Here is a 72,089-nt window from a genome sequence, read left to right as displayed (position 1 = left end):
ATTGCTCGTTTTTATATTCCAGTTGTGTTCTTGTATTCTGTTTCCTTTTTTTCTGGTGAAACCCATTTTCTTTGCAGCTGCAGCGACAGAACTTCCCCACAGGGATCAATAAAGCTTCATCTCATCTTATCTTTTATGAATCTGAGCACAAGGGCAAAACCATCCGTAACATAAAAGACAGCTACTGTGAAGTTGGGAACAGGGAGGTGACCAGGAGAACCGCCGCAACCTTATCTCCTATGTTTTATGTTTGTATACAGATTGTAATGCCACACATATGATATTTTTCTTCAATTAATCAAAAATAATAATAGAAATATTCTGCAATAATTCTGCTAATAATGTTCAACATCTGTGTGCAAGCCTGTATATGTTAACAGTTGTGTAACTAATAAACCAATCAATCAGACTTCATCGTGTAGTACTTTTCATACAAAAACAATGTAACACAAAGTGCTTTACACAACACAGCCCACACACACACACACCTCAACCCCCACCCACGTATATAAACAATAAATGACTATGTTATGAATAAAGGACTCGATAAAAACAGACACTGAGGAGAAATAAATCACTGCAAGAACTGATCTAATGAACTAAAGCAGCTACAATTTTAGGTAAAAGTTGAAAATTACGACACGCATGAGATGCAATGAAAATGTTCTTCACCAAAAAATGTTGGTTTCTTATTTTTGGAGTTTTAGTCATTGTTCCTGTTTGTTATGACAACATTTTACTCAGCAATTTGACTGCAGACGCTGCATCCTCACAAGAACGAAGTCCAGATGGACAGCAACACACATCATTTAATCAGGTTGTAAACTCATTTTGTTATGGAGGATATTTAGAGGTGAAAGTGAACGCACCTGAAATAATCAATGTATTTCTATAGCACCTTATAAACATACAATACAGCTCAAAGTGCTTTATATCATTATTATTTGTTGAAATGTATGTAAACATTTAAACAAATGCATTAGACTGTGGCAAATGAAGCATTCAAATTATAACAATAAAATAGGGTGTGATATGGGTAAAATTTTAAATAATTAAACTTTCAGTAAGATTCAATAAGCGGCACGGAACAAGATACCAAAGTTGAGTCCTACGATGTCTCTAAAAGAACTTTACAGAAGCTACATGGTGGATAATCATGGGCAGGTTGTTTCGTGTAAAAGAAACATGAAATGTCCGTCCTAACCGTCTATTAAATATAATAATAGCAACACCAGCTCATGAGCCGTAGCATCGTAACGCAAACACGTGAGGCCCCTCTGTGGACAACCTTGAGTGTTCTTTCATGCAGAACATAGCAGGTGAATTTTATCATCTTTCATAGTAAGGATACTTATCATTTCAAATGCACAAAGAAATTTAATAGACCACTTAATAGCACTGGATGCAGAGCGGGGACGCGCACTCTGGACTCTCCCTCACCTGACCGTTACACTACTGGTGTATTTCTTTCATCTGTAAAATATTCCCGCTGTTGATCTCACCCTTTACGATCAGGTAGGTCTGTTTCATCCTCGTCGGCCACACAGTTTTCTTTTAAATCTTCCTGACTGGCTCTCTGTGGTGAATTTGCTGCCTAATGTAGCTTGTGGATTGGATCAAAAGTTATCTGGAAGCATACAACAAAGGGAAATATGGACCACAGAGTTTTCAAACATTGTATTTCAACGTCAATATGGCCTATGGAAATACAGACAATATCATAATGTGCTGCCTATGTAATTGTACAGCCTATTAAAAAAAAAAGTATACACGCATATATTTGTTTTATATTCTTTGCAGCCTTATTATCGCAGGGGCAGCAGGGATATACTTAACAGTGATGATGAGCTTGAACCCCTCTGATCCTCATTACACCAGAAAACAAGGTTTGATTGATGAAACACTGAGCCATTTCATTGCTCTTATTTTTTTTGCTTTTGGTTTATCACCATCCTCTATGTGGTGGTCATTCAACATCTCCAACTCACCAGTTCTGAGGCTGAGTAGTGCCTTACCATCCTCAGCACTAATGAGGTCCAGCTATGCTAACTGGCATGTGAGCATGCAACAGATCAGGCCAGTAAAGAAACGAGAAGACAGAAAGAGAAAACCCAAATGTGCTGCTGATTATGCACCCTAAGAATAAGCAACAAATGGTTAATTCACCAGTTTATTAATACTAAAAGAGTAAGTTCACAGATTTCACACATATATATAAAATCCCTACAGAAAGTATATAATGTACAATCAATCATTGAATGTAATCTGCATAAATGCTCTGATTGTTTAAATTCTGGCTGCAGACATATCCAAAATGTCCTCATTTTTATTGTGCAGGCTTTCTGGTTCTCAGCTGACAGTTTATTTTTATCAATAATAAATAGGATTTAGCAAAGGCCAGTGAGATTAAAGAGCAATTGAGGAGTGCCAACCAAAATGAGTTGGCACACTACAAAAGTTTAGAGAAGCGAGCTTCCAGCTGCCTTCTGTTCACTGCTATTGATCATTAGAGGGAGACAGACTGGCAGGATGTAGTGCTGGTCCAGGTCCCCGACTGGCTCTGCAGAAGAATTAATACTGCTTTATGCATCGACCGTCTAATGAGTTCTGGAATGGTACTGGTTTGAGGTACTTATTATGTTTAAAGCTTCAGTTTTTACTTTGTTGTTTTTCTCGCAAAAAGTGACTGCTCACAATTAAAATTTCATCCAGGAATCATTTTAAAGATACTTTGTGCTGTATTTAGAAGAAATGAAATGCTATGATACATAGCAATTACATATAAAAGGATTTAAGCAATGCAAAAGCAGTTGGTATGCTATACTGTTATGTAGCACAAACACTGAAAAGTCATTCACTGCTTTACTTTCACCCCAGATTGCTGCACATTACATGTGTTGTAAAAGCAGACACCCATAAAAACCTGAGCCACAGTACTCTCTGAGTGGTGCAGTGGGTCTAAAATGTACCCATTACCTCAAAAGGTGTCCTGTTTTTCTCTGCATGTACATGTATAGAGCTCCTGTCATACCCACCCACAACATAACCACAGAAATAGTTTGTACATTTTATCATTGGGGATATTTCAGTGCACTGACACAGACCAGAAAACAAAAATAAGTTTAATAAACTTAATCTGTGAATGACCCAACATGACATGATGAAGCTTTTAAAGGAAAGTTCAGATTTTTTACCTTGTTATCTTAATAAAAATATACAGCAACACAATCAAGTTTCTAAGTTATGGTCTTTTTTTTTTAGCACTAATTGCCTCTTATTATTTCCTTGCTGAGAGGAATACTTCCTGACAGTAGCAGCCAGGAAAAAAAACCCTACTCTAAAAATGATAAAGATAACCATTTGATTTGACTAACTGACCCTACTGAAGCCTTATATTAGCTTCAACTGAACTTCTGATCATCTCCTATTTCTTACAGTGTAGTTGCCTCATGGCTGAAACCCTCCAGAAAGTTACAATTTTGTGCTGCGTGACTAAAAGTGGCGTGTTGGTCGTGCAGTGAAGTAACTGACTGCCAAATTACAGTGTCAAACGGTCAGCTGACCATGATGAGCGATCATAGCAGCAACTGCAAAAACAAACACACTTCCAATCTTTAAATACTGTTGTGATTGGCCTTAAATTGGAACACCAATGCATGTGTGCAAAGATCCATCGTGGAGCATTTCAAGGCTCCAGGACAGCGACAGTATGGGAAAATGCAATGCACTAAGATTACCTGGATGGTGCACTCAAAACGGTCCAAAAGTTGAGCGTGGAACTATGGACACTTCTCGCCCTCAATGGTCGCTATCTTGGCTACATAGTGAAAGAGGAGGCAGCGCTTTTCAAAATGGAAATTGCATCCGAGGACATTGTAACTATGGGGAACATCACCGCATTATACAAATATATGTTATACATGTGTTTTTTGCACTAAGCACCACTATACACATCTAAGGAATCAGTAGGTTTCTTGGGTTAATTTAGCAGTCAGTAATGATTTGGCGATGCAAACGATAAGGTGAATGCTAACGCTGGCTTGCTAACCAGCTAATTGTCATATCTGGTAAGTGCACAATGGCCGAGTTTGATTTGAGACAACAGTAACCTATCAAAATGTGCACACTACACAAGAAAGTACACAGTGTACTAACAGAAGTATGTGATTTGAGACGCAGCACAAGTCTATCAGATACTATGGCTGACGCAGGTGTTGAAGCTGTACTACACAGGAGCTGACTCAGTTTTTTGTGCTGAAGATCGGACATGTACAATTTAAAACAGCATAAAATACAGGTTTTTTCTTTTAGTGTATTTGTGTAACATCATACAATAAACTTTGTCATGTTTGATGTTATTTTTCCCTTATTATACATTCATGTAATAAAAGAATTTTGCCAACATTTTAAGGTTGAAGTTGGTTGTATAATGGTGTGGAAGAAGCTTTCTTGGCTCACTTCGGGCCCATGAATCAATCACCAATCAATCATTGTTTGAAAGCCACAGTGACTCTGGGTGTTGGCCACAATTTACTCATCTTCTAATGGTTTCTTCCGGCAAAAGGTATTTCAAACTGGCTTCATGAGCATGACAATGAGTTCAGTGTGTCTCGCTGGCCTCCAGATCTGAATCCAATCGAACACATTTGGGATGTGGCAGAACGGGAGATTCACAGCCTGAAGGCGCTGCCAACAAATCTGCAGAAACTGTGTGATGCAATCCTGTCAGCTGTTCTCGAAATCACTCTCCAGCAAAGCAGCAAACAGGTAAAAAAGTGACCTTGAGAACCAGATTTTAGAGCAACACAACAATAGACAGAGTGAAATACACACGGCACTGACTGACTCTGCACTCAAGAACTAAACTTCAGTGACTTGAGCATCCATTGTTGCTCCCAGTATCAGCAACACTATGCAAAAATGTATCAGGACACTGCAAAAACAACAATTAAAAATAATTTATCCATAGAAATATGTGTTGGTGTTCAGTACGTTGTGCATTTTAACAGCTACTTTAATAATTTAATTTGGGATAGTTGTTTATAAATGATATATGAGTTGATAGAGGAGTAGTGAGAAAGAGGTGGGAATTTATTCTTCCGACTCCTTTTCAAACAGTATTCTCATGTTCTGTACTTGAGTATCACCGCTTCAATCGCACTTCTCTGGTTTATGGATCAAATATGGTGTCACCCATGTTGATTATTGGATACTCCTCTCCTGTCTGTCTAAGATAATGATCTGAATGCACATAATTGGTTATTTTTTGTATATTTGTGTACATTTCTGATTTTTTTCTCCTGCTTTTTAACAACCCCTATTTAAATACCGTTTATAATGTGTTTTATGATGAACCTGATGTAGGCCTCAAGCCAAAACGAGTTGGTCAGTTATTCTGTATACTACAAGTATTGCTGGTGCTTTTACTTTCTTTCAGACTTTCTTTCCCTTCTCTGTGCACCTTTGAAGCAGGTTGTGCCAGAAACCTCCACTCTTTATTTTCATGTTCAAAATAAAATAAATAAATTCAATTAAATAATATATTTGTGTCTTATAATAATAGGTCCGGTTTAAAATAGAAAGAAGGTACATATGGCACTTTCAGACCCACAAGGCTACTGTACACCACACACCAAATGATGCTTTAGAAACTGCTTTATCAAGCTTATTTAGAGGAAATGCAGGGATTCACAATAGTACATTACACTGGAGGATATGAGATACTGTAGAATTGACTGAGTATTTATCATCAACAACAGCAAAAAAGGCTTGATGGCTTTTTTTTTTTTTTTTCAAGGAAGCATATACCAAACATTTTGATCACAGAAACAAACAAACTATTCATCCAGTTTCTTGCAGGAACACCTCTGTCTAAACACACATGTGAGTAAACTCTGTAAATAGTCCAGACCGACTTGAATTACACCTCACATACCTTTGTGAGCTGTGGTTCGGCTGAAGATGAAAAGAGGCCATTGTATTTTTGATGGTTTGTCAGTTTTGTAAAGGGTGCCGGTTAGGGTTTGCACATGGATCAACCTGTTTTCTTTTTGTGTTTGTTCCTCTCCTTATTTGTTCTCTTTTAAGAGCTCCAGTTTAACACAGTACAGTGTGCCTCAAGCTGAATATAGTACGGCTGGAAAAACTGCAGATTTTTTTTTTCCCATCACACATCCTTCAGCAAGGGCATGTAAGGTGATATTTTGCCGCTTTGTTTTCCCGTGTTATTTTCTGTGGAGAGTGTGACTTGTCATCCTGTTGGAATGAGAGGATAATCTGTGAGCTCGTATTGTGCATTTTCGTGTACTTTGCCTGTCTTTAGCCTGCCCACAAAAGATGAATTAGATGCAGTTTACAAAAGACAAAACTTGTCAATGGGGGGAAAAAAATGTAACATCACTAATAGGCTTTGGGTTTTGTGTTTGAACGGGTTCACAGCTGCCTGGCTTTCCCACACAAAGCTGACGTCCTTTCATCCAGCAGAACATGAATCATAAAACAATGACTTTAACGTTACTGATGCTTTTAAAGTTATGCATGTAATCAATATCAGCATCCTCTTTGTAATAAAAAACAACGCATGCAGCACCTTTAAAGCTGCATGATGAAACAAAGGATTTTTGCACAGAAATATTTTATTGTGCTTTTATATTTTATTGGGAATAAGCATCTGTGATTTATTTCATCAGTTGGAATGGAGCATAAAAGCATGAAAACATCAAAATATCTTGTAAACTTGCAAGATCTGACTGAGATCAGGAAACAGATACGATATTCAATTAAGATTAAACTGAAATACACTGAAATATTGTGACACAGTGCAAATCCTGGAGGCTGGGCAAGCCAACTGTCAATAACAGCTGTCAATTATAACTCGTTGAGAAATGGTTGAGTTCGTATTTTATAGAGAAGCACTTTTTTTTGTGAATGGGAGTCAATTGGAGGCAGGAATATTTTGGAGCTGGCATCTGGCAGCCGTTGTTGGTATATTGCACTTTAAGGTATTTCCACATTGGCTGCCGCTTGCTCAAACCCCACCCAAACAAAACAACAACAAAAATCCAGCAGTGCATCTGTTCACTATCAATTACATCTGATATCTTAGTTGTTTGTAAATCAGAAAATCTCACCACACAGCTGTTACAGAGTGTATCAGCATCAGCTACGGACAACATGAAGCCAGTGTGCTGTTCATTACGGAGAATAAAGGAGAATAAAAGACAGGAAACAGAGTGCACATAAGGCAGGATAGTTAAATCACTGTAGTTGTGCAGTATGTGACATGATTTAAAATTTGAATGGAGTTGAAAACACACATCTGTGACCTCAACCTTTTGTCTCCTCCATTTTATAAAAAACAGAAAGGATCTGTGACTTTCTTTCATTTTCTAAAGTTAATATGAGCGCACCATCAATGTATTATAAGAGCTGGATACAGCGCCGCAGCTCAGACTATCAGCCAATTTTTCCCCAGAGCTACAAAATCCCCCTGCAGCCCAAAAAGCATTTTTTATATGTGTAAAACCTTCCTTGAGCTGAGAAAAGTGGTTTAAAAATATGTGACGTCATCAAAATGTAAAGTCTATGGGCTGAGTGGGAACTTGCAGGTGGGGAAACACTCAGTGGGCCGCATAATGTGGAAGTAAGCCCGAGGCTAGAAACTCTTTTTGGTGTATGCACCAGCCGCGCTATTCTCATAGGACTGAATGGATGCCATTTTTGGTCTAGTATCCAGCTCTAATAATACATTCATGGAGCACACACAAGAAATAAAGAAATCTAAGGTCTTAATATATCTATAATTAATATTTTCACAATAACAATGGATCAGTATAATGTCAAAGAGGTCCCTCATAGTGATGAACAAGGAGACAAATGTTTAGTAGTTTTGGTTTTCCTGCCTCCAATTTAACTGTTTTGGATCATTATCAGTTCTCTCACTAACCTCATTTTTTGCCCGCAGTTGCCAGCTATTTTCAGTGAAAAACTCCAATATATTCATCACATTCTGCTTTTCTAGCACCAAATGGTCACATATATAGCCACAAAAACCTCTCAAAAAACAAATAAAAAAACCTGGCAGCATTTCATTCAAAACCTAACTTGCAAAAAAGTGAGTAGTACAGAGGAGTAAAATGTAGACGATAAGGTTGTGGACATCATGTTTATATGTTTCAATAAACTAGTGGAGACATGGACAATAAAGTGTAACTCCTTTCCTGTTAATATATCACATTTTAACGTATTCATGTACCGTGACAGAGCTGCAAAGGCTTACCAAAGAGATTCAGATTTCAAAAATTCATACAGTAGAAAACGTTTTCCCCAAAAACAGGTTTGAAGATATTTTTGAAGTAAGAGAACTAAAGAGAGAATTTACTGTGAAAGCCCATCAAACTTACTCATCCTCCTCATCTCTTAATACACTGAAGCTGAGCTGCCTGTTGGATGAAGTGGATTCCCCTTAGGTATTTTTTCTGCAGCGTGACTAAGTCCCTGTTATGTCTTCCCCCAACTACAACAATAACAGCGTTTGTTTGCCGTTTTGAACAAACAGAAAAACCAGAGAGGACACACTAGTGTATAGTGACAGTGAGATGATCTCTGGATCACCTGCGGGTGGTTGCCTCCATGTATAACATTTATTTTTGTTTTTTCTTTTTTTTTTTGGCTCCAGGACCTCAAAGTGCGTGACATTGCAGGCTGATGTGCTTAAAATAACAATCGCCACAGACCCTGCTGGTGGAAAGTCCCAAAGATGACTAAGGACAATTTTCCTCTGTTTGATGTGAGAGTGCAACAAACTAATGGCAGCGCTGGCCTCCTTTGTACTTAACTGCTGACTGATACACTGAGTTTGGGGTTAAAAAGTTGAAAAGTTGAAGATACTGCTGGTTAAAATGCAACATCTTGTAGCATAGGCTAGGCTAATTTAATTACATGCAAAGTTTATGATTTTCATGAAGAAGGAAAGAAGAAAAACTGTTGAATCTGTATCAGTTTCACATATATATTGGTGGCTTCTAGTTGGTTTCAACATGCAAACGTGCAGCTGATAATTTGACGTCATTTAGCCACATCTGTAAACATCTGTGAATGCACTGCTACACCTTTTCCTCACGCTCACAAACCACTCCCAATGCTATGAAAGTGCTCTAAATACCTTATATGAACATTAAATTTGACAGCACTGTAAAGTTTGTTCAGTTCAGCACCTGTGTATGGTCTCAGTTTGAATGGTTGCACATTTTTAAAAAACAGTAAATGCTTTTGAACATTTATAGAGAGAGGGTAAAAAAAAAAAAATGTAATAACCAGCCAGAGAGCTGACAGCTAATCTGCACATGGTCCATTAACTGAAATGAATGAGATGCAATGATGTGAAAGCCTGAAGTATGGTTCAAAGTTTAATGAAATCTCGATTAATGAAGTCCTTAACAGAAAATATAAATATCCTGATAAATATATTGATCCAAAAACACTGGGAAACATTGAGAAAACAACAAAATGAGGATCAAATGAAGGGAAAACTGATTAAAGATGCAGTTTGCAGCAGATATCTAGGTCAAAAGTTGCACCGATGCCTCTACGTGTTTGTAATACAGTATTAAAAACAATCGGTTTCTGTATGGTAGACATATTCAAAATGATCATGTGAAATTATTCTCTGGAGCAGACTCGTGTCACATCCGAGTACTGTACATCCAGAGATGTCCTGCTGGGCAGCGAGTCGTTCTGGAGGCGCTGGCTGTGGCCCACATGCCCCAGAATCAGCCTGACAAGCCGTTAATCACGTCCGGCCATTTATCCGTCACAGTCCGCCCAAGTGTCGGATGCAGAGGATGGACAATATCCCACAACACGCTCACACAGCCACCTCCAGCTGTCTGGCTGCATGGCTGTCGGTGCTTCAAACCCACCGTTCACAGTTTGGGGCCCTCTGAGTCATGCACACCGTGTCACTCCACCAACTTCAGCTGAGGTGGTGCAGTCTAACACCTGACTGACACACAGTATTGAGTTTATTTGGCAGCTTCAGCATTTGTGGGCAAAAACTCCTCCAACTGCCAAATGAACATTGTGGTATTTTGGCCAAAAAACAACAACAACGCACCATTACGGAATGACTCTAAACAAAAATTATTCAAATTGACAACTAGAAGAAACATTTCAGATATCCGAATGTAAAAACGTGAAGTTTTAACTTTACTTTTCTCTTCACAATTTGATTTATATAGATATTATATCATTAAAGTAGAATTTAGAGGTGAAACAAGTAGTTGATTGGTTGTTTTGAGTAGTTTTTTAGGAAAATATGTCAAAAAAAGAGTGTTCCAACTTCCAATGTGAATATTTTCTGGTATCTTTAGTCTTCTTGGAAATAAACTGAATAGCTTTAAGACATTTAAGACATTTACAGAACGTCACCTTGTAAAATCAACTTCTGAAATGAAACCAGCAAAGTTTTAATTGAGTTTTGCATTCTTCATTTTAATGGATTTCTTATTGTTTGTGATAACTTGTGATATTTTTTGCCCTTATTGTCCTGTGTAAATGACATGCATTCAAAAAAAGAGCATGCTTCTGCTCTCATTGTATCAGCCTGTGTCTTAAAATTTGAATTAATGAATACAACAATGACGACTTTGGAGTCTCTACTCTTTTTTTGTGAAGAAATGTTGTTCTCACATTCAGAAAAACACAAAAACAGCCTCACAAACACACGTGAGAAGAGAGAGAGAGAGAGAGAGAGAGAGAGACAGAGAGAGAGAGAGAGAGAGAGAGAGAGAGAGAGAGAGAGAGAGAGAGAGAGAGAGAGAGAGAGAGAGAGAGAGAAACAAACACCAGATGCCCTCCCTCATCATTACTATGAACTGGAAACAGCAACTGTAAAAACTGTGCTCATGCTTAAATAACACATATTAATTCAAACATTTTGTTTGCTGTGACCTGTAAGTAAGTTAGAGCTGTCAGAACAATCACAACGGCTAAGATGCTTCAGCAAAGTGCTGCACGAAAAAACTCAAACTTCCCCCTCAAACACTGTGAGTCACTACGCATAAATTCACTTCAATTCAATTTTATTGTCATTAGGCATAGCCGGGGTACATGCCTACTGAAACCAGGCAAAAATATAAATAATAATAATAAATAAAATCATAATTGTAAACGTGTGTATAACTCACGCTGGGGGAGGCAGGTCATCTGAGGTAAAACTGACACGATGGTACATCTGGTTACTGCTGATTTTTATACTCTGATTTATTTCTACATCCAGCTGCTTATACTGTGCGTGAGATGCATTCATGAACTGTGTAAAGCTTCAGATATCCAAAAGCTAAGTGGTCAGAAGAAAGAACAAAAAAAAAGAAATTAAATATGTTCAAATGTTGACGGCACCAGAGAGACAAAGTTTTAAAGTTACAGAACAGGTTCACAATTTTTCAAATCAGTAAGGCCCTATGTAAACCATTATTTTAATTATTAAATATTTTTCTTCCAGATTCTGTTTTATTTTCCCCCCCAAATTCACTGTTTTCATGTTTTAACTTTTCTGAATTCTGTGTTTAATGATTGCACATTTTTTACATCATAAAGATGGTGGATGAATACAATTTCAACAATTCAACAAGAAAATATTCAAAACTTAATACATTTCAATGAATTTGAGCTTTATTATTTTTCTAAAACTTACAGAATAGTTGTTCTCTTGACTCATTGTAGTCGTTTGGACTTTGCTCTGCTCTAAATTCATGTTTTTTGGATGAGCGTACACATGAATGACATCAAAAGGAAGAATAATAGTCAATATAGTTTTTTCTGTTCATTCAGCTTAGGCACGTACAAAAAAACACTTAAAATGGTAGAGAAAACCCAGATTTTTATAAATTGCATCCACAATTTTGGTAAATTCAATGTTACTCCATGTTTTATAGTTGATTTTAACACTCAGTATGAACAGGATGAATGATTATGGCAAGAAAAAAACCTGTTTCAGTCTTCATTTGGACACATGCCTGTTGGTTTAAGACTTATCCTTTAATGTCTGATGCACTAAAGATCGTAAATTCTGTGCCAGACTGCAACTTCTGTTCATATTTTATTAGTGCACTAGACGAGACAATGTGGAATTACCTTAAAATGCAATGACATCGACCGCCACTAGATCCCGGCTCCAATTAACTGCCATTCAAAAAGTGCCAACTTCTGTCTGGAAATACTTAAATCAATAACTTTTTTCATCCAATCATCAGTGTCTCAATTGCTAAATTCAGTGCTGGAGGTCATTTTGGAAATTATTGCTCCGTTAATAAGATTTGAAGACTTATAGTAGCTTTGATATTGGCTGTGTTCCAGTCCTATTGTGCTCTATTGATCCATTATCTGCAGCTTCTGATAAAAAGGGGGGGGGGGGGATAAACTTTTTTTTTGTAATATTTGGATTAAGAAAGAAGTTGTCAAGAGAGCTCCTAACATGCTTATCATTAGGAAACTTGCAGGTAGTGAATACAAAATGTCTAATCTGCATATATATGCAAACATTTATATGGAAGATATCTCTGCTTCAAACAGGTCTCAGATTATTTTAACACCTTTTTCAAACCATTTTTCAAAAAAACACCTTTCCCTTGTTTCAGGCAGAAAGAATTTATTAATTATTGTTTGAAAGGATGTTGAAACATTTCTGTGGTCAGCCAATTTAAAAATATCACACCATGTTTTTAATGTGTTGAATATAATTAAATGTATTCTTTTAAAATATCTGTAGAAAGTTGGACATTACTTGACAAATAGCTTAGTAAGCAATGTGGCTGACAGCACCAACGAGATTTTTGGCTTCTAAGAAATGATGTAGCCAATTATAATTTTTTTGAGCATGGTAAGCCCAATTATAATAGAGAAGACTTTTTAAGGTTGTCCCCCCTCATACAAAGTTGCAATGTTTTCAATTTCACTCTTACTTTCCTCCCATGCCACAAGTATTTAGAAATAGACTTTTCAATTTCATAAATTGTGTTTTTTGTAATATGGAGATGAAGCATTTGCGCTGGGTGGATATGCCTTCATAGTATGTTCATCTTTATCAAACTCACTCTGTCCATCTAAGATAGAGGCAAGGCCAGCCAGCCAATCATATTAGTAAAATGTAGTTTATAAAAGGAGATTGAGATTTGCAGATATTCTAATTTCAAGGTAAGTAAATCCAGTTGGTGAGCACAATTTAGTTCAAGTAGCTAACATTAACCCAAGTGATCTCAGTAAGCTATCGTTAACTAACAGGTCATCTTTCCAGAGCGTGAAAGGCAACACACTAACTTTACATTGTATGTGATGTGCTCTTGTGTGTAGTTTTGTATTTTGTATGTGTCCTGTGTGTTTTTTGCTTTGTACTGTTTGTTACTGTGTTGTTATACGTTATAATATAGACCTACTGAAGGGAATGCAGATGAAAATTAGCTATATATTAACTCTGGTACAGTAAATCAGATGGTTACCTTTATGTTTAACACTGTAAACAGTCCCAATAAACAAATTACTACTCCTGCACTCCTTATGTGGAAGATCCTGCCTCTGAATAGAAAAGGTATCGCTGACCATAAGCAGCAACTCTGGGCTTCAAACTGGCTCCAATGCCAAACAATGTTACACCGTTACACCTCATTAGGTGCATCTTCATATAAAGTGTATGGGCACAGCGTTTGAGCTAAATGCTAATGCAAGCATGCAAACATGCTTACAGTGACAATGCCAACATGCTGATGTTTCACATAATGTATACTGTCTTAGATTAGCATGTTAGCATGCTCACATCTACTGATTAGCACTTAACATAAGGTACAGCTGTGGCTGATGGGTCATTATCTCTGCAGATCATAAACAAAAATATTGGACAATGGTGCTACAGGAAAGGTCAGAGATCAACAAAGTTATTAGAATTCATGAGGACCGCAGATGACAGCTCAGACTTTTCACTCAAAACCACAAAAATAAACCACAGGAAGGCACTAAAGGAAACGTCAAGGCATCACCAAGGTCATGAGGATTTGAACACATAGATTGTTTGTGAAGTGCAGACAGTATCATCTCTGTATCCTTCTGTATCTGTATCAAAACCATAAACCGGTTTAGCTTATTACAGTTGTTAACTTTATCTGTATCTTTCATTTGGTGCTCTGTTTACTGAAGGATAACTGAAGACAGAACAATCATTGGGTCAGAATAAATCTGTATCACAATATATCAGCTGCTATCACCTTGTCACGGATCAATATCCAACTGTCGTTTATGTGAAATTAGAGACAGAAAAAGTGTCCAAATATTTCTATAAAAAAGATCATTTCTCCTGCAGTGATGTCTCAGTAGCTTGTTAAGTCAGACGTCCTGTCACACCACATTGGATCCCCGGTGCAGGCGTTTGTCCTGGCCAAACACCAACCGATTTTTTGGAACGACAAGTGGCTGGCGCCCAGATTGTTATATCATCATTCATTGTTTCAGAACCATCCAGATTAATTTGATCACAGCGGGATAAAAACGGTCGATCAGACTGTAATGTAGCTGTAATATTGTGTATGACATGATGTTCCAACCCCCTAAAAATAGACGGGGAGGAGAGGATGCTGCAATGACAGGAGGCAGATGTCCAGCAATGAGAAGTTTCATCAATCAGCGGGCTCTGGTATGTGACAGCATCTCAAAACCCTTAAACTGACTAATGCTGCACAATAATGGTGGAGATCTGACTTTACTCATTGCTGAGTCTTTCACATGTGAAAAAAGTCTAATTTATGAGCATCTATGTGTTTATAACACCTTTTTTTCCCCTGTTAAACACTGACTAATTATGTTTGGTGAGACTTTAAAGAGGTATGCCAAACAATCAATAAAGTGATTCTTAAAATTCTTCACCGTAATTAGAGACAAGAAAAGGACCCATCTGTAATTCTCAGAGGCATAAAAAGTCCTCAGACCAGCTGGCAATAGCAACACTAACCATAAATATGAATAGTGTGGTTCTATGAAATACTATTAGAGGAGTGATTTCTTATGTTATCTTGAATGGAACTAAATTTGTCTTGTAAAATGGAAAATAGTGCTTTTACTATTTTACTACTATTACCAATTACTACAGATCACACAGGCTTCATGATAACTGCTGTTTCGAAGCCAAAATGTAGTTCTTTAAAATTTGTCTCCCTTTACAAACAATTTCCAGAGCTTTCAGCACAATTAACATGTCCTTAAATCACTAAAATGGAGTTTACTTAGTTGTCATGAACGATTGTTGACATTATGATTTCATCTGTTGCAACTTTTTCATCCATGTAGTGCTGTGCCATATGGACAAAATTTTATATCCCGATAATGATATATGTCCCGATATAGTATTTTCGGCACCAATTCCTCTTTGGGATCTGTTTCCACTGTGTTCTCCGCCAAGCTCTCCGCCTCTGCCATGTTGTTTACATCTATGCTCCCCTAGCAGTGCTGTAAACAAGTCTTTGCGGTTGACGTAAAAATGCTACTGCAAAGTAGTAGCGTTGCTGCAGTTACATTAGCCTTCATGATACATTTGGATTATCCGACGGTCATTGCAATGTTGAGTTGTACTTAACACTGCGTACCTAAACCACAACCGTAGTAACGTTAACGTTGGTTAGCGGTGTTAGCCGCTAACCAACAGAGCTAACCCAGTACCCCATACGTTAAAATTACGATATAAACAATAGAGGGTTATATTATACGGTAGACATTTTTATATCGCACTACGATATATATCGTAATATCGCACACCACTACGTCCATGTAAGTGTAAAGTCACAGCAGTTAGAACATATTTATCTTTTGTAACGTGTGACGCATTTCTGAGTGAAACAGATTCAGAAATATGAGCAGGGATTATTTTACAAGAGGAATTTTTAATCAGATCTTTAAGGTCTATAGCATTTTTCATACCTGTATGAAAAATGCTATATAAATAAAGTCTGATTGATTGATTGATTGATTGATTGATTGATTGATTCGACAGCCGCTCTCAAACCTACCTCCATCAGGTGGCAGGATGGCAGAGGGGACATGTCCTGCAGGCGACCTCCCGCTGACCGACTAGTAGACAGATTCTGGCTCCAAATTACATCACACAAGCAAGATGGCAGCTCCCGGAAATGACATATTTTGGCTTCAGTGGCAGGAAGTGGATTTCACTGGAGCTGCTGATTTCTAATGACTGATGTAATATGAATATTTGTAGAGTTTGTTTTGTTGTCGACTTAACTGACCTGTTGAAATAATTTGGAAAAAGTCAGTAAGTGGAACTTCAGATTTATTTTTTATGAGCTTTCAAGGAAGATATTGCCAGGTCAACTATTTGCTTGGTTGTCATGACAATGAATTGATTAACATGTAAGATCAATAGAAGTTATAATTTGTGTCTGAATGATATTTATTTATTGTATATGTATGCATTTATGTATGTATGTATGTATGGTACAGGTATATTAGGATAATAATAAACATGTAATATTTACTATGATTGATGTTTCTTCTGCTTCTCATTGACATTTGTGTCCAATCATTTCATTAAGTTAATATCACTTGTAAGACTTGAAACTGGCTTCACTTCACACCATGTCTGCCTTTATTATTGTCAGCCTGATGCTGCAGTTGCAACCGCAAAAAAAAACTTAACTCTGACAATAAGAAAAGCAGACATGAAGCTCACAGTGATGGATTAGCTACTGAAAGTTCATTTTCACGTTGTACACAAATGAATGGAAATTAGGGAAAGACTGAAAAGCATAAACAATCTGAAAACACTGTGGCACGCTTTGGAGAATACAGCAAATGTTAATTATATGATTTAAACATGCAAAGTCAATTTCACACTGCATTTAATTCATATATCAATATGCTGCATTTAATTTAAAACTTGCAATCTTTCATCAGATTGTATATTAATCTTCAGGAGTTGCAACAATGCTGGTGTATAAAATCTTGCTCATTTAAAAAACAGAAATGTTAAATGTGATTTCAGAAAGCGAGATGGGAGGAAATTATAAAAACGGTTCATTACAAAACATCATTCAAGCCTCAAAGAAGTCACAAAATAAAATCTCATCAGCTTTAAAGCCCCAGATATGCAAAAACAAACAAACAAAACCTAAAACCTTCCCACTACACATCAAATCTACAGTACATGGGAACTTCCTTTCTCTATCAGTAAGTACATTACACTAAAAATAAAAATAAAAAGAGTCACCAAACATGAGTCCTTCAAGCAGAAAATCTTATCATGGAGAGCAGCACGCCCCCAGTAACAAGGCAAAACAGATGGTAACTAACAATCATTAAGATTCAGCACAACAGAGATAGTCTGAATATTTTGGCAAGGTGCACAAAACACAAATATCTCTCTCTAAGTTTAAGAGAAATGTGATTATCATAATCTGTTTTACTGCCAGACTTTATCTGCACCGCTCATCAGTGCAGTCAGTGGGACACCTGCGTGTGTGGAGCACTGGTGTCAGCTTGACTGCCACCTGAGGCAAACACACTGCTGTGTTCAGGATTGTACAGATGTGCACAATAAGATGAGGTACATGAGCATATTTAGTATATTATCCTAGCGCTGACTACGCTCAGCTTTTCTATATTTAAAAAAATAAAACACCTGTGCTGCTTTAAGTACCTGGTAATGCCACTTCAGTTTTCTCTTGTTTTCCATCATATCAGTGGATCTTTAACATCACTGACAGATTTTGAAAAAGAAATATGTTTTATTTAACAATCTAAATAAAACTAAAACAAATCAGTAGCGATCCTGATGATGGTTGGTGGTCATCGTCTACATGGTTAACTAAAGTAACAAAACTAAAATTAAAGCAACACACGATAAAGACAGTAGAAGATGATAAATAATCTAGCAGCAACAAATAATCAATTAATCGATTATTTGATTGATAGGAAAGTAACAGCTGGCTATTTTGATAATCAATTAATCATTTTGAGTCATTCTCTGGTTCCAGCTTCATAAACGTGAATATTTTCTAGTTTCTTTATTCATCTTTGATAGTAAATCAAATATCTTTGAGTTGTCTGTCAGTGTTGATCAGTACAAGACAAGAAATCTTATTTTGCATCTTGGGCTTGGGGAAACGGTTATCTGCATTTTTTAGACCAAATAACTAATCAATTAATCAAGAATATAATCCACAGATGGATCAATAAGGAAAATAATCATTAGTTGTAGCCTTGATAAATAACCCCTGATGGAACTGCCCTAACCCAGGCCGACAGAAAGAAGGGCAATATGAGCAACGTGAGGCTGAAACTAATGATTATTTTTTTTATTATTGATTAATATATAGATTTTTCAATTAAGATTTTAATATTTCTCAATAAGATATGTTAAACAAAAATCCAAAAAGTTTCAAACATGTCTAAACATTTAAAAACTGCAATGGGATTCAACAGATGATGATCTTAACATCTTAGAAGCAAAAAACATCTAAAGTTAAACTATTCGACTCTATTGCTGCTCCAAAACTGTGGAACCCCCCCCCCCCCCCCCCCCCATCCGATAATCCCCTAATATCAAAGCTTTCAAGAACTGTGCCTAGCAATAAATAAATAAATAAATAGCTGAGGTATTTCACCAGAATTCTCCATAGGTTTGTGCTGTTTTCACCATTTGCTTTTTTGAATTACTTTTATTATTAATGATATTGTAGTAAATGTTTCTCTTTATTGTCCTTTTTCCTCTGTGTAAAGCACCTTAGATCAACTGTGTTGTGTTTACAATGCTATATGAATTAAGTTGAAGTTAAAATAATGATAAACTGATCATAAATACATTTTAATTTATTTGCCTTTGTGCAGCTTCTTCACACAGTCCTATAGATTTGAAAGATACTCCATAAAAAATTCAACCTCACATCACGTCTTTTTTGGTGAGAACCGAGAAATGGACGCAGTTAGCTTTGACAGGTTCATACAATCATGTCAAGTCCCATACAGCTCAGTGGCTTTGTGTGTAGGTTTTCCCGCCCTGCTACTGAGCGTTAGTGAGGTCAGCTCCTGGTTACATCACTGCCTGGCACTCAACCTGATAAAACTGCCCTGGGAGTAAATCGGTCCAGTCGACTGGGACTGCGGCTGGTTACGTACGCACAGTTTCACGCACCAACAGATAAAAGAGAGCCCTAACAGTTTTACAGTTCAAAGCAGCCTGGAAATGTTTCACATCACCTCTTTTTTTTTGTTTTAAAAGACCTTCTCCAAAATATTCCTATTCCTAAAAAAAAAAGCCACTATACACCACCTATGTGCGTAAAAAAAACACATACACTTGACGAATATGAGGAAAAGTTCAGCTGTCACAACTACTTTGAATATAAATTCTTGTTTGACGGTGCAGCACAACGAGGAACAAAGTGTGTAGAAAATAGTACTGCAAATTGTCCTGGCTGTCACGTCAGGTTGACATTAATGAGCCCGTCTGAACGAATGGAAAGCGGTCTCCATTCTGATCGAAGCTATAGCCGCGTCACCGACAGCCACGGCGGACCCTGGAGCGACGCTAACATCCTCAGATGCATCTCAAATGAATCACTGATGCAGCCCTAACCCATTTCCAAATGAGCGTCTGGCAAGACCCTCCTTGTCAAGGCGGATAGGGTGAGTGTGCAGAGTCGTGTGGACAAATGGTGAGGGCGTTGAGCTGCAAACAGAATGAAAATGACCAAGACAGACAGAGGGAGACACCGAGAGAGAGAGACGGAGATGGAAGGAGGCGTCGTGCAGGCTTATTCAGCTCCCACACACTTAACGTCTCCATGTTGTCTATTTCTTTTTTGTTTTTTTGTTGTTTTTGCAAGAATGATTCTTGCGATGAATCACCCTGTGACCTACATCTGAGCAACCAGACTCAGAGAAAATTAAATAGATATCATTAGTTGGCTGCTCCCATCCACTTGCTCCAAATTACAGTCGTTTAATAGCCTACCGCTCTGTCAGGGAGGCTCCCGCTTGGCAGTTAAGGTAAAGTATGTGTGATTGTTTGTGTGCGTCTGGCTGCTGCTGGATGACAGCTTTGTGTGAGTGTGTGTGTGTATTTTTGGCAGATCACAATTCTCCACAGTGAGTTTAAAGGGCTCCAATAAGCAATAAAACATGAATTTGATTCACCCCTGAATGTCAAAGTGTAGTCAGCTGGCAGCTTCTTTTAATTTTAAAAAGTGAAAAAAATGACCTTCCCCCTTTTTTTCTTCTCCTTGTTTTATTGTCAGTGCACAACGATGCTTGGAAATATCAGTTGTCATTTCATTTTTCTTCTTAATTTGACATCTTGTTGGCCTTGTCTCAAACTCTCACATCAACTGAGCTTCCCGGTTTTAATTCTAACTCAGATGAAACCCAAGAATAAAGATTCATTGTCTATTCTTTAAAAAGCAGTAAAAGAAAACAAAACACTAATCTCAGACTAAGTTGACCCCGAAAATATAAAAGCACTTGAACGCACTGGTCTTCAGTTCAAGTTAATGTTTTACAGATAATCAGAAAGAGAAGGGCACACTAAGCCTCGCCCTCGGGATCTGAGCAGCACATTCTCATTTCAGGACCAATGAATTATCATAATGAGTCCTCCGTGGATGTTGATGCGTATGTATGACAAACATGCAGTTGCAAGCTGCCCCAAGGCATACAGTACATGGACTGTGTGTCTTCGTTTGAGTCCGCTTCACTGTTGACTGAATCTTGTTCACTCTTAGAAAGTCATTTTCTCACTCAACGTGGGGGAGGACACGAGACTCAGAAGAGCCCGAGATCCTACAACCACCATTAAGGGGCTGCTTGATTACGGTAATAATTATAATCAGGATTATTTTGGTCTATATTAAAATCATTATTATTTAACATGATAACTCATTAGCTTTGGAAACATGATGTATTTACTTAACTTTAAAAAAAAAAAAAAATAGAAAAATAAATAATAAAAATAAAACAGTTGATTTCCTTTTAACTTTAATATAATTCAACTGAAAAACATAAAAAATAAAATTTTAAAATAATAAAAAATAAATAAAATATAACATATATATTTTTAGCAATAATAATAATAATAATAAAAAAACAGATTAAAACAAATAAGATTATCTATGTCGTAGTGCACTTCCACAACCTTCTCCATTTTCACCCAATTTATAAACAAAACTATTCATCAAGACAAAAAAAAACATCTGTAGATTGATCAATAATCAGTTGGAGTCCAAGAAGAGGAGCCATTGTTAATGTTATTGATTTGCACCTGCGCATTTAAAAAGATAAAGAGACTATTATCGCCCAGACCTACAACATCAGAGCAATAAACAGCCACAGACAATAAACCATTGTTTTTACAGGTGTCTGCATTATCAGTTGTGTGTTTAAAGGATAAGTTTACATTTTGACTAATAATTAATCAAAAGCAAAAGCATTTCATCTATCACTTTAAGCACTTTACCTAGTGTTGCTGCTTATGCCTCCCACAGGTACCAGTGTTTCATATATATATATATATATATATAGATATGGTGTTTTTATAGTGCTGTGCAGTGTTTTATACATACTGTATTTTATGTACTCTACCATTTGTTTTATGATCATTTGGGGCTACATGAGGTTTGGATGTTATTTTTATTTGTCTTAAACATTCCTTTAATATATTATGTGAGTGGTTTAATGTGCTAGTCTGTGTCTGTGAGCCCACTAAGACAAATCCCAATCAACTTTGTATAAAGTATAGTATAGTCTTGTATCAGACCTATATGGTAGAGTTACTGGGGGCCGAGTTACTCCTCCAGGTCTTGAAAACATCTTTTATTAGAGTGACTTCAGTTTAAGAGATGAGGAACAAAATCCATGTACCATTGTTTTAAGACAGATTCGCTTAAATGCGAATCAATTATTTAATACCATCTGTGAGAGTTTAATTCAAAGATGAAGAGCTATGGTGATAGAGGAGTCCAGCTGTTGTGTTGGGTTATTTATCCTATGACTAGCTGGATAATTAGTATTGATCACTGCCAAGCTCCAATCAGAGTCTCTCGATTAACTTCTTTACTATGGAGAAATATTCAGAGGGCTGTTTGCTGCAACAGTATATGAACAGATACATATAGCAGCTGTAGTTTCTGAAGTGAAAACACCCAGGAAAAGGTATATAAGTAAGAAAAGGCATACATGTGTAAAAATATGATAATAACTAGCTTGAAATTATGCACCCAGACACTACGGATACTCCAAATTGCACCATTTAACCATTTAACGGATAGCCTTAACATGAATGACTGCAGAAAAATGCACTAAACATCTAATACGTTATCAGCGTTACAAAGCAAACATTAAAGATGAATGTTATTAATGTTAAGCGGAGAAAATGCAACAAATGTAATGAATTAGGGCTGTAACTACCAATTATTTTCATTATCAATAAATTTGCAGTAATTTGAATATCAAGATAGTCAACTAATCAGACTTATCGTTGCAGCTCTATAATTAATTAACTAATTGAGGGAGGTAGCATGCAACGACAGAGATGGTACTGTAACTATATGCATTAAAAGTCAGCAGAGTCTCTGTGACGGGAAGAATACACAACACACTCGGTCAAATCTGCCAACCAATCTCATCCAGCTTTCAGTCACACTCTCAGCCCTCACTGCTGCCAACGCAGAGGCAGATGGTGTCGTTTAGGAGTGAACATAAACAGAAGTAGAAATAGAAATAGAAAGAATTTGTTTAATTACTCCAGAAAAAAATAACGAGCATGACTGGCAGATTGACAGTTTTAGAAAGTGGGTAAAAAAAAAAAAGGAAACCACACAAACCCGCCATGAAAGCTGTTTTTTTTTTTTTAAACCACTCTCACAATGTCCAAAGTTTATGTCTTTGTCCAAAATCACTCCATTCTTTCGCTAATTCACTTTTCCCTTTATAACAGACACTAAATACATCTCTCAATAATGAGCAGCAAATCAAGATTTCAGAGTCTAACTAATTGTCATCATTTTGCCTCGTCACCATCAGCTGTAGAGTGCTGTGATGGTAGTTTTCACATCTTCAAAATGTGGAGCATTGCATTATGGGATTGTTAGCAGAAAGTAGCTTACATGATATGGACACTACTTTTTTCCAAGCACCCAGGAAGCCAATTTGACATAGCGGCCGCACTATGTAATTATAACATCACGTGACGCTATTGGGCCCAAAAAGACTTTTTCCCATAGACTTACACTGTGAAAGAGATGTCTGTAAATCAGCATACATGTTTCTAAGCATCACAAAAACCGCAAAATGACTTGTTTTATTATCAGAATTTGATTAGATTCTTTTATCCCCATTCAAACTAGTTGCAGGGCTAAACTGGAAGTAGCGGAAAGAGGAATACCCGGAATAACCTTTTTTTTTTTAGCTTTGTGTGCCACTGAGCAGCTTTGATCTCTTTATACATGCATGCTTTTTTTGTACCATTGTGAAATATTTGAGGGCACTATATAGCGGAGATATTTACACACTCAACATTTGGACCCTCACATAAAACGGCAGTGCATGAATGTGGTGCACTATATAGTAAACACTGAGTGATATCGGGCACAGCCTATGTCTGACACACACGTATTGGCCTTTAATACAGCTGCTGTTGTTCAAAAGGAGGTAGAGTACAGAGCTGGAGTTCAAGAATGAAATAAAATTGAATCTAAAATTGAAACTGTGATCATATTTCCACAGAGCGTCCAAACACAAGTCTACTACAAGATCCAAATATAAACACTCACTCTTTCTCTCTCTCTCACTCACACACACACACACACACACACACACACACACACACACACACTTGTTATGTGTTTCCCTCCACTCACACACTCCTCCTCTCCTCAGTGCTGCATGCAGTCAGAGCTGGCAGCTACAACCCCCCCCCTTCAAGCTAGTAAAGCAGCAGGGGTAGCAAACAAACGACAGGTGCACACGCAGGCGAGGATCCTCCCTGAATGGCTTCACACACACAGTCACATGGCACGAGAGCTTCCTATCAGACGAGCAAAGAAAGAACCACTGTTACTCGGCTATAGTCTGGATATGTACAGGACACAGGAGCTATAGGTCACTGTAGGTTTGAGGCGCTTTTAACAACAAGTTAACGGGACGTGAACACAGTGTGACACGTTGGGAAAACCCTGAGCTGACCTACAGAGTGGCAAGGACTCCACTCAAGCTGAACAATCCTCCAGTTTGTTGTTGCACAGAAAGACCTTTCTGTCAATTACATTCTCAGTTTAATTGATTTTTTTGGTCCCTGTGAAACATATCCACAGGATCGATAATCGAGATGTGCAGGAGGCGGGTAAACCGGCGCTGGATCATGACCAAAAATCTGAACGACTGCTCCTATATTGCTGAATATGTTTAATACAATGAGTTTTAAAATGATTTCACACCTGCAATAACAACAATAGAACATAAGGCATAAAATAATAGAATAATGTGTCTACATGATCAAAAAATTACAATAAAAGCATTACTGTTTTTATAGACATCATTAAATCAAGTAGAAAGTGGAAAATATGGTTCAAGAATTGATTAGTTAATGGACTGAAAATTATTTAAGTCAATTAGAGAGAAAGAAGCCAAACATTCTTCTTTAAAAGGACATATCTGTAAAATGAGTATCGTTGGTTTTGTGACAAAACTAATTTGAGGATGTCACCTTGAGGTTGACAGTAACATGTTACTATATCACTATATTTTTACAACAATTACCTGCTTCATACAAAAATAATGATCAATAAGTTCAAATGAAGGGAGTCAACTGAATTTAAATACAACTAATACAGCTGTAATGATTAATCAACTGAGAGAATTAACTGAATTAATATCTTTATAATTAATAGTTTTGACTAATTCATTAGGTCAAAAATGCTAAAATTCTCTGATTCTTCTTAAATATGAATATTTTTCTGGTTTGTTTAGTTCTCTTTGATGCTAAACTGAAAATATTTAGGTTGTGGTCTGCTGGTCGGGCCAAAACAAGACATTTAGGTCGCATCTTGGGAACATTGATATTTAACAATATTTTTCGCCATTTTCTTAAAGACCAAATGACTAATTGATGAATCAAGAAGAATATCATTTATTATTAACGATTATTTACATTCATCATTTTCAATTCATTTTCTTCATTCGGGTAGTTTTTTGGTCCATAAAATGTTGAAAAATGTCAGTAACCGTTCCCTACAGCCCAAGGTGACACATTCAACACATGTTGTTTGTCCTCATCAACAGTCCAGAACCCAAAGATATTCAGTTTATTAACATAGAAGACTAAAGAAACCAAAAAAGGAGCCGGTATCTGACAATTTGGACATTGTATTCTTGAAAAATTACTCAAAACGATCGATCGATTATTATTATAGCAATTGGTAATTCAGTTAATAGTTGGCAACTAATGGATTAGTTTATAAATCATTGCGGCTTCATTAATCGATGATGACAATAATTGTTAGCTGAAGCCCTTAGAGCAACCCCGCTCTTATCTTTCTACGTCGGTTACAGATTGTAGTGGGCGGTTTCGGTGGCTGACACATAATAAAGCCTTCAGTGGTACCACAGCACAACAGACAACACAATCTGTAAGTTTGATAAAGATTCAGTGATTTAGAAAAGGTCTTTTATTTTCTGCTAAATCAAAAAGAGAAAAAGAAAAAAACGAGAGAGCGAGAATAACTCATAATGACCTTTGGAAACAATAGTCTTTGAAGCTATCTGCCACCTCCATAATCCTCAAAAGAGCAAAGTCAGAATGCAATTGTGAATAAATGGAACTGAGCTCGCTTGCTCGCTAGCACCCACACACACACACACACACACACACACACGTTCGACATAAATACACACACATACATGTCCTTTTCCCACTGCCTCAGTTATGTAACCTTAATGCAAGAGACAGCTTGACTTAGACATCCTGGGTCCATCTTGTGATCGCCGTTTACTTCAGCATGCAGGGGAATTCATTCATTCATTACCATGTTGAGCTGATGACCTGAGTGTCAAGAGAGATGAATCATGTGGAAAGGAAGCACTGGCCTAAGGGCGGACCAGTGTGTGTGTGTGTGTGTGTGTGTGTGTGTGTGTGTGTGTGTGTGTGTGTGTGTGTGTGTGTGTGTGTGTGTGTGTGTGTGTGTGTGTGTGTGTGTGTAGACAGGAGATGTTGCTGCCTGCTGTTTTACAATTCAGTAAATCCTTACAAACCTCGTACAAGGACGCATCCTGCTCCTGATTCTGCATTCATCTTTTCAGGGTTTCATGTTACTTCAGCGCACTTTGGTGGAGACAGGTAGGTGCTTATAGTGAAGCTATCACGTTTGTACCGTCCCTGTCACACACACACACAGGCATACACTCCCCCGCAGAGAGTTCAACAGGCGTTCAGGTTCCTGCCTAGTGGATGCACACGGCTCCCAGAGGCCTTTGCTGCGGCATGAAGGCGGGTGCCACTGACAGCAAGGCACAAAGTCGACGGTGACAAATAGTAGTGGACTTGTTCCGCCCTGGCAACTAACACACCCCCCTTCCACACACACACACACACACACACACACACACACACACACACACACACACACACACACACACACACACACACACACACACACACACACACACACACACACACACACACACACACACAGAGAGAGAAAATGGAGACGCAGCCTATCAACAGCTCCTGGCTTCTCGTACAATGACGGGGAAGGAAAACAACACCAACAACAAATAAAGAAAAAAGCAAAACTTGCAGAAATATTATGCACCGTCATATTCTGCATTTACTGAATTTGAGGGAAGGTCACAAGGCGAGATCTTCAAGGCTTTGAGCTTCTTTTGCATTTACAAAACACTAATAATATGAATCAGATTAAAAAAAAACGTCAAATGAATGCAGCCGACATGTCAACACCGTCACCAGATTATCTTCAAATTGTTCAGACATCAGTGTTTCGGGTTAACGTGAGCCACAGCTGCAGCAAAAATTTCACAGGATCATTGATATCAAAGGGCCACTGAGTTAACTATTGAAATCCTCCCTCTCCTCATTCTTCAAAGGACATCTATGTGAAAGGTACTGTTTTAAGAGTAGCGCACATCCGTTAAGGAATAGTGAGTGGCAGAAAAGTGACTGTCAATGTGAGCGGAGAAGAGGAAAATGGTTAGCATTAAGTTGTCAGTCTGGCAGTAAATGTACAGCACAAACTACAGTGTGTCAGCTAATAAGCATCTTAAGACAAATAAAAGTAGTGTCTGTTGTTTCGACTACTGCTGGAAAATGCAGTGAGACAATAGCTTAGCCTAACCTGACCAGGCTTACTGAAGGTGGACTGACCTTTAAGGTGGACAAGCTATTCTCATTTTAGTGTCAATCTCAGCTGCTCTAAAACAGAGAATAAAGAAATGTCTGACTGTTGAGTCACTTGTGAGTTTTGCCCCCCTGCCGCCGCCATCACCACAAAGCAATCAACCTACAGCAAACACTGAACATCATCATCAAATGTGGAGTAAAGTAACCTGATTAGCAGACCTGGATGACTCGACAGTCTTGTAAAAAAAAAAAAACTTCATTGGATTTGTGTTGATCTTGTAATTTTGTGGATGCATATAGTTTACAGCGTATATTAAAAAACTTGAGTTAAGGTGCTTTGTATATTCTTCAATTAAAATAAAAGAATGAATGCAGGCAAAGGGACTTTTTATAACTACATTCAGGTCACTATTCTTCTTTCAGTGCACGGCTGCTCACGTCCTGATGTTTAACAGAAAGATTGAGAAGCTCCTTTGTGCCTGCAGCAGTGAAGATTTTTAATGACATGCTCGAGTATTAATGACGCTAGAGCCTTTATGATTATTTATTACTGCTGGCTGTTAGGTCTTTTGTATTCTTAATTTGCTCTGTGTTGGCACTTTTTTAAATTGCTTTGTGTTTTTTGTCAAGGACATCACTAACCTTTGTGTCCAGAAATGTCTTTCAGATAGTTTAAACTGGGTTTTTTTCTCCAGGCTTTGTTAGTATTTATTTTTATATATTTCCTCTTTTAGCAAAGAAGGAAGGAGGGAAAGAAGAATGGAGGTAAGCACACGGCAACAGGAACGACAGCCAATCAGTCTCTTCAAATAAAGTGACAAAAACCTCCATGTTTCATAACACATATAAGCAGCACATGACCATTGCAATATAAATACAATCTCAAGGTAAACGAGTGTGGGTGAGTGTAGCAGTGGCATTAACCACAGAGCACGATACATGTACGGTTCTTTCAATGATATGAGAAATAGTTAAGAAACCTCTCACACATACATATTTCTTTGAGTTGAGATATTTCTTCTAATGCTTAACTGAATATGAAGAATATGCAATGAGTGTGACTGCAAGACCCATGTATGACTAAAGCCAGGCTGAATTTACCATTAAGCCAATATTATACTTGATTACTTTGGGAGCGTCGGGTAACCAAATGATCTGGTTCACTAAAAGTAGCCAGAATTCCCATCACTACATTAATCAAATCACAACCCCTCAGATCTATCTGGTGACCCTTTAGAGGGGCTCCACCCCTAGGTTGGGAACCACTGGACTAAACTAGCTAACTGTATAAATTAGTGTAAACTAGCTCCACCCCCAGCAGCTACAACAGTAACATGCTGCTCTAACAGTGATGCTTCACTATTAATAATCTAATGATGTCATGTATTATAATATATTAGTCAGACTGACCAAACCACTACTTTTACTGTAATACTTTAACTACATCACTCATAATACTGCAGTACTTTTACTGTAGTACTTTAACTACATCACTCATAATACTTGTGTACTTTTACTGTAATACTTTAACTACATCGAGCTCGTAATACTTATGTACTTTTACTGTAATACTATCAAGCTCATAATACTTTTACTGTAATACTTTAACTACATCGAGCCCGTAATACTTGTGTACTTTTACTGTAATACTTTAACTACATCACTCATAATACTTGTGTACTTTTACTGTAATACTTTAACTACATCACTCATAATACTTGTGTACTTTTACTGTAATACTTTAACTACATCGAGCTCGTAATACTTATGTACTTTTACTGTAATACTATCAAGCTCATAATACTTTTACTGTAATACTTTAACTACATCGAGCCCGTAATACTTGTGTACTTTTACTGTAATACTTTAACTACATCACTCATAATACTTGTGTACTTTTACTGTAATACTTTAACTACATCGAGCTCGTAATACTTATGTACTTTTACTGTAATACTATCAAGCTCATAATACTTTTACTGTAATACTTCAACTACATCAAGCTCATAATACTTATGTACTTTTACTGTAATACTATCAAGCTCATAATACTTTTACTGTAATACTTTAACTACATCGAGCCCGTAATACTTGTGTACTTTTACTGTAATACTTTAACTACATCACTCATAATACTTGTGTACTTTTACTGTAATACTTTAACTACATCGAGCTCGTAATACTTATGTACTTTTACTGTAATACTATCAAGCTCATAATACTTTTACTGTAATACTTCAACTACATCAAGCTCATAATACTTATGTACTTTTACTGTAATACTATCAAGCTCATAATACTTTTACTGTAATACTTCAACTACATCAAGCTCATAATACTTATGTACTTTTACTTTAATACTATCAAGCTCATAATACTTTTACTGTAATACTTCAACTACATCAAGCTCATAATACGTCTACTGCAATACTTTAAATACATTTTGCTGCTAATACAACTAGCATGGTTTTTTTTGGGTATTACAATGGAGTATTTTTACATTGCTGTATTGGTACTGTGACTTTAGTGAAGGACTTCTTCCACCACTGAAGCAATGCCAGCAGCCTCACAGCTTACTGAGCACACCTAAACAACCAACAGATATAAACAGAAGCGTTTAGCCACTTACCTTGATGAAGAGACATCTCAGCAGGGAGGAGTAAATCCCTCAGGAACAGGTGCTGTGGTCCCAAAACTGCCAGGAAAGTACAGGTAAACTCCACTTCTGGTCTGAAATGCTGAGACAAGTCACAAAAATGTAATTATTCTTTCAAAACGTGCACATTGAAAAGCTAGCTTTTATCTGAAATGCTACTAATGCTGAGGAAAGCACTGACCTGAGCACTGAAAAGGTATGTTGGATCTTTGTCACAGCCAGGTGAGTGCGTCACGTGAGAGCAGCGCACCTGTTTGTTTGTTTTTTGTTTGTTTTTTTTACTCTAATAAGTGTCATTATGTTTTGTATTGAAAAAGTTAATAAAATGTTTAGCTACAAAAAAGTAGCACTTACAGATGTAAATCAGAAAAATCCTAATATCTGTACCCGACATGTACTCAGGTTTTATTACCCAGAGAGGAATTTACGTTTGACCAAAAAACAAACAAACAAACAAAAACATAGTGGATTGTCTCCTTCTAGTGTTTTTCTACACATACTATACCAGTACTTACATTTGACTTCTTGTAAGCCAAACTGTGCTGTAAGATTTGTTTTGTTTTGTTTTTTAAAGAAAAAAAAAAATCTTTCGAGTCTTGACAGCCTCCAGTCCATAGTATTCACATTTTACCAACCAAAAGTGTATTTTTGGCCGTTTTGAAACGGTATTTAGACTTTTTTATAGTGAAATAAAATTGCAATAGAAATATATATTTCAAAAAATTTAATGTAATTCAAACCATTAACATTTTTAGAGTTTCCTCTATAAAAAAATATTAACTTTGTTTTGGTTTATTTATTCTTCTATGATAGTAAACTTATTATATTTGGGTTATGGAGTGCTGATCGGGACAAATTAGACTAAGATAACATTGAGTTTTACAAAACGGTGGTCAGTTTTTGGCCATTTTATACATCAAATGATGAATAGATTAATCAATAAAATGATAATGAAGATAATCATGTTCACTGCAATCAGTTGCAGTCCTAATCTACCATATACAAAATGGGTACAAATAAATACTATACACCAAATATAAGTAAACCTCACATGACCACAAAGTGTATTATCATAAAAATATCATAACACAGAGTGAAAAGATGAAAGAAGGGAAGAGAAAGTTAGAGTAAATAATTAAATACGAAAATTGCACTTGATGGAATGAAATTGGTTGGTGGGTAAAGTTTCCTCTGACAGCAGATAGCATTGTTAGCAGCATTAAAGCATTAAAAAATAAAGTATGTGTCTCATAATGGAAAGAAAGTCGTGCTTAGAACAGCGGTGACTGTGCTGGTGGCGCTCCTCCTTCCTCCCTCAGACACTATGGGTGGAGCAGCCTGTCACTGAACAGTCTGGCCAAGCACTCAGGGTGTCGTGTAGGGGGTAGGGAGGTGTTGTCCATGGTTCGGCTGTCAGTCCTCTCTCTCCAATATCATATGGAGTCTAGACAGCATCACAGGACAGAGCTGGCCTTCCTATTTCCAGTCTGTTCCTGTCTGCTGCTGACATGCTACTGCAGCACTGGACCACTGCTGATCCATCACATAGCAGCACTCTCTCACCACTGAGAGGCACATTTGGTTTAAATACTTTAATAATTACTTTAATCTGGTTGTCCACAGTACCACAGTACTGCATGTCTGCAGTGATAGTGGTATAACTCAAGTATATTTAATCTGTGAATGAGCGGGGATTAGATTCTCAGTGTATGTGTGCACACAGGCGTATTTAGAGTCACTCTCAATATGATAAAGACCAAGTTTCATAATCCCAATGCAATTACCCCCTCAAAAATAGAACACAGACTTTATTATTGTGCCAATATTGTGGTACATTCAGACACCCCGGGGGGTCTTTGTATCGCTACTGCTCAGTCAGAAAAGCTACTGCTTGTCTGCTCTATTTGAATTATAGTAGTCATATACGTATATTTAACATATATTTAAAGGCAGTGGCGGACTCAGGCTGTCTGAGAGGCAGGGGCGAAAAATATAAAGGGCCCCTGATACATTTAGTTGGCCTCAACAGCAGAGAACAATGATACATGTTTGGTAAAAAGGTTAAATCTCAGATTAAGATTAAGACATTTTATAGGGTGATTCAGAGTATAAGGAAAACAACACTTCTGTATTAACAAGGATTGACTTTTTTAAACATTTATTTGCAAATATCTGTAACCTTTTAAATGTTTATTTCTCAAACACATCTGTAGTTTCAACATGGAACTTTTTTTGGCTGTGACTTTGCAAATGTTAATGACCTCGTTATGGACAGTTGGGACGTCCCTCTCAATGGACGACAGCAGAAGATCTGAGAGTTTCTGTTTCTAAGCTGGGTCAGCTTCAATTTGGGGAATGGGCGCTAGACTGATGCAGTTGTCAGTGGCAATGTAGCATCTATATTGAGGAGTTTTGTCAGCTTTGGGAAGAGTGCCCACATCATTTTCTTTAAGGCACTTAAGCACAGTTTGGACATTGCTGATGAAAGAGAGGGAGAGCAGAGGAGGAGCGGGACACCTTAAGCGCTGTGACAATACTGTCTGCCTCCGTGTCACAGAATTGGCAAACATCCTTGACAGCCTGGGCAGCGCTGTCATTTGTCATGCCATTCCAGATACTTGGGGTGGTGAGCCACTGACATACAGCACTACACCAGCACTAGTACTGTATGTTTTTACACTGATAGAGAAAGTTGTTTTCACTCCTCTCTGCTTGTTTGTCTGTTAGCAAACTTACTCAAAATGTTCTCCAGATTTCATGACAGGATGCAGTTTTAAAACTTTCTAACATGCCTAGTCAAGGGTTTAACTTCGACTGTGCATCCTATCTAATTGCTAATGGCAAATGCAAATGTACCTTTATCTCTCTTATCTCCTCCTTTGCTGCCTCCAGCTGCATTTTGCAGATCCCTTTGTATTGTCTCCAATTATCTGTCTCTTTGTGGTGTTCTGCAATCAAAAGGTAACCCCAATGCTAATCTCCCCTTTCCAGTTAATCCAAGCTAAAGGATTAAATCCAAGCTTGTAAATGCATTTTGATTAAATAATACTTTCCTTAATAATTAATAATTTCCTTAAAGATTTCACTACATCACAATAGGATAAACCTACATAAGGTATACATTAACTTAGACCATGAATTTAGGGCACCTTATAGGGCTTGTTCTTCAAAGGAAGGACACTTCACCATGTTTTTCTCCCATATATTTCACACTATTGGGCACCTTTTTCATTGAGAGGGCACCCAATTCTACACTTTAGTGTATGCATAAGTATGCATAGAAGTATACAGTATGACTTAGGGGGAATCTAAATTACACTTTTAGGTACCCATACAGAAGCACAGTGCATTACATCCTCTTCATTTAAAGGGTACATCATGTTTTCTCATTTGGGTTTTTTAACAGAGCACTATCACAATTCCTTCTACTGATTTACTGTCTATCTGTTGACAGCATTGGCAAAAAATATGCTGGCACTCCCCTCTACTTACAACAAGCAGCAATCAGCATGCACCTCCTCTTCAAGCTCCCATATACAGGTTCACCCTGTACCAAAGGCTCCAATAATATAATATCTTGAGAAGCAGGCCTCATATTTTTCTGGGTTTGTGTAGAATGTGTTATTAAGAAATATATCTACATCCCCCATCTCACCCTGTGGCCTTCTCCAAGCATGTCGATAAGCATTTTATTATCCACTTAAGAAAATCTTGTAATGCACATTTAACGTCCCTGGTAGCTCTGATCATGTGTGGCTCAGAATCATTGACCCTCAAGCCGTTGAGATGCTATCAAATAAATCAAATGCACCTGCAGCATTTCAAAAATTTCCTAGCAAACACACACACACACACACACACACACACACACACACACACACACACACACACACACACACACACACACACACACACACACACACACACACACACACACACACACACAAGGAATGTGTCTGAGTAATGCCTGGCCATTATCACTATAATTGATTATAACAATCTGTAATTGTAATTACATACGTGTTGTAATATGCATATTCACCACTGTCCTGTGAAAACCATGTATCTCCAAGATGCCATTGCCTTATAAACAAAGAAAAACATCCTTTTAAAAAAAAGCTTTTGACAATTGATAAGATAACACAAATGGGTTTTTAAAATCTATTTTAAAATTTTGTCAACTAATCGTTTCATCTTTGACTTACAAAAATGTTTCTGTCTACATACTTGCACTCAAACACATGGACAGTATTCAAGTAATTTAGAGGTGGTTTATTTATTTTCACTTAATTGAAATATAGAAATCAATGCAAAATACCAAAACCAATATGAATTGATTGTGTATTCGTCTGTCCTATGGAGGGATGCCTCCTATGTTGATATGTTATCCAAATTGAGGGTTTTACACATTATAAAGGGGTAATTATATGATCTTTGACCAAATTAATAGAATTGACTTGAGTGGACACTGTATCATAATTTATATTCATTTCATTGATGTATTCATAAAGACAATACACATCAATAAACATTTCTGTAAATGTGGCGGTGTTAGCCTGCAGGCTAGGAAATCTGTCAATTGATGGTAACAAATGATAGACAGAGGAAAACAAGAAGCCATACAGACAATAGCAACCAAATAAGCATTCTCAAGGCAGTGCACATGCAAAGTAATAAGAAACAACAAACCATTAGTACAATAATAGAGCAACCACATTCAGTATTTGGTACATGTAGGCATGCAAGCACTACAATGCAATGAATCACTACCAAGCAAAACTGATTATGACTATCTTTTGACACATGCAGATATGCAGAGCAACAATACGCAATAGGACATAAATAAAATATAAAAAACATAATGTTAATCTTGATAGAATGTTAAAAGATGCAGTTACAATTGTATGCAATAAAAGTGCTCCAAACTCCTACAGCTGATCTACTCTACAAGGGAAATGTTGTGCATTAATTATCTAATTTCTTATTGATTATTTTCACAAAAAATGTCACAAACAGTTGAGTGATATAATATAAAAACATGTTGTTTTTTCATCCACACTTTAGTATCACATCCAAGCCTGTGGCATCACTGACGCCTTCTAATTTCACATCTACAGCTGTGACCCTGCTGTCTTCCCTGGGGGGGACACCCCCAAGGTTAATACCCCCCTTCTCCCACTACACATATACACTCCTACCCCCGGGAGGAAGATCAAAAGCCAGCTGGTCAAACCACCTTGGAGAAGGTCTGAGCACCTCAGGACTCAGTATCTCCATGGCTTGAATGCGATGTGACCCAGAAGAGAAAGAGGACGGGGAGCCAGATGTTGAGGCGCTACGCTTCAGGGAGCAGGCGAGGGCTGGAGCGAGCCTGAGTGAGCAAGTGAGTGACATAGTGAGTGATGTATGTGGTGTATGGTACTGTATCTGCATGCTGAGGGATAAGAGCCACATGTGAGCCTCCTGTCAGCACGCAGGAGCTTTACCCTGATGTGCGTCCCTGTAGTCACGCCTTTTCAACAGATGCACCAGTGACATCTTCCAAAAGCTGAGAGGCAGCTCAGTGAGAGGTTTTATTTCACACAGCTCTTCAGTATTAGTCTGAGCGGAGCTTGAAAGCTGCCGAGGCTCAAATTCTCTCACTTCGCTGAGCCAGTCACTCTCAAATTGGAGGAAATGTAAATGACTTACATAATCAGCAACACCCCCCTCCACACATACACCCTAAAAAATGTGAAGTCAGCGCTTAATAACACTGTTGATAACTGTGTAAAAATAGCCAAATATAATCAGTCATGTTCAGCAAGTCAATTTACTGTTTGAGCAAGTGAGCAGAATGAAATTGACATTTTACTGTATGTAGCTTCTTTTGCAGCATAATTAGGCTTATCCTTGACCCAGAATCATCATCATCATGTGGTTGAAGGAGAAACTGTTACTCTGCATTAATCCATATATCCATGTTGTGGATTTTAATGTACTCATTCAGCATTCATTTGACTGTTAAAAACAAGCAAAGAGAGCATGACTCTGCATACACTTGGCCTGTATATGTGCACAGGTAGGAGGGCAATGTTACCTATGAGGAGCAGCCGGCGAGGAACACCTCTTGATAGCTAGTGGATTTATTTCACGATTACAGTGGATTTTTTTTTTCTTCACGCTGGATTTTCCAATTAATTTCAATTTCAGTTGGCAGCCCATGACAGCCAAGACAGAAGACTTTTTATTTTATTTTATTGAGACAGATCGGCCAAGAGTGTTGCTGCCATCTACAGACTCAGGATTACATTTGTTACCCCTCCGACCCCCCCTGCCCACCTACCCATGTCACGCATACAAATACAGTGTAAACAGCCAATGCAGTGAGCCAAAATGAGATGACCTGAGATGTCTGTGCTCACAGCAGAGACATTCAGGAGCATACATATAGCTAAACATGATATTTAAAGCTCCTGTATTCACCCTTAATAACAGCAGAGGATTAGCTGGCTGAAAGTCACAGTCACACACAAACACACACACTCATTTGTATTTCCATACTTGTGGGGACACTCATTGTCATGTACACCTAATTTTAACCTTAAAACCTTAACCTTCGAACAGCCCTTTGAAGTAGTGAATATTGGCTAAAATGTAAAACACCCTCACTATAATGGTTTAAAACAGAAATTGGGCCTCACAGAGCTAGCAATACAAACGCACACACACACACATACACACAGACACTCAGACAGACACACATTTTGACATATAGTCTCTTAGTGGCTCCTAACCTTTTTGCCTTGTGACCCTTTAAAACAATGTAATGTCTATTGGCACCCTCTTGTCCCAGATTGCATGTGTCTACACACTGTGGCCAATCATTTCTTCCAATTTAGATTGATTGATTTGAATTTTAGAGGCCTGATTAGAATGATTAAAATCATTAACTAATTCATGAGAAAAAAGCAAAAATTAAAACAAAATCTCAAAAGAATAAGCATCATTTTGTGTTGCAGTATTGTTTCTTCGTTCATGTTCATGTTTTTCACCTCATGACCCCTAACACTTATGTTACGACCTTTTTAGGTGGTCCTGACCCCATGTTGGGAACCACAGCAGTGTTTACATTCATTTCCTTATAGGCCACCCTAAACTTAACCATGATACTTACCTGACCTCAACCTCAACCGGAAACCTGGTGAAGACAGCCACCGTTTTAGGCCATGATAAATGTAACTGCTGTGTAACCAAAGCAGAAACTGTCTAAATGTCGACTGATTTAAAGTTGAATTATAGAAAAAACCATTAGATCTAAAATTAGACTAACGCACAGAGATTTTCTGTGCCCTTGGTTTCCCCTGCCCTTGGGTGACCCTGGGAACAAATACCTGCATGGTCCTCCTCCTGTCACCAACTGCAGACAAACTAAAGCACAACTCCCTGTTGTCTGTTTGTCCTGTAGGCACAGAAATCACATCACACCCCAGGAAATAAAGGGGGAAGGTGAAAGGGTGTAGAAGTGCCCCCCCATGCACTGAAAATAGCATACCTCTCTGCTGAATGGACCAACAGGCCAAGGTGTGGTGGCGTGACATGTGCACTGAACGGACAACTGCATATAGTATTGGAGGAGGTACTTTGGAAATGTCATGCACTGGCATTATTAACATACCCCTCGCGCTAGCCTGTCACAGTTAGCGAGCCTAACGGGCAGGGAGGCCTGCACAGCTGGGGAAGAGGAGGGTGATTTATTACAGTTTTGATCAGCAGGGCACAATTGCTCAGGACACACTGGTTGTTCAAAGGCTTGTCATAATTTCTGTCATCTATTTAAAGTCAAACTGAGACAACAAGCAAAGGCAACGGCTGTGTCAAGAGCAGGACAGACGACTTGCATTCCACAGATGTCTGCTTCTTGGAAAAGCGCCCCGTTAAAATTGCCATGTGTTGAACTACTTTCACTCCAATGGAAACATTAACTGCTAAACCCCCCTCAACCCCCCCACCCCGTCCTCCCCTCTCCCCCACCATCCAGCTTATGAAGAAAAAAAGTGTTCACGCTCATTTTGCAAGGGATGACTCAGCTTTCACGAGGTGTACTGTGAGAGCACCTTTAAGGGGGTACTATGACAATACGCACCGATTCCTGTCGTTTCATTTCATCACGTGTGCCTGTGACACAGAGGGGGAAATGTTTTTACACTGCAAGCTCCACTAACCAAGCGTCATTTGGATTGTTAGCGGCCCCAATGGAAACCAATTAGTAGTCTTTAGCTGTGAGCTGACCAGTTGCCGTTTGATTTACTTTCGGCTAACTACAAAGCAAACTCATAAGTATTTTTCTTACATAAATGAAAAATATGCTTTTCGATAACAAAAATGCAAACCCCCCCCCCCCACACACACACACACACACACACATACCTCCTGAACACTTTGGGAAACCATATTAAAAGCTTTTCTGCCATTAAAATTAACAGAACAAGAGATTGAGTTTGTTTGGGGGGGGGGGGGAGGGGGGGGGGGTAATCCTCAATAGCTTCTGGGTGTTTTGCACAGACTCTCACCAGCTGTTTCCATCAGTGTGGTGTTTAATGATGAAAGCCTGGCAAGTGCTGCCTCCCTGTGTTTGCACACAGTAACTGCCGCCGTGGCTGTAATGACACTGATGCACAGTCACTCTTAACAATACAAGGGGTCAAATGAGCTGGCCTTGCACCAAACATCAGGATAACTCCCATTACAGGCCATATAGATGTCATGGTATAGGTAATACGCTAATACAGTAGCAGCTGTCGGGAATGTGGCTCACGTCCCAAATCTACATCACCGTCGTACAGTGACATTAGGGAATTGACTTTGGGTTAATACACTAATGCACCTGTAAGCCGGTGCCAATTGTGTAAGGGTCACTGGTCAGAGGCACATACTTTTGTCTTTATTGTTTGACAGTTTTTGGGATCTACTGACCTGATAACCTGTGAAGTTAAGTGCACTCCTTGTCTTCCATGAACTGCGGTTTGTCATTTTGGAATTTTATGAGTGTGGATCTGTTTAACCTGATCTTAAATTATTGGACCTGTCTGTTGTTGTTGTTGTTGCTGCCAACTGCTGCCGAGGCTTTCACCGAGAGAGCAAAACACAGCTGAGGCAGAATGTTTTATTGATTGAAGTTTATTCAAACTAAAATATTTCCTGGATTATCACAAAGACAGGAATACAGCAGATTGGTAATTAATATAGTGATGTGTTTGAGGCACACAAGGAATGATCATTACTAACAGTGAGCTTCAAGTGAGTTAAATACTATAATATATTCATGGTCTATAGAAAAGTAAACAATCTATATTTATGAAAACAATCTAAAAAAAGAGACATCAGTAGATATGAGAATAAGGCTGAGAGAGATACAGTAGGTCCTTACACAAAGTTACTGTTGAAAACTTTGGCATCAGTGGATAAATCCCTTGTATAAAAAAAGCAGACAGTAAAAATTTAAACATGAGGCACTTTCTTATGAGCAATATTAGTTGCACTGCTTGTATGATTAACACAATCACAAAATCACTTCATTAACGTCAGCCTTTACATCTCAAAACAGTCGCATAGTGTTAAAATGCAGGAAATTGGCACCGTTATGCTGCTGAACAAGGCACTAACTCATGTACCTTCACTCTGGTAGATACTGCGTCCTTCTCAACAGGTGTTTAAAGTAGCAGAGTCATGGTAAGAGCTTGATCAAACACTGACATTTCACTATAAAGACACATTAAGGAATAAAGGCAGTAACAGCTCATAGGAAAGCATCTCAAGTGTAACAGAAAATAATCATTTACAAAATATAAAAACGAACAGTTCAAACGTTTAAAAAGGCCACTATCGGGTAAAAAAAAAAAAGAAAATTAAAAAGCATGACTAGCTAGTTGACATGGAAACAAAATGCTGTTGCAGTTGAAGTGGACCCTAGAGGTGGGCTTGTTAAACTGTGCTGCTGGGAAAGAGAAAGCTGCTGTGACCAAGATTAACATTTTGTGGCAAGTGCCAGTTTTAGTCCACTAATCTTTACAGCACTCACGGGTACGACACCTGGTCCACTAACATGAATCTATTGTACATTGGGGGAATCAAAGTGGAAGAAACACTGCAATGGTTAAGTCCCAAAGAGGCTGTCCCAAACTAATTTACACAATCTGTGTTAAAATTCCCATCAGTTTCTCTCAGAGGCTTTTTCTCACAGTGCTGTGATCTTGAAGATGTAGCTGAGACTGCAATTTGAGCGCCTAATTACTTCAAGAAACCTTGTAGTGTTTTTCCACCCTTTGTTTACCAAAATGAGATCCTCAGATGTGCAATTTGATCCCTTGCCAAATTTTCCTTCCCCTATGCGCACGGCAAAGAAAAGAACCTATGGGCTATTTGAGTATGGCATGTGGTGATGAAGTTACCTCCTCACTCACACACTCACACACACACTCACTCACTCACACACACACACACACACACACACACGTATCTTCTCCTTCTTCTCTTAATACGGCTCTGCCTTTAGACTCCGATATAGGCAGCATGTAAACACCATCCCTATAATCTGGAGTTTGGAAGGAGGGAAACAAAAACATAATTTAGCAACACGGAAATCTCACAGGACACACAGTGCATTTATGCTTGTTTACGTGCCAGGAAATAGTTTAAGTTAACAAAAGTAGAGTTCTGTGATCACCTGTACACAAGCAATCCCGACACCCACCGCTCCGATGATCTTCAGATGGTCCAGGATGAAATTCCCCAGTTTCGTGATGCAGCCACCCTAAATGAAAAACAAAGTGTGTCTTCATGTTGCATCAGTTGATGTGGGAGTGTTGCTGGAGTCTCACTGCAAACAAGAGCTCTTCTTTCCCTGCTATTCATAGACCACACAATTTTCCATGCCTGACATACTGAGACATGACAAAACTATTGATCAGACCGGCGTGCCAACTCTTGCAACGCCTCCCCCAAGCACCCTTCATCCTCTCACCTCAACCTTGTAGATGTTGGAGGGGTGGTCCCTGCGGCCGCAGAGCTCAGTGGGAGTCTTACAGCAGCTGTCAGGCACCACCCGGCCGTCTGCGTCTCTGGAGCGGATCCAAACACTCTCGGACCAGTCGGATGATCTGTTGCTGCCACAGCACTTGAACTGACGGGGAGGTGACAGAAGAAAATATATGTCTTAGCTTCAGGGGAAAAGTGTACACAGAATAAAGGTTGATAATCACAAAAAAGTGTGACACGGACATAAATCATCAAAACAATTTTATATCAAGAGCCGAAAAAAGTTTAACACTTTACTTGACAAAAGCAAGACAGCGTTATTTGTTAGAGCTGGAAGTCCAAACCGATTATTGGAAATGACTCAAAATGAAAAGTTTAGAGGAAGGAATAAAGAATAAATGTTGACATCTGATAGCCAGGGGCGTCTCATACTTAAAAAATAAACCAACTGCAGTCTGAACTGCTGCTCAGATTTATCCAGTCCTTCATGTGCTGTCAACTGGTATGAGCAAAAGAGAGGGTAAATTACAGCGGAGCAAGCAGACTAGTCCATCATGCTTAGCTGAAGTCAGAGGGACTGGAATCGGATTTGTTTTGACTCTCACCCATCACCAAAATCTCTAATCTGATGGGATGATAGGTTAACCAAGACTCCGTTCAATGAAGAAGACACACTTCACTTAAATCTGGGCGGAATGGAAGAAAGAAAAAACTAAAAACAGTAAATAATTAGATGAGTTAAATTAACTTTCTCCCTACAAAATTAGTGGTTGTGTGCATCCATTCAGGTATGTAGAGACTTTACCTCCTGCTGCAGTTTGTCCACAGCCTTGGTGATGTGTTCGTGGGTGCTCTGTCTATACTTCTGGGTCATGGTCTCCCTCAGGTTCTGCTTCAGCTCTTCGTTCAACTGGTCAGACACACAAGACACAAATTTATACCACTACATAGCAACACAAACATCTCAGGCCAGCACAGACCACGAGCATAAATAATACAATGATTAACAGTTGGTTGTTGTTTTTATTTTTTTTGGGGAGGGGGGGTTGGCTGCTGACGACATTAATAAAACACACAGGATTTAATCGCTCTCTTGACGATACATGTCATGGACGGTAGTTCTAACAGAGGAGCAGACGAGGATGAAGGCAGGGGAAGTCTGTGTTTTTTTGTTCTCTAGACCAGTGGCAGAAAACGCTCACTAAAGGAGCGGGAGGTCTGGGGGGCTCAGTTTCTATGGCAACAAGCCAGCTGGGAAACCACTGTAAATCAAAGCGTGAAGGAGATATCAAGGGAATGAATGATGAAGAGAAGAAAAGAGGATGGGGAGAGAGAGAGAGAGAGAGAGAGAGAGAGAGAGAGAGAGAGAGAGAGAGAGAGAGAGAGAGAGAGAGAGAGAGAGAGAGAGAGAGAGAGAGAGAGAGAGAGAGAGAGAGAGAGAGAGAGAGATGAGAGATGGGAGTTGAAGACAAAGAGGAAAGGAGGGAAAAGGAAAGGAGGAAACGGGCTGGGAGAGAGGGAGGGAGGGGTTCAGCTTTTCGTTTCACCTGTTGACAGTTTGGGAAACACTGCCGCAGTGAAGTGAAAACAGCAATTCAAGATTTAACACGGCTCAATGAGCAGAGACAGCAGGTGTGGGAGTGGACACGAGCATTATGTGAAGATGCACTAAACATACAAATGAATGCAAACCTGAGTTCAAGCCTCCATTTAGGAAATCATCTTCATTATCATTAAGTGCGGAGCCACAGGTCTGAAACCTCCAGTTACAGTTCAACCATGACTATGTATTTACCAATAACGCTGCTTTCCATTTACCTGGGAAGTTAGAAGTCGGGGCTGGGATTAACGTCACACCCAAGTTTGAATCGTTCCAGTCAGAAAACCAGTTTTATCCAGGTAAGCCACTGATATCCCATACAAGTTGATAAAAACGCATTTCACTGTATTTTTCGCATACAAACAGCGTACCAACAAGTTGGACAGTGCTGTGTGTACGACTGATTTAATGAGACACAAATAAGACAAAACTGCTAATAAACAGGATATTACTACAACTTTCACACAGTTAATGCACAGGGCTACCATGTTGGAGGTTCGTCTGACCTTCCAACTCAGAAATCCAAATTCAGATGGTGTTTCAGTTGAAATGTATCTCCGAAATTCAGACTTCCGAGTACAAATGGAACACACCATAAGTAACAGCAGCAGCAGTTTAGAAGTGCTAGTGTTGACGATTCCCGGTGCGCCATCTATAGGTAAGAAGGGTGAATGCATCTGCCATTCTGATACCTGTAGGCAACGACACCTGATATATCATATCAAATGCAAGCGCCTCCAAAAAATCGTTGACTCCGATTCAAAAAGCATTAACTTCTTTCTAGAAATACTAAGTCATCATTTTTCATTATGGTCTCATTCGCTACATTTGGGCCCTCTAATAAGTGTGCTGATGGTCATTTAGGAAATCATTGCTCTGTTAAAAAGACTTATATCGTTAATGTCTGTGTGGGTGTTGATTGACAGTTGGCTCACCTACTGCTCTCCTCGACTCCAGGACTCACATTGAGTTGAAGTATTGTCACAATGCTACTTGATTATGATACCTGCCTTGTTAGCACAATTTAGCTAAAGACGTTAATGTTAGCCCAAGTGTGCACTGCTCAAATCACAGTCAGCTAGGGCTTGCTTTGGTCCAAGGTAACGGGGAGAGTTTCCTGAGCATGAAAAGCACTTCAGCACTTCTTAATTGGATGGTCCTGGCTCCAAACAGAAAAGATGGGGCCAACTATTAGCAGCACTTCCCGGCATTTTATTTTTATATTTGGCACCATTTACACTCCAAACCTGCAAAATGTACTTTCTTTGCTAGGAGGATATATTCAAGAACTGCTGCTGCTGTTTCTTTCCTCTCCACTAGGTGGCACAGGGTGGCATACGTACAACTGGTCTGACAATAACTGAACAGTTCCCCCTTGTGGAGAATTTGCATCGTGCCAAATGTTTTAATTGTGAGTGAGTTAGAGAATATTTAAATTGGTGCTTTTCCAACTTAAAAAATAAAAAAAGCCCTCACAACTCATTACCAGAGAGGAGGAAAAAGGGACTTAAAAAGAAGGGAGGAAGAACAGAGAAAGAGAAAGGAGGAGGCATAATTCATGATTCAGAATCCTTTGAAGCGAGTAAAGGAGACAGAGCTTTAGGAAAGAGGAGAGAGAGAGCGAAAGAGCCATGGAGCTCAGTGACTGTTCAGATGACTTGTGTATTATGAATGAGGCAGTTATAATGATAGCAGTGCACCTCTAGACTGAGAAAAGTCCTGTTGCTGAGCTACAAGCCACCAGGCCTGAAACTAGTTGGGGTGGGACCGCTGCTGGTGAACAGCAGTGTCATGTGAATATTACACGAGAAAAAGAAAACAAAAAAACAACTCTCTCATTTTGAAACTGCTTGCAGTGTAGTCAGCGTAACGCTACACTGTCACTGCTAAAATGTGCCTATAGAGGGTGTCAGCTGTAGTTTGGTTTCCTAAAATTAAATACAGCACGAGATAAGAAAATAATCACTTTGGGATGCTAAGCAGGATCCTCTTCAGTCATTAACCTGTGTCAGTGGAGTTCTTAATTTCTTTTTTTGTGAAATAGGGGGAGGTGAGCAGAGTATTTCAGTTCAAAAACATTAAAATAAAGCTCATAATTGATTCTGACACAATGCATCCAGACTTATAATGTCTGCTACTTGGAGGCATTTTTCATTCCATTTGGACTAAATGTACCACAAGTAATACGGTCAGTCTGATATTTGTATTTTTAATGGGCTGTCTTTTACTTCCTTCCTGCAATCTCTCATTCATCATGCAGGTTTGGTCGTGGTTAAAATTACACGCCACATAGGAGCTGAAGCAGTGTCCTGTGTCGTACAACTTTGTGCTCAAATGAAGAGGAACAAAACATATGTACGTATTGATTTTTTTAAAGTGCAGTACATCATCCTTGTAACAGGTGCAGACATTAGGTTTTATTTCTAGCTGATGAAGATTTTCTGTATTATAATTGAGTAGTGTCCACCCAGGATAGTTTTCTTTATAGTGACAAAAATGGAGAAATTATTTAAAATGTATATTACAGCAGACAAAAAGAAAGTAATAACACTCGTGAGATTTGCTGACTTTTTGTAGTCTGCCAATATAATTAATTTAAGGTGGTATCTTTCATTACTCAGACACAATCCTAATGTCTGCGTCTCATTTTGTAAATCTAAATCCTGCCTTCTCCTGTGTATCAGCTTCTCTTCCATCATTCCACACATCCTAACATATTCTGTAAATCCTGGGATGCAGTGTGCAATATCTGAGAGGATTTCTTTTTGTATTGGTCCAGGGAGGATTACCTGCTGATAGTAGATATAAGCCAGGACGCCGGCCAGGATTTCCAACAGGAAAATACACAGCAGCAGGACAAAGTACTGAGGACACAGAATGAGAGAGAAGAAGAAAATGTATTTAAATCTCAAATTATTATTTTATTTGGGCATTAGAGTAACACAGGATAAAAACACAAATCAGATGAACATATACTATTATGTAATATTAGGGATGCACCGAAATGAAAATTCTTGGCCGAAACCTAAAACCGAAAATGAGGAAACCAAGGCCGAAAACCGAAACACTGAAAGAAATTATTATGCCAATTATTAGTACCATTGCATTTATGGCTATGACTGTGTACTAACCTCACTAAAATCAAGGCATTGCAATTCAAAGAATAAATCGATTACAAAAGTATGAAAATATTTATTAAGCACTGACATTACAACAATGCACAATATAAAATTAAATTAAGTTAAAAATAACACTTAGTGTTACACTTGGTGTCGGTCCGGGGGGTGCAGGGGCGATCGGTGTCGGTCTAATAAGCAGTGTGTTTGTGTGACTATAAAAGCAGCACGTGTGATAGCAAAGTGTCCGTATAGCTCTCACACGCGCTGCTTTTATAGTCACACAAACACACACACACCTTTTCCTGTGCTGTGCGCTTCTCCGTCTCCAAGCGGGTTCTCCGCATCCATCACGGCCCGGATCATTTCTCGTGCGCGCCGCTTTAATCCCACATCCAAGTAATGATCTTTATAACGTGGATCAAGTACAGTCGCAATGAAGTGCAGAGAATCCAAATAGATCTCAGTGAAACGTGTGCTGACAGACTCTAAGAGTGTACTTCACATTAGTGCTGCAATTAAAGGAATAACGTCTGCTACGGATGCAGCTGATCTCTTTAGTTAGCTGTTTCGGCCGTGTTTCGGTGATAAAAGTATTTCGGCCGAAAACCGAAAATGCGCTTTTGGGTCATTTTCGGTGGCCGAATTTTCGTTGCATCCCTATGTAATATGAATAAAAATATAAAATACATGCCAGATAAAATATATCAGTTCAAACAATTTGAGACAAACACTTACAATACAGGTATATAAATCATGTAAAATCCTGAGATATTAAGAATTTTGGCCGAATCATCTTTTCCTCACGAGGCAATAGATGACAAAATGGGATGAGACTCTAAAAAGAAAACCAGAGTGAGTATTTGAAACTCTGGATGTGGAGAACAGAAGCTGTAACACTGACTCTGATTTTGCTGCAAATATTTTCTTACTTATTTAGAACATTTTTGTGTTTGACAATAAGAGAAAAACACAAAAAGATAACACAATGACACCAGAGTCCTGTTCACATGATGCACCACTGAGTTTTCTCATATAGATAACTATGGAAAATATATTCAGAGAGATTAAAATCCCAGTGGTTTCAAAACTGGTCTGAAATACTCTGAAATATATCCACTGCAGGTTTGTGCAGTCATTTGATAAAGGAAGTAAGTTCATTGCAGATATATTACTATAAGCATATATCAGTTGATAAGTTAAGTTTATTTTTTCTCTAAAACAGCAAAACAACCTATCCACATTTACCAGCCACATTGGTTAAAAATAATTATAATTCAAGGGGACCATATCAAAAAATGTATGTTATGGTTGTGTAAAAACAAAATCCACTGATATACTGTATCATTATTGGATGTTTTTAAACTCGAATATCAATGTATCCAAATAGGCTACAACAGTCCTATACTGGTGGGGCTATAACTCTGACTGGCAGACTAGTTTCAGAGTCCAAACTTTGAGGCCAGCAAGTTTGCAGCAAGTCTATAAAATGCTTTATTAATTAGCACAGAAGTGATGATTAAGATTTCGATTTGGCACCGGAGAGAAAAACATGTAAACTGTCAAATGAATCCTTGAAGACTGAATGATGCAGAGTCTTTCTTTTTTAAAGATGTGTCTGATACTCCTCCATTTGCTTACAAGTAAAATGCAGTCTAAGACAAAAGCATCATCAAGTCCAGCCTAAAATCGTAGATTCATTGCAGGGCTGATGTTCTGGATTGCATTACATTGTAAAAGTGTAACTAATACTCAGCATTATGTATTTTTGCATAAAAAATGACAAAACTCGGAGTAAAACCCATCTATGCTTTCTTCTGGCTTTCTATGAATTTTCAGTTCTTTGGCTCAAAGTGAAAATCTCACACTCTGTGCCTTTAAGTGAGGTTTGCTGTTCAGAGTTTATCATCGGTATCTGAATTGTGACTGGGGCCCATGGGAGGTAAAGGGAAGGTCTGCTTTTCATGCCAGATTTCTTTACAATTAAAGACAAAAAAAAGAAACAGATAGTATCAGAACCAAAACCTTGACCCAAATTCCTCCGGCTGGCTGCTATCAGAGAGAGAAAATCAGCCCAGTAAAGTGGACCTGGTCTTTGATTTGATAGCTTGGGCTGATTAGATCTCTGAGTGGCTCTGTGTCTGAATGCTGAACAGACTCTGAGATGCAGCTTGATGCTGTGTTGAGGGTTTGGAGTGAAGCACGGCAAAAGACATATACACACATTTCTATCGCGAATTATCTTAAAACTTAATTCCCATGACAAGACTTAATGCATTATAAAGTCTCAAATTCACCCTTTGATTTGATTAAGATTTGAACACATGTTAACATCACACCAAGTACTATTTCAACTTCTGCTTAAAATAAAAACAACATCTCAACATGGTACAGATCCTTAAACCTGACTTGACTTGGCTAAAATTATCTGCCAGCACTCGCTAATGATGATGATGATGAGGTGCTGCCCCTTTGCAGGCGACTCTGCCACATGTGTGTTTGCTGATTAGTATTATTCATTTATTTATTCTATTGTATTGTTCATATTGTTGTGTGTATGAGCTGTTTGGCAAATGAGTTTCGCCACTAGTGGATTAATAAAGTTTCTAATAACTAATTTAATCTAATCTAATCTCACATATGTACAGTATTGTATTGGATTATATATTGAATATATTTTTCATTGTAACTGTTTTTTATACTAATTAAACTTGTGAACTTTACCATTTGACTTTATTTTCATCATATAATTACTTTTACTGTCAGGGTTGGTATCACAACTCTTAATATTAAATATCTGTGGTAATCCTGCCTTAAATGTATCAGCCAATACAGTTATCAGATGTTTACCTTTCCCCCCTCAAATATTAAAATTCATGGCTCTAAAGTTTCATTATCTGTCAGGTGGAAAATGGAGAGTAGTCGTACTATTTCATAAAAAATAAAAAACACTTTCCTGCAATTGATTGGTTTTAAATCAGCCACTACTTTAAATTGACTCCGATCTACGTTTATCTTTATTTAAAACCAACATAAATGCAACCACTTAGAATTCAGTCATTTTGTCTTTAAGGCCCAAACTCTACTAAGCGAGCTGATGTCTTGCAGTTTGAAAAAGACAACTGAGGTAGTTTAAGGATATCTTCCAACACTCAATACTTCCCTACTCTGTCTGTCTCTCACACACACAAACACACACAGTTTTCAGGCTGATCCCACACGGAAAGTGATGTGTAACGGGTGTGACAGAGAACCTGTTGTTGACTGTTGAGACTGAGGCAACTGAATTACTGACTGCAGCGACTCCTCCAGAGGACTCCTCCTGATCTCCGGCTCACTCCCTCACACAGACACACTCATTTTACGTCTGAGCTGGCATTCTTGTCCCGGGCGACTTGAGGGCACAGTGTAATTACTGCCAAAATGACTCTCAGCAGGTTCATATGTACAAAACCTTTTTCTTTCTTTTTTTAAAGCCCTCGCATTGGCTTCAGAGTCATCAGTGTGCTGTGCTAATGCTTCCTGGCTGAACTACACTTTTCTTTTTCTGTTTTTGCATACAAGCTCAGACTCTTCCTGCTGAGTGCTAGAGAATTGGACTTTTCCTCCCGAGTTCCTCTTTCATCTTAACTCATCTCCACCAGCATACAGTATGTACATGAAGAAACACATTTGTATGCAGTTCCATGTTCAACTGTGTTTCTATTTCAGACTTCATTAAAAGTGCGCTGCTGCCTTTACAATTACCGAGCAAGTAGGAGTTCAGAGCCCACACTGAAGGTGACTTTAATCAAACACACGACTGTTGGACACATGCTGCTTTTTTTGAAGGAACTCAACTTGCAACTTTTTTTTTTGGTTCCTGAGTATTAAAGTGCAAATTGATTATCAATAGAAACTTTAAAATAACTTGAAATTGAGGCAGACTCTAATAAAGTATGGCCCGCAGCTGGTGAATATTAAACTAACTTCAGGATGGTATCTCACTGCAGTGCAGCGTGTTTCTTTTCACCCCAACCTGACTGTGAATGATTTAACATTTGGTTCAACTATTCCCAGCTTGTAAAACCGCTGTGCTGCTCTTAATTACAGCAAAATGTACAATGTGATTGATTGACTGATTAATCGCCTGCTGAGCTGAATAAAATCATGATGTATCTCATCTTTTCATTAAGTTTGTTATTAAATGACATGTTTAAAAAGGGATATGTGCGCATGTCTGTATTCATATTCTGGGGCTCAAAGTAAAAAAAACACCTTATTTATCTTATACTAGTCCTTTCTGCAGCCCCTCAGTTCAGCCTCTGTCTGGAGCAGGCCGTTTTATCTCCTGTCTCTTTAAGATCTGAACAAGATATACTCCTCAACATGAAAACCTTTGACCTTTGACCATGTTTAACACAGACATCCGACATCTGAAAATTACATAAAGCATTATATATCCTCTTTAAATCATCGTCCCGCTCATTAAATATGATGTATTTTCTGTTCCATGTAGCGGCTCTGCTCATTTTCCTCGAAACTTCACATTATGTTTCATAAAAGCGATTTTATTCCTTTTAAACTTAGCAGAGGAGCTCTTTACTGTGTGAAAACCCTGATGATGTATTGCCTCCTTTCAGCAGGTGGAGGTGCAAGACACACATTTATCAATGCTACCTTCATATCATGTCAGATTTATAGTCAATACTCCTGGTACATTCACCACTGCTCACATCAGCCGCCTGCTAATAAATACAACTAGTATAAAATGAGACTTAACTGTGGCCTCTGGCATCCTCTATTTGGTCTCACAAAATGCAAAGATGTCACAACAAGCAGTAAACTCCGCACTCAATCCGCTATTATCCGCAAATGCAGTTGGATGACATAAAGAATATACTTATAAAATAATCAGATTCACTCTACAATAAAACTGCGAGATGTCAGCTGCAGTTTTACGGACAATTTAAAAAGTCATGAATAAAAGATTTTGGGTGTAGACGTTCTAATGAGTTAAAAATGGTAATGCTTCCGAGATGTAGTGACGAGATGTCGCTCTGTGAATTTGCTTCCGAGATGTGCGGATACACAAATACGCAGACTAAAACTCACTCACACACACACTCACACTCACACACACACACACACACACACACACACACACACACACACACACACACACACACACACACACACACAAACACAAACACAAACACAAACACAAACACAAACACAAACACACACACAAACACACACACAAACACACACACAAACACACACACAAACACACACACAAACACACACACAAACACACACACAAACACACACACAAACACACACACAAACACACACACACACACACACACACACACACACACACACACACACACACACACACACACACACACACACACACACACACACACACACACACACACACACACACACACACCCTCCTGACAAGTTCATTCCTTCTCTGTGATTCATGGCTGTAATCATGACTCTTCAAAATTCAACACGCATTCAAAAAACACAGACACACACAGAGAAGGTGTGCACAGATTTCATACAAAGCATGAACAAAACACCATGGATCATATAATCCAGACTACCTTTGGGAGAAAAAAAAATAGATTTTTCCACACAGACAAAAAAACATCCCTTACTTAGTCATCTTTGTGTTATCAAAAACCAAAAAGAAATTAATTTTAATAAACAATAATGTATTTTCTAATGTTCTTTAACACACAAAACTGTATCTGCAACTTTTTGTCTGGTTCTTCTACCCTTATTGAAGTCTTAAAGATTATTCTACAAGATTCTGCCATGACACTGAATAAATGCTCGTAGTTAAGAGCGATGGTCATAACTAAGTCATGAAAGACTCATCAGGTTGCGGCACAAGCCGGCTGCGAGCTGAGCGGCCTGACAGAAAATGAAATATGAGGCAGTGATCTCTTTAACCTTTGCTTCTGCTCGCAGCTCGGCCAGCCTGTTGCCTCAGACAAATAAAATTCAGTAGAGAGAGAAAGAAACAACAAATCTAATAAGAAAAAAAAAAAAGATACAAGTGAAAACAGTAAGACAGAGAAAGAGAGAAGTAGAGCGGTGGAGGAATGAGTGCTCCAGTCGGATATTTGTCCTTTTGTTTGACAATTTAAACTAAATGAAAATATTGATGATGAAAAAAAGTTATAAACGGGAGCTGTATATCTTTACAAATTGATATTTTCCTTATTTTGACACTAATATTCTACAAATAATTATTATTCTATGACCTACTATACTGTGCCTCAGGGTTGGGCAACATGACAAATATACAGTAAGAAAATATAAATTCAAAATTTTGCTTTAAAGCATCTTTCAGCTCATTGTTTTAGTCAAGGTAGCAAATTCTGCTTTCACCAACCCAACAGCAGCTGCAGGTAACAAATCCAACTTTGATTTGCCCACATTATGGCTCCAGCTCTGCACCAAACTACAGACACACAATGTTAGTGACAAGCTGATGGTCACAGAGCATTTGGCAGCTAAAGAGGCAGAAACTGTATTTTTCTCAGGAGATGGTGGTGGAGACGAAACTAGAGCTACAAGGAGAGTGAAAATGTGAGCATTTGTCAGGAGGACAGAAATGTGAATCCAGCTGCGGCATTTTTATAATCTCTGGGTAACTTTAGTTAGTCCATTGTTACACATTAATGTGCAGGGCTGCTTAATGGAAATATTGGATATAATATTTGAATTTTAGTCATGCAATACATCTTCTCCTTGTGCTGTTAGCTTGTCATAATGGAGAAGCATTATGTGTCTCAACACTGAGAGCAGGACCAGGTCGAGTTTTGGCTCCAAGCAGGTTCAACCAAGCTGGATCGGTCTCAGTTGTGGAGCCTGATGAGACACAGCACCCTGGTCCTCTAGGTCGGCTTCAATAAAAGTGAATGGGAACTGTTCTGCATAGTGGCTGCCCACTGCTCCTAATACATAGGATGGGTTAAATGCAGAGACTGAATCTCACGTGACCATACTTTGAGACAAAAACAGACGTTCCTGTCCAGTTATTTTATGCATTGACAGTTTCTTGATTGATTGACCAGAAAAAGCATGACGTAAAATTACATATATCATGATAAAGGGTTTTATCTATATAGCCAACGCCTTGCCAACATTGATTCAGTATAGCAATTTATTTAAGTGGTTTTAAATCTCTATAGCAGACAAAGAAAGAGAGCAACAGAGACACGAAGAGGTAAAGAAAAAAGGGAAAATAGAGAAAGATAAGTGTATAGAGAGAGAATGAGAATGAGGAGAGTGAGGAGAGTGACACAGACTTGTAATATGTGTGGTAAAACTGCATGGAGTCAGTTTCTCCACAGGTGGATCCAGCCTCTGTTAGGATTATTTTCCATTTTGGCTCTGTCATTTGGAAAGAAAAAAAGTTTCTCCCTCTTCTCCCTGAGTCATTACACTGTTCTGTCGCTCCTAAAAAAAAAACAATGGATCTTGTATGTTTGCATAAACACACCACACCCCTCCTCCCGTGGGAGAGTTTTCCTCCTCCGCTCTTCGTCTCGTTGACCTCGCTCATACTTTGCACGGCGCAAACATCCCAAACAGCCTTACAGAAAGACCCTTTTAATCATAAAGACGACTACTGCTTGTTTAAGGCTTACAGCTCCAGAGTATCCTGATGATCAGCTGTGTAGTGAGTTGAACGTGTGACCTTTAGATTACAGGGCAGTGTCTCCAATCTCTGATGCTCTCGTTTACTCTCAGCAGGTACCAGGCAACCTCTGCACATACAGGAAAACAATTAATCTACCTCACTCACTCCCACCACCACCGCTGCCCCCCGCCCTCATGTTTGCCCTCCTTAGCAATCTCGATAGCATCTCTCCTTGCCAACAAGTTCATTCCTTTGCCGTGATTCATCGCCCTAATCTCGACTCTTCAGGATGCACCAAGCATTTAAAAACACTCCACGACACACAGGAGGAGGTGGTGTGTAATCTTGATCTACACGCAGGCGCTGAGCTGATCGGAACGCAGTGGGGAGCCTTCAACTTATGATGTTTTAAGTTTAAAAATAGCTCAGATTCCCATGTTGGAAATCTGCTGTCAACACCAACATCAGACGGTTAAAGTCTCAATATTTATTGTTGAGAAAAGCAACAGATAGAAGAAATATTTCTATTAAAACACAAAGCATGAAGATGTCTTGTTTGCCTGTCATATTCATTATTCACATGACTTACAACAAGTATATCTTAAGACTTCCACACATCCAGAATGTAGTATATATTGTATGAAGTCAATATTTTTTCAGAATAAAACATCATTTTCACATTCTGACTGAATATTTCAGCTTTTTTCAAACATCTCAGTCATTACTTTTAATGAAGCGACTGAGAAAACAGTGTGTTTAGAAAAACATGAGCATAAAAAGAGCCAGACAGTCAATTTGAACTCAAATGACTGAGAATCTACAGATAATAATGTTTTTTCTTGTTTGTTTTCTTTTTAAGAGGGAGAATTAAAAGGTAATTATGAGTGTCATATCTTTGTTTGAGATAATATCCTCGCCCTCTGTTATCTGATTGTTACTTCATGAATGCTATATTTAAATGCACCTGATGGGAACTGACTATACTTTAGCACAGCCAGATATTTTCAGCTTGAGGCAAAGCAGGAGCCAAATTTTTGTGGACTTGTCTCCAGTAAAAAAAGTAGATAATGCCAAATATGACACATGTTCTGGCAACACTTATAAGACACGAACATTTGAGCTGTGCAGTAGTGTGGCTGCATAAATTCACTATGTTGAAACGTGTGGATGAAGGCCTGAGCAGTATGTGTGTGTATACATTACAGTGCTACTGTGTGTTTGTGTTTGGTGACGTTGTCAGTACCGTGCAGGTGTCTTTGTTGGCATAATCCTTTGCTGTGTCTGTGTGCCAAATCAAATATGGGCAAACACACACCTATTAAGTTTCTGTTTTGGCTGAACTGAACACAATGGAGGATGACACCTCGACCACTGCCGGTTCTCAGCGTGTTCTTCTCACTTCTGTGTCCTAACAAATTATTATTAAAAGATAGAAAGATATATACTAGATTAATACTTAACTTTTGATTCACTTGCCAAGAGTTTCATCCAGTCCAAATAGAAAATGTTTTTAGAGGCATTTTTTTCTCCTCTGTCACATAATCTGCGCATACTGATGTTTGAATCACACCAATATCCTGCTGTATATGTATTTTGAATTTATTAACAGTGTCTATACTGACTGATAAGCTCTCAGTCTGCCTGTGAGCTCACCTGTTCAAGACAGGCAGATTCCCCTAGCTCGCTACAACTGGGAAAATAAAATCAATGAATCAATTAATACAAACACTGTTGATTTCTTCCCCTGAAGCCAACATGAAAACTAGTTTGGTTAAGTAAATTTCTGCTGTCAGTGAGGTTGATGAGGGCGGTCTGGATGGCCGCTGTCCTCTCAGCTCTCGGGGAGCTGCTGCTGACAGACAGATGACTGCTTCTGTGGACAGAGATGCTGAACGCAGGCCGGAGACGGCAACGCTCTGCTCATGTCTCACTTTCTATGTGGATTTTAAATTACGAAACAAAGTGCTTTTACAAGCCAAGAATAACTTCAACATCCAAATGGCCTATTGGGATTTTAAGATGTAATCTCAACGTATCCCTCCGACTCTATCTGGGGACTTTTAATGAATATCATCCCTCCTCTTTTTCCCCTCATTTCCAATCAAAATAAAGGCAAAAAATACTTGGACAAAGTTATCTTCGTGAGTACATGAATTAATACATGCTCTTCTTACAAAAATACAATCCAGCTTATTTTCAGTGATAAGCTGAGCACATAATCATTCTGTCTGAGTAGCTTCAGTCAAGTTTTACATCAAAATGTGCTCCCTCACTTCTACAACACATGTTAATTTGTCTGAAGTGGTTTGTTCAGTGGCCTTTTTTTTGCGTTGTATCGCCACATATAAGAATGCTTTGTTTCTATCAACAACACACCGGTTAGCCATCTGGCTGGAGAATAAACAGGACAGAAAGTGCGTCAGTTTACAAGCTGCTGCTTTGTGTTGAGCCGAGCATCAGGCAGTAAATAAGAAGTCTGCGTAATACAAAACCAATATTTTCCTTTGTTTGAGACCAGAGCTGGTGGAGGCCAGCAGGCATAAAGCTTGACAAGAGTTCATTCCCCGAAAAGAAGTACATTCCCCTGAGGCTGTTCAACTCTCAAATGGTAAATGTGTGATGCTTCAAAAGGACGTTTTGCATTTAGATTAGAGTTTCCTTTGTAGTTATTTGTATATTTTAAAATGTTCAAGTCATCTGATAATTGAATTGTACCCTCTGACACCTAAAAGGCTTATTTTCTTTTCTCCTTTTGTGTAGTTTAAAATGTTTCTTAAAAGATTACATGATGGTTTAATTAGTATTTAGTCTTGTTTGTCTTCTGATATGAGCTCGCCAAGACAAGTTCAATGTTAGTTGTAATGATCATAATGTTAACAGGGAGCATCTTTTATATTTATTTTGGGACAATTATTTTCTTTTCCTTTCATTTCCTGCTGCCCCCTTTTTAGGACACTATGTTGAAACTACAAAAGTCATGAAAATAAAGTTGTGTTCAAATGAGGGATGGTAGTGCTGGCAGGTAGAAAATATCTTATTTAAATTATGCTTATATAGTAACTTTTGTACTATCCCACGCTCTGTTCTGTTAGGCCGGTAACAAGTCATTTTTGTTTCAAAAGTTATGTTATCGCTGAACTCTGACATGATCTCTTACCACTCGCAGTAACCTCCTCTGCTCCTTGAAGGTGCCACAGCAGCCCAGCACACCCGTTACCATGACGCTGGCTCCGGCCAGGACCAGTATGTAGGCGGAGGCAGCGTAGGTCTTGGAGGAGAGAAGGCTGATGTAGTCGCTCTTCTCAACCAAGGTCCAAACACCCACCGCCATCACGAAGCCACCTGCCAACTGAAAGAAGAAACACATGATGGGAGTCAGATTTCTTGCGAGTGACCGGCCCGGTACAACAGAAATAAAACGGAAACATTGAGGAGAAAAAAAGCTTAGAGCGACAAATTATTTATCAACAAAGTTTTCAAAAAAGTGGAGAAGCAGGAGCCTGAAATTAGTGCCCATCAATAATTGAATGAATTTTACAGTTCTCTGAGGTATAATCAAATCTTGAACCAGTTTATGCTGAAAAATAAGCGTGAATGAGGTTATTTGAGCAGTTTTGATCGACAATCCAGGTACTGTGAAAACTGTCGGTTGTGGAAGTAGACCTTTTTATTCAAGACTTTAACCTTAAAGGCTGAGGAATTACAAAGCACCAAGTGGATCCTTAATCCTACATGATGCACCGATTGTTATCACCAACCAAAGCATCAATTCAGCATATAACCTCTGTCACATTCAAACAAGACGAGTCAGCAGATGGTGCGGCACTGCAACAGAAACCTGTCACCATGCCAAAGCCGTCAATCTAACGTCCTAATTTAGATTTAATTTCTTAGGGAGGATGATGGCAGCGGGAGCTAGACTCTGAGTCAGACTGTATCAACGCCCAGAGAGAGACGGCGTGGCAGTAAAACAACAGTGTTTAACAAGTCACTGAAAATACAATCAACACTCTTTACTTACTATTCCTATTCTTAGAAGTGATCACATCACCTTCTGTTACTATATATCTTTATTATTTGAGTATGTTTTATATTAACTCTCACTTTCAATACAGCTCATGATGCAATTTAAATACAACATGATAACTCAGCATTAATTAATTATTAGATTGATTAGAAATATAAAGTACAGGAAACATAAAATGACATACACACACAGTTTTATAGTTGATTTTTACATTACCCACTTTTATTTTGGAAGCCTTTTACAACCCTCTTTAAACCATGCTGCAATCCACAGAAAGACCCCAGGCCCAGACATTTGATAACCACTGATAATAAAGTAGCAGAATGTGGTTCAAGTCTTTGCAGTAATCGCTCCTTGTGGTGAACATGACGCTCGCTGTGCTGCACCAGCTGTTAAAACTCAATGAACCACAGGAATTAGTGAATCCTATCCATGTGTAATTAAAAGCAGCACAAGGGGAAATTCAAACATTGGCGACCCCAAGTGGCAGCAACAAGTAAGAACCGGAGCACTTGGAAGTCAAAGTAATCTTTAAATGGTCAGGCTATCGAGTCCCACGGGAATATTGATTTATCTTAACGTGGGTGATGGGGTGACCAGCTGCACAGGCTTCACTTTTGATATCATGTAAAAGAAAAGACAATCAGCTGGTGACTTGATACTGGAAATTAATTAGGACATTATAAGGCATCTGTTAACAGGATGGCACTTTTCTATGCTGTGATGTTAAAAAAGACTGATTACTGTGTATACACTTTAATGTAAGGATGTGTTTTTCTGTTTAAAAAAATAAAATAAAAATACATGTGCAGGTCAACATTAATGCCAAATCAGAGTTATCTCCTTGACCTTGATTACAGGCTTTGTTCATGTTTAGAGGCATCAGAGTACAGCGTTTTTGAGGTCTGATTACCATTCAGGTTTATTTCTCATCAACAAGTAAAACTTGTCCCAGGGCCAGGTAATGTCTTCAAATGTCTTTTTTTGTTTAACCAGAAACCCTAAACCCCAAGATGTAACATGTGTGACACAGAAAAGCATCAAATCCTCACATCTGTAAAGCTGAAAACAGCTAATGTTGGCCCCTTCACTTAAAAATATACTAAAACAATACCCCACTTACAAGGAAAATACTTAAAAACTATCAAAATTGAGTTTTCACGGTTTCTACCTCAAAGTGATGATAAGTGGATAAACCCAACGATGATCAACATGATCTAAAAAGTCATGGACTGCACGTTTAGATACATCACTCGGTCTACTTATGTGACTTCTTCAAGTACAAAGTGTTCACACCCAAATACCCATCCATATCATCCTGCTGTAACACCTGTATTGCCCAGGCAAGATTTTATTCAATAAACATTGACGCTTTCCACTCAGTCTGATTCGACCAAATCAGCAGAACGTCGATAGAAAAAACTGTGACATACAGCATGTTACTCCTGAGGTAAATGGACGAGCAGCAAAAACACCTCAAATGTAGAGCTGCAGTGGTTCATTTATTCTCTAAAGTTGAGCTGAGAAAAACTTAACACCTGCAGTAACTGTGATGTAAGAGGCTACAGGAAGAAGGCGTAAAGGAGCGAACAGAGTCTTTTCTGTGCTGGGTAGTGTAGTCTAAAAGGGAAAATAACTGCAAAGCAAACGTCAAAACATTCGACTGAAACTATTCAAATGGTTTTAACTTTGGCGTCTGGCGCTGAAAAAGCTTAGAATATGACGCCCAGTTTGATAACAGATTCTTCTGCAGACAGATGACTATCACATATATGTAAAGCTGAAAGTTCGACTTCACGCAATGAAACACTGAGAACTGAGTGAGAAAGAGACAAACACCCTTTGCTTTGCTGTCGAGCTGATGTTTGACTCTTATTTTCCACAGCAGATCCAAATATTTCGTTCAGTTATTTGTTTTTTCCTGGTATTCAAAGTTCTTGACACTGGAAAGTTTTATGGAAATTGGCTTTGAATGCATCTTCTGTGTCCACTGATAAAAAAGAAAAAAAAGAAATATGCAACTTGGCTTTGAGTCCGTGGGCTGGAACAGCAGCAGACATTTATCACAGTTCTGGATGAAAAAAAAGGCTTGTTGAAGGGTTCAGAGAAAGTTTGTCAGTCTTATTTTTCTTATTAATACCACATAAAAATGTAATTATATATACTGCATAAAAAAGTAGTAATATTGTTGTAAAAGAAAACCATATTTTATAGCTTTTGTTGGTTAAATCTTGTCCTCTACTTTCTTAATGAGGAACTGGGTTGTATGTTTTCAGATTTTTTTCCAGTTTAATCACAGTTTGGTAAATTTAGAGCTCTAATAAATGACCAAGACTAATGTGTTAATCCCCGTGACTTACTTGATTTCAACACACCAGTTTAGACTGGTTTGTTTTTACTGGTTGTGAATGTTGCGCACATCAGAATCAATACTAACAGTGTGAAGTCAAGCAGCATTTCTACAAAGACACACAGGTATGAAAATGATGGATAGATAAGAATTCAGCCTTTGAAAAAGTCTATTTGCATTAATCGGTTGAATAGACCCGTAATTGAATAAATGTCGTCTGAGCCGTAGAGTGCGGAGGATTCACATTAATGAAATTGATCAGTTGGGTGTGTCATTTTGAAATCGCATTAAGTGCCCGAGAAATTCAGAATGTCAATTAAATTAGTGACTGTTTATCATCAGAAAAAAACATTTGATTGTTGTTTCAATAACTTTCTACTACTTGCTTGCACCCTTCTTGATAGCAGATATCAATCATTACACATTACACAAGGAAAATTCCAGTTTATTGTGCCTCGGGTCTTATTTTATTGGTCATGGTCATTGTTTCTATTGGTTAAGCTTATTGCACCAAAGTAACTGTTAAATTCTGGGAAATAGATGATAAGAAATACGAGAAGTGAGCCAGACGATCATATTTTAGAAATGAACCGACAGTTCAGCCACATTGTCTAAACCACTTTCTTTAGAAAACTGAACATGAGCACCTGGATTGTTGGCAACAGTCCCGTTAATAATCAGCACACAAGTTCACAGGAACAGGATGGGTAAACATCTCACTATTCTTCTTTGTTTGCTCCAAATAAGATAACATCCAGTTTATTTAAACTGATTTAAATTTAATCCTTGTCACCTGGTTTCCCCTTAAGTTACGCATTCAAATCCCAAATGTTTGAGGACACACCTCTGCCCAAAGCATGTAGGTGCTTGAGAAGCACTTATGACCCAACACAGGTACACTGGTAATTAAAATCGTCTGTGCAGGCTGAACTCTGCCTAAAAGGAAACTTACCCAAAACAGAAAGTTGAAAGTAAACAGGAGGTATTTCAGGCAGATGGTTCCACATGTTGCTTTTTTCTCCTCGTATGCCCCCATGCTGCAAAACACAGAGGACATCATATTACTTACATCATCATGATACCATACAGATACATTCATTGAAGAATTTATGACTATAAGTAAGTGGAAGATACAATCCTTGAAACTTCAGCTTCTTTTGAGAGATTATAGGGAGATAAATGTGGAGAACCCTCTTCTGGTGATTGGCTCCCTTCTCATAAGAACTCCTTTCTGCTGTCACTCACTAGTGTTGTCATTTTTCTACATACTTGTCAATACCATACCTGAGTTTTGCTGTCAACAACTGAACAATCCTTTTTGATACTGTACTGGAAACGTTGGTGCTTTTTTTTTTTTGGTACTCTATTCTCTTTGGTACTGGTTTTTAGCCATTATAATAGCTTAACATTCATGGTCCTAATGTTTTTGGTGACTCTCTGATTCCTCCTTTAGAGCCACAATGAGGATAATAATAGTAATAATAAACTGTATTTATAATGCACTTTTCAAAATCCAAGTTACACACTGCTTCACGAGGCAGCAAAATACACAAATGATTAATATAATTACATTTTAAAAGAGAACAAATAAAATCAATTTGACAAGTCAAAACCAATTCAGTGTAGGAAAAAGGCAAGAATAGACAAAACATATTTAAAAAAGAGACAAAGCAATTCAAGGAAAAATAAAGCTCAAATAAAATCAGGAAAGGCTCTCCGATAAAAGTAAGTTTTCAAAAGGGACATAAAAGAGATTACTGATTGAGCTGACCCACTAACTCGTGGTTTTCACGATCAATTAAATTGATGATTATTTTCTCGATTCATGTCCAAAAAAATAATAATAATTCCCCAGAGTCAAAGCACACATCTTCATACATCTCACTTTGTCTGACTGACAGCTTATTAGCCTAAACTCGAACATAATCAGTTTACTGTCCTGCATGAATGAAGAATTAAGAAAAGCGCTGAATCATCACATTAGAGAAGCTGCTGTTTGCCCTATTTTGGCTTGAAAAGTTACACACAGATGATAAATTATTCTGTCATTGGACTAATCAATTAATCATCTAATCGTTACAGTTCTCTAGAAATGTCTCAACAATTATTATCATTGGATGGATCTCTGTGAAATTTGGCACGGCCATTCGCGTCCCCCACTCAGGATGAACCATAATAACTTCGATAATGTCTTAACTTTTCATCAAATCACGGATGAGCTCATACATCTCGGCTTTAAGAGAAAGCAGGTTATTAGTTAGTTAGTTGAGGGCCGTAAAAAGAAGAATATTGAATTGAATGATACCCCTGTGATTCCCAGGAAACTCTAACACGGTTTAAATAAGTGCAACGCAGGTTTGTAGCTGGCATAAAGGATATAGAATTAAGAGCTTGAAATAAAAGCTAACTCCCTTTTTATTTAACAAATGAGATGTTGCAGGGATAATGCAGACGGCGGGTGGTGGTGGTGGTGGGCGGTGGGTAGACTTCGGATCAGCAGTGTAGGCAGAATCGGCGTGAGTTATTACTCGAGTATGCAGAGAGATCCATGACTAAGCACTAAGTAGGAGCTGAGAGTCGGCCAAAGGCTGGAAATTATAACTGCCCACTTCAATGGAGCCTCGCTAACAAGATACGACACTTCTGGAGCTTTTTCTTTTTATGAGCAAATGAACGCTTTAAGTAAGGAGTGTTTCATAAATCAAATGAATGAAAAGATGATGTGAAATCAACAACTTGTACTTGTGTTGATTGACATAATTATGTGGGTTTTTTTATGAAAAGGAAGCCTATCCTAACAATCTCTGTATCTAAACCACGTTAATTGGCACTATTTTAAAATCTTTAATGAGGCCTCGGGCCGAAACATCTTTGAAATATTAAAAACGAATGCATATGGAGCCTTAAATCGACTTCTTCCAGTGATCAGCACCTTACTACAACCCTTGGTGTGAATTACTTTTCCATTAATATACCATTTTAAAATCTGACAGGCTTTTAACCACAACAACACCTGAACATGACTTCCTGAGTACACCTGTGACTTTGATGTCTGGGAGATTTATAGAGCCCGACACAGAAAAAACACTCGCTACTCACAGCTTCCATGTCATCTTTGTTCCCAAGGTCTCACATCCCTTCTTTTTTTTTTTTTAAACCCCACAATTTTCTCAGCTCACTTGCCAGTCAAGCCTGGACTCGCCTCTCTTCTCTGGCTGCCTTCTTTCGAACCTTCCTTCTCCTGCTGCTGCTGCTCCCCCCCTCACACATACACTACTGTCAACTCACATGCATGAATGAATGAGTATGTCTGCACTCTGTCTGTCGACCAGCTGCTATGGTGGTCCCATCTCTTTTTTAGCGTGCTCCTGTTAATTAAATTCAAATAAGATTTAATTGAGGGTCACTCACTCTACGTTTTAAGAGCTGAATAAGGCGCAGCTGAGTCAAGAAAGGCATTAACTCCTTTAAAATGTTTACAAAAATGCTGAAGAACACAATCGATTTTTGCTATAGCGGATCTTATGTGCTTTAGTTTGTTTTTCGAGGTGGGATATCTTTAACTCTAAGGCGCATTACACAGGGCTGTTGCCTGGTAAATAAAGCCGACGGGTCTGACACACTCACCATGAATCGCATTTAGTGAGCTAATGGGGCTGTCTCGTCTAACAGAGGAGATTATAGTGGTGGAACACTTGAAACAGGCTCAGAAAAACGTTTTTATCGTGACATTTAGTTAAGAGGTACAGACGTTGCATTTTTTCAGGACTGTTGGATTAACAATAAGCTAAATAATGGCGACTGTTTTGAGCAAAAGCCTGGAGAATTTTTACCTAAACTGTCATCTACAAGGTGTGACTGTTAGTTTTCCTCTTGAAAAGCAATAACTTTGATAAAATACATGACAGAAAATAGCATAATTATGTATAATTATGTGTTTCAGTTATCTTGCAATGCTTTTCCCATTTCTCTTGTCTTCTCTCGTGTCTTTTTATTATTAGGTTTTCTTTTGAAACCCGTCTACTGATTATATGATGTTATAATGAACGTTGTGCCATATCACATCTCAGATTTATTAATATTCTAACAAGTAAGAAACATTTTCAGCAGAAAACAATGTTCGAATTTGGTGTGTTGAAAGTTTTTTTTAAATGTGAAATTGACTTCCCAAACCGCAGACCTGGTTCTGCACCAGGATACATTTCAGAGACTTTTACAAGCAGCCAGCTCTGATAAAATACTGCAGCCTTGTTTCAGAGTTTCTTCTCCAATTAAATACACTCCTGCTGTGAGCGCATGACTGAATATAGAAATAGTTTTTCACTGAGAGGAACAATGAGTTTGGATAACTTACTTGGCTAAAACTACTGTACACCTACAGTATAAGTTAATTCATTTCTTCCAGAGTTAACACTACTCTAACATGTCCAGACTGCAGTTGAGCTTTACCATCTGATATTTAGGAGTAACAGTCCAAACCTGACTGTGAATTAAGTTTACTGCAAACTGCTGATTTGAGTGGTCAGACAGTGGTGAATATTACCACATCCATTAGTGCAGGATGTGGATGGATATGTGGTGTGGTTTGGTTAAAAAGTGTGTTTCTGCACGCCTACATAAATTCTTGAGAGAGGTGTGTTGGATATAAATCATAATGGCCAAACACTAGAAGAACAATCTGCAATTATTTTGACAAATGTGACGATTTGATGTTTTTCTGTATCATACATGATAGTAAACTGAATGTCTTTGTATTTTTACAGCTGATCAGACAAAACAAGATATCTGGAGATGTCAACATAAACTCTCAGAAATTATGACAGGCATCTTTTAGTGTTTTCTGACATTTGACAAAACAATCGAGAAAATATTCTGAAGATTAATAGATAATGACAATAGTGGTTAGCTGCAGCCCTTTATTTTATTAGAGCCAGTAAAGAAAGGGTCCTCTGATGACAAGATGACACCAAGTTGTCATGAAAGACTACATGTACAGTTACAGTTTGCGGACATTGAGTGGATATAGTTAGTTTTGTCAAGCACATCTATGTTCTTTACTTCTAGACAGAAATTAGAGGAAGAACAAGTAATCTGATTTGGATGCGAATATACAGCAGATGTGCGCAGCCCTTCTGAACAGTGCCATGACAAATCGACAAATTGAGTTTAGTGAACGTCTGAGAGCATCAGATTAGGCTCTGATTCGAATGAGTCACGTCTGAAGTCATTCATGATTCACACCTGTGATCTCACACAGTTCACTGAAACACTGGAAAACACCAGGGGACATAGCAACCAGGTAGTCTGACTGGCTGCTATGTGAAGTAGAGCTGCAACAATTAGTCGATCACCAACAATTTAAAAAATCGATTGATAATTTTTAGCCATTTAAGTTATAAGAGATCTCATAATTCTCTGATTTCAGCAGCTCATATGTGAATACTTTGTGGTTTCTTTAGACTTCTTTCACAGTAAACGGAATATCTGGGTGGTGGTACTGGATGTTTTTCACCAGTTTCTAATTTTATACAATAGCTTTCTGTAACAATTTCAGTAATGAAATCAATCATCAGTTAAAAACAACAATCGGGAGCATAAATGTTCAATGAAACAGGTTTTTCTTGTGTTAATCATTCCTCCTGTTCCTACTGATCATTAGAAGATCCTCTTATAATGCACTTACAATGTAAATGATTGGGGACAAAATCCACAGTCCTCCTGTGTAAAAATGTATTTCACAGTTTATCTGAAGCTAATATGAAGGTTCAGGCGTCCAAATGAGTCAAATTTCCTTCATAGTTAGCCTCATACTTTTAATGTTTAAGTCCCTGTTTTTGTTACTATACTTCCACTTCAGCTCAACAGAAAAATACTGCCCCAGGAAACTAGGAATTTATTTTCATTAATCATCATCAACACGATTAATCTGTTATCAGAATAGTTGATAACTAATCGAATATTCATTGCAGCTCTAGAGTTTGATGCTAAAAAGACTGTAAAAGTGGTAAATATCCAACTTGATAGACTAACTCAGACTGCTGAAGCCTCATACAAGCTTTAAACAAACTTTTAAATGCTTTCTTTTTTTTGCATAAAATTGATTGTGGACACCCATCACTTACAATGAAAGCACATTTTTTACAACAAGGGAAAAAAGCTCTTTCACTGTTTATATGAACACCTGACTATTGTTTTAAGACACTAATTGAAAAACTGTGAACATATCCTTTAAACTACTTACACTCTATTGTCACTTGCAGTGATAATACGCGGTTAGCGCTAACAAAAAAAAGGTTATTAACATCTTCTTGTGGCTTTTCAGCTCACAATAACTATCGGATATCCTCGTTTGTTATCTTTTCCTCAAGGTAACCAACTCATCCGGACTATATCATTACACCTTTACATCTAAACTAAATCACTTTAACACGTTTCCGCTGTGATTTTTCTACACTGAGGTTAACCCAAACTCACCGCAGCTCATCTCTCCGTCGGCTTGAGCTAAAGCTAAAGTTGCTCGGCTGCACCTCCTGTACATTTATTTTCTCCAAAAGAGACGACAACACGGTATAAAACACTTTGTGTTGTATACAACATGACTCTCACCTTGAAGCTTTGACATATGTCGACTGTATCACTTTTAGCAGCAGAAAACCCCCGACTCGTCTACAAGCAATGCGACATTGTAGCGGCCCCCTCAATACACTGTAATGAGCTATAACCAGAGAGCACTTCCTGCTTTCACCTACCTGCTGCAGCTTCCTGTGATATAATCGACAGAGAGATGAGATATGTAGAAGATTCAAAAGAATAGTCCTAAATGTCGTCTGTTTTCATTCCAGTTTTTCTCAGATAAAGGCCTCCCTCCCCGACAGCTGAGTGAATGTTGTACAGGAGTAGACAGAGTCAGACAGGGCTGTGTTGAGGCTGGAGCTGCAGCTGACTCCACCCAGGCCACCTTGCATGTTTCTGGCCCCTTTTTTTTCTGTCCCGGGGCGATGCTTTACTTCCAGTGTGATACAAGCAAGAAACACATGGAGAAATGAGGTTAAAAACACAAGAGAAGTAGGACTATGCTTAGTGGGATGTATGTATATTATCTAGCAAATTCACAAATATTGCTTGATAATGATTCACAGGGAGAAATGAAGTTAAAAACAAGAGAATTAAGTCTATTTTTTAGTGGGATCTATGTATGGGTCAGGGACAAATAAGGGTTGGCAAGATGAGCAATTCAAAAATATCTTGCAGTATCAGGTTTGTTAATATGTTCATTTTGCTTTTTTGTTGGTTTTATGTCATTTGCACTTCCAACAGTAAAACTGAACACTCTTGAAAATGTCAAATGGTGTAACCACAAAAGAATGATAAATATTAAATATTTTATCCACCTTTAGTGTATTTAAGTTTATATTTATAAAAATAATTACTTCATTTAAAAAAAAACCCATTGAAATGGTTCCTGAAGACATGATTCCCCAGATTAAATGTAATATTTAGAACAATTGTATTCCATTACCTTTATTTAATATAAAAAGTTATAATGTAAGATGATGCCAAACTAGTTGATATGGTGTTTTAATGAGAATTTTGCCTTTAAACAAGTTTAATTATTTGGTACAACGTTTTTTATGGTTACACCACTTTGACATTTTTGCTTTAATCGTCTAATATATTCTTTCAAAATGGATTGACAGCAGAATTTTTATGCTGAATCCACAAAAAAAGTATGTGCTAGTTATTCATGTGTATATTTTCAAATTGTAACCCCTTTAAATTTGAATAAGTCACATGCACACACAAAACATAATTAACCTGTATATTATGTATCAATTTACAAATATTGACTGATATTGATCCACAGATATTGAGCTGATCAATAGCTATGTTTGTTTGGTTTTGTTTTACCTCCATTTTAAGCATTGCAAAGAGTATTTACATGTTATATTTAATCCTTGGAAACTAATCAAAGGCTGCAATATTTTGTATGTTACTGATTAATCAGTAAAAAATAAAATATTTTCTTGATTAATCCTCTCATCAATTCCCAAAATCCATGTTAACATATTCAAAAGTGTGGTTTTATTTGGCCATAAGTCAAAAAAACCCTAACCCTAACCCACACAAAATATTCTGTTTATTTCCATATATGATGAAGAAAAGCATCAAATATTCACATTTGACAGTGACATTTTGGCATTTCTGCTGGAAAAACGACAAACAATGATCTATTTTATTATTTTTATTCTATTCTATCAAAATAGTTAACACTTTTTGGACAATCGACTAATCATTCAATTGTTTCAGCCCTGAAGTTTCATTTGAAGTAGTTTCTATTGAGTTTAAGATGAAATAAATGTCAGAATAAAAACACAGAGATACTGTTGCTCATCCTGGTCAAGAAGGTTAATACTTAGTGATTCTCTGAGGAAGCTGTAGTAGGACAGAGGATTCAACAACCAGCTTATAACAGCTTTTGTAGAAAATAAAGAGAAACGGTTATGATTTACTATTATTTCTGTATTGTAGATAATAGGCCACAGCGATATGGGAAATTAGAGAACCGAGTGGGCATTGGGAAATCAGTTCTCTGGAGTTTTATAGGCCTACTTCATCATTCTTATCTCCTCTGCCTGCAACCTCCCTGCCACAATTTAATATTGGTCTTGAAATATAGCGTTCTCCTAAAAAGTTTAATGAGATTATGTTTGTAGAGCCAGGCAGAAGGTTCCTACTGGACAATCAGAACACTGTGCTCTGGTCCTTAATCTGTTTAACACAAATTAAAACATAATCTACAGTTGTCGTCACTGATATATAATTAACATGGATCACTAAGTAAAGTTTATGTAGCTTCAAATTTTACATGCAGGCATTTAATTATAAAATTATAAAGTTTAAATGGAATAAATACTCTTATCCTTTAGCCCTGTGATAGACTAACCTGTCCAGGGTGTACCCTGCCTCTCGTCCAATGACAGCTGGGATTGGCTTCAGCCCCCCCGCATCCCTCTGTAGGATAAGCGGTACGGAAAATGGATGAATGAATAAATACTCTAATCCCAGATAATAGAATATTACTCTAGTCAAGAAGTCCCACATTTTAAAATATACTTGAAGTAACATTCAGATATTGACTTAAGTGAAATGAAGTAGGAGTTAAATGTACTTAAGTGTCAAAAGTAATGATATTTACAGGCACAGTCTCTCTATATATTTAAAGGTACAGTCTCTCTATATATTTAAAGGTACAGTCTCTCTATATGGCACAGTTATTGTTTTTGTTTTAGTGTAATGTGCTTTGGTTCACTTGTACTGCAGGTTGAACAGCTTCCTCTTCCAGCTGACTCAAATTTTAAAAATGCTTCACATTGGATGAACAACATTTTATTCTGCAACATGTGGTGGGAAATAATGTGGAATATCTCTTTAGAAATGTAATTGTGAAAAGGTCTCAGTGAACAAAACAGCCCCAAAAAAAGTACATATGACAAGATTGGATGACTTTCTAGTTGGAGAAATATGTCATAAACTCCTGGAGACCGTCATGTAGAGCTGTTCATGTGCAATTAAGAGGGTCTCTTTCACTTCATATTGCATTTAAACAGTTCATAGCCCAAAACTTAACATGCATTGAATATACAACTAAGTAATACACTAAACATATAGTGCATGTACTGTGAATAGACCCTCTCTCCTGTACAGATTAGTAGTATAGCACTGATTTGTGTGTAGTGCTGTACACTCACCAGTAGATGACAGTGGTTTTCCTCTGGCTTGACTCCAGATATCTTTCTTAGAAGCATTACCGTAATCTTGAATGGAAATGTGGCTGAATAAACTCGGACAGCATTCATTTATAACCCATTATCAATATTTATAGGTAGCAGCCTCAGTCCAGCAGAGGGAAAATCATTAGACTTTACTGAACACAGCAATCCAAAAAAACAACAAACACATATTTTACAATAAAACTTTTTTCTTTTTTTCCCCCCAGCACTACATTTTGTTTGTAGCTCCAGTGTGTTGACATTAGGGTGTAGTACGTGACTGTCTATTAGCGAGGTAAGGGGATAAAACCGGTTAACTGGAACAGACACAAGCTGCCAATCTGTGCTGCACACTGTTGTTTGTGGCCACATTTGAACACGCTTGTCTTTTGGAGAGATACACGCTACTTCAAGCCTCTGAAATTCACCCTCATTTTTACAGGTTAGTTTTGTGTTTCAGTGGCAGCTTTTACTCCAGTTGCTGATAGTAAGAAATAGTTAAAGGGAGGGTATATCATTTCTGTGTAAAGCAATAAGCTGTTTCTTAAGAAGATTAAGTGGGACTGCGCTGAGAACTACAAGGTGGTAGCTCAATAACAACTATAATGGCCTTCATTCTTATCAAATTAGAGCTAAATATAGGAAACACTGCTATATTTTTCAATTAAATTCTTCAGTAAATGATGAGAGCAGGAATAGATAGCTCTTTGTATGTCACTGGAAAACACTGAGCATTGTCGACATATTTGCCTGTTTTCCCTCCTTGTTTATATACACTAATCATCCAGCCCGTAGAACAACTAACCCAGAATCTCAGTGGGACAGCTCACAAGAACAAGTAGGCATTCAGTCTCCAGGTTGACGCTCAAGCAGTCCTAATCTTCCTCACACCTGCCATGGTCGTGCCAAGCTATAAATACGTCTTTGCGTTAGGGGTCATAAGAGGATCCACCTGATGTCAGTGTGAAGGAGCCTGTTGGATAGTGATCCTGACTCACAGGATGGCAGATGAGCCAAGGCAAAGATTTACAGCAGCTACTTAACTAATACTCCCAGTGGCTGCGACTGTAGTGAAAGGTTGACCTGTTTACTCTCAGTACGTGATAAATGGAGGCCTGTTTTCATGTAATGGATGAGAAATAACTTGAATGAATACCTTATCTGTTTGTCTTTCTTTTTGTTTTCTGGAATATCGTTTAGAAGAGAGACCAGGACCCTGGAGGTGACGTATTGCTTTGCTGCTTAAAGAGTAAACAGTTATGTCATGTTCAAATGTTCCTTGATTAGCTGTAGTTTGATTTTAACTTAGTCATTGATGGGCCTTATTATCGAACAACAGAGTTTGTTAAGCTATATGTGGATATTTGCAAAAATGACAGTACTATTGATTTAGGAGATAGAGGTTTGTTGTGCTTTAAGGTTTGTTTACTCAAAGACAAACAACATATTATCTCCCTTACCCCTAGTAACATCTAACTTTGTAAATTGTCTTTCTCTGTTCAAACACTGCTCTCATTTATGAATTATGCCACTAAATCATTCATTTATGAAATACGTGATTAAAACACTAATCTATGAATTACACAACTAAAACACTCACTTATGAATTACGTGATTATATCATCAATTTATTAATTATGTGACTAAAACACAAATTTATGAATTGCACAACAAAACCACAAATGTATAAATTACGCAACTAAAACATTCACGAATTACATGACTAAATAGATCATTTATTAATTTACGTGATTAAAACAAACATTTATGAATGGGCAATGAAGTCACAAATTTGTGAATTATGCGCCTTAAATACTCATTTATAAATGATCTAATTAAAACTTATTTAGAACTTATTCAAACTCATGGTATGAATTACTTGACAAAATCAACTGTTTATGAATTATGAGATTAAATCACCATTTTATGAATTGAACTGAAAAAAGCTAAAGGCTAAATAACAAATCTGCTCACAAAATAAGATTCTAAAATCATTTTTACAGATTTTACTCTGGATAATCGAAGGGACCCACTGTCAACAACTGTTACCAGAACTGTTCTGTGCCAATAAAATGACAATATGAAAACTGTTCAGTTGTTGCTATTTCAGGGAACCAACTCTGTAATTGTGAACCAGATCAGTTCGGATCAGTTAGCACGTAGAGCCTCGTACAGTTTGTATTCACACTGTGTGAAATGAATTCAATCATCAACATGTCAGTCCATGTCCAGTCCAGTCCATTGTGAGTTTAAGCAATCCAGGTTACTCATACTTCAGTCACTGTTGTACAAGTTGCTGCTAGAAACTCTTATTTGTGATTTATGAGAAGGGATACTTTGTCAGTGAGTTATACTTCATCTTTTTGCAGCTAAAAGCTAAAAGCTTTCAGCAGTTTTCTCTGAAGGTCTGACATGTTATTAAGGTCAAAAAGGTTGAGTCGTAGATGAGGTCCAACACTCTTATAGGATGCAGATAAATGGATTCAACCCATGTGATAATTTCTACACTTTG

The 72,089-nt window shown here is 38.0% G+C and overlaps 2 protein-coding genes across 3 annotated transcripts in view; one reads left to right on the top strand and one right to left on the bottom strand.

The window, feature by feature from the left end:
* Positions 1-39,256: 39,256 nt before the first annotated feature.
* Positions 39,257-66,686, bottom strand: LOC133978278 (CD151 antigen-like). 2 transcript variants are annotated; one of them, XM_062416645.1, is made up of 8 exons: positions 66,557-66,686; positions 60,760-60,844; positions 56,588-56,779; positions 45,459-45,533; positions 41,875-41,979; positions 41,056-41,214; positions 40,759-40,845; positions 39,257-40,626 (listed from the first exon to the last, which is right to left on the bottom strand). In XM_062416645.1, exons 2-8 carry the CDS (start codon positions 60,841-60,843, stop codon positions 40,567-40,569), a joined length of 762 nt encoding a protein of 253 aa, XP_062272629.1. In that variant the 5' UTR covers position 60,844; positions 66,557-66,686; the 3' UTR covers positions 39,257-40,566. The 2 variants fall into 2 exon arrangements, with proteins under 2 accessions (XP_062272629.1, XP_062272630.1); XM_062416646.1 differs by lacking the exon at positions 66,557-66,686 and adding an exon at positions 66,414-66,437.
* A 5,105-nt stretch (positions 66,687-71,791) lies between these two features.
* Positions 71,792-72,089, top strand: part of LOC133994201 (transmembrane protein 138-like) — a 3,934-nt gene continuing 3,636 nt past the window's right edge. Inside the window, exon 1 of the mRNA XM_062433458.1 lies at positions 71,792-71,820. Within this exon, the coding sequence (XP_062289442.1) occupies positions 71,792-71,820 (29 nt within the window). The remainder of the gene's footprint in view (positions 71,821-72,089) is intronic.

Source organism: Scomber scombrus, chromosome 1, assembly GCF_963691925.1.
Source record: "Scomber scombrus chromosome 1, fScoSco1.1, whole genome shotgun sequence".
Taxonomy (NCBI): Eukaryota; Metazoa; Chordata; class Actinopteri; order Scombriformes; family Scombridae; genus Scomber; species Scomber scombrus.
Note: the sequence above shows the minus strand (reverse complement) of the source record. Positions and strands in the feature narration are given on the sequence as shown.

Coding starts and splice junctions, on each gene's coding strand:
- LOC133978278 (XM_062416645.1), bottom strand. CDS start 60,843: ATGGGGGCATACGAGGAGAAAAAAGCAACATGTGGAACCATCTGCCTG. Junction 41,980..45,458: donor CTTATATCTACTATCAGCAG/GTAATCCTCCCT, acceptor GTGTCTGACCAG/TTGAACGAAGAGCTGAAGCA. Junction 40,627..40,758: donor TCGGGATTGCTTGTGTACAG/GTGATCACAGAA, acceptor TCCAAACTCCAG/ATTATAGGGATGGTGTTTAC.